At 41.6% G+C, this 71,815-nt stretch overlaps 3 protein-coding genes across 4 annotated transcripts; all 3 read left to right on the top strand.

The window, feature by feature from the left end:
- Positions 1-5,902: 5,902 nt before the first annotated feature.
- Positions 5,903-18,384, top strand: LOC149277549 (actin-related protein 10-like). The gene is made up of 13 exons (XM_089502758.1): positions 5,903-5,979; positions 7,287-7,359; positions 9,715-9,797; positions 13,134-13,242; positions 13,676-13,783; positions 14,308-14,375; positions 14,700-14,779; positions 14,893-14,928; positions 16,028-16,107; positions 16,425-16,498; positions 16,965-17,046; positions 17,394-17,595; positions 18,203-18,384. The coding sequence occupies exons 1-13, from the start codon at positions 5,903-5,905 to the stop codon at positions 18,382-18,384; spliced, it is 1,254 nt and encodes a 417-aa protein (XP_089358884.1).
- A 1,627-nt stretch (positions 18,385-20,011) lies between these two features.
- Positions 20,012-25,894, top strand: LOC149277548 (proteasome subunit alpha type-3-like). Of its 2 annotated transcripts, none has more exons than XM_089502754.1 (11): positions 20,012-20,032; positions 21,070-21,152; positions 21,879-22,002; positions 22,247-22,348; positions 22,441-22,514; positions 23,095-23,167; positions 23,469-23,534; positions 24,353-24,399; positions 24,860-24,927; positions 25,696-25,760; positions 25,850-25,894. In XM_089502754.1, exons 1-11 carry the CDS (start codon positions 20,012-20,014, stop codon positions 25,892-25,894), a joined length of 768 nt encoding a protein of 255 aa, XP_089358880.1. The 2 variants fall into 2 exon arrangements, with proteins under 2 accessions (XP_089358880.1, XP_089358879.1); XM_089502753.1 differs by having other exon boundaries at positions 22,441-22,549; positions 23,121-23,167.
- Positions 25,895-36,890: 10,996 nt separating this feature from the next.
- On the top strand, positions 36,891-69,236 carry LOC149277547 (AT-rich interactive domain-containing protein 4A-like). The gene is made up of 23 exons (XM_089502749.1): positions 36,891-37,277; positions 46,338-46,448; positions 46,730-46,795; positions 48,076-48,166; positions 48,624-48,703; positions 48,791-48,885; positions 50,714-50,843; positions 53,003-53,082; positions 54,254-54,327; positions 56,435-56,595; positions 60,243-60,315; positions 61,753-61,847; positions 61,935-62,032; positions 62,220-62,448; positions 62,582-62,835; positions 62,980-63,174; positions 63,840-63,924; positions 64,040-64,241; positions 65,476-66,618; positions 67,380-67,484; positions 68,032-68,241; positions 68,322-68,468; positions 69,133-69,236. Exons 1-23 carry the CDS (start codon positions 36,891-36,893, stop codon positions 69,234-69,236), a joined length of 4,215 nt encoding a protein of 1,404 aa, XP_089358875.1.
- Positions 69,237-71,815: the final 2,579 nt, after the last annotated feature.

Here is a 71,815-nt window from a genome sequence, read left to right as displayed (position 1 = left end):
GCAGCAGGGTCTAGTATTTATATATATTTATTTATATATATATATATATATATATATAAATACTAGACCCTGCTGCCAATAAATAATATTAGCCCCTGCTGCCAATATATGTTAATATTAGCTCCTGCTGCCAATATATATTAGCCCCTGCTGTCGATATATATGTTAATATTAGCCCCTGCTGCTGATATATATTAATATTGGACCCTGCTGCCGATATATATAGTATTAGTCCCTGCTTCCTATATATATTAATATTAGCCCCTGCAGCCAATATATATTAATATTAGACCCTGTTGCCAGTATATAAATAAATATTAGCCCCTGCTGCCAAAACATATATAAATATTTGCCCCTGCTGCAAATATATATATAAATATTAGACCCTGCTGCCAATATATTTTATAGTGAAAAAATTGGACCCTACCCAAGCATTTCCTTGGGCCTCGCTCAACGCTTCCTTGCATGCAATCACTCCTTTTGCTACCATACTAAAAAACAAATATATTTCCCACACTGACTGCAGATCAGGGGAAGACCGCGAGAGTCAGTCCTACACCGTTACATTGAGAGGTCCTCGCCCCTGTAATCATCCCAAGAGTCCCTTTGTCCCCTCATTCACTAAACCATAGCGCTCTTTTACTTACACCCTGTAGTTCAGGTATAGATCAAATAAACAACACATGGAAACTGCACATGCAACTGAATGAGATTAAAAAAAAAACTTGTATTTGCAGGTATACATAAATAATGTATGGAAACATAGCACTGCAGGTATAAACCCACAGAACACACAAACCCAGCATTGCAGGTATATATCAACTGGAAATCACATGTACACTCAGCACTGAAGGTTTAGATCAAATAATCAACACATGGAAACAGCACTCCAGGTATTGATCAACTGAATAAGACATGCAAATCCTATATTTGCAGGTAAACATTAATAATGTATGGAAATATAGCCGATACAGATGAACAGAATGACACAAAACCCAGCTTTGCAGATATAAATCAATTGGAACTTACATATAAACTCTGCATTAAAGGTATAGATAAAACCCCCTAAATTACAGGCATAGATCACTGGTCACACACCCCAAAGCTAGCCCTGGTGTCCACACTGCCCACATAGAACCTGACCAGCACCTAAGTTACACATTGTGTCAACTTTGTCCCCAAACAGCTGAACGTACGCCATTTTTGTCCCATAAAGACCTCTCCCTCCCAATCTATCCTATCTACCCCCTCTCCCTCCCAATCTATCCCATCTACCCCCTCTCCCTCCCAATGTATCCCATCTACCCCCTCTCCCTCCCAATGTATCCCATCTACCCCTCTCCCTCCCAATGTATCCCATCTACCCCCTCTCCCTCCCAATGTATCCCATCTACCCCTCTCCCTCCCAATCTACCACATCTGCCTCCCTATCTATCCTATGTACTCCCTCTCCCTCCCAATCTATCCTATGTACCCCCTCTCCCTCCCAATCAATCCTAACTATCCCCTCTCCCTCCCAATCTACCCCCTCTCCCTCCCAATCTACCCCCTCTCCCTCCCAATCTATCCCATCTACCCCATCTCCCTCCCCATCTACCCCCCTCTCCCTCCCAATCTATCCCATCTACCCCCCCTCTCCCTCCCAATCTATCCCATCTACCCCCCTCTCCCTCCCAATCTATCCCGTCTACCCCCCTCTCCCTCGAAATCTATCCCGTCTACCCCCCTCTCCCTCGAAATCTATCCCGTCTACCCCCCTCTCCCTCCCAATCTATCCCGTCTACCCCCCTCTCCCTCCCAATCTATCCCGTCTACCCCCCTCTCCCTCCCAATCTATCCCATCTACCCCCCTCTCCCTCCCAATCTATCCCGTCTACCCCCCTCTCCCTCCCAATCTATCCCGTCTACCCCCCTCTCCCTCCCAATCTATCCCGTCTACCCCCCTCTCCCTCCCAATCTATCCCATCTACCCCCCTCTCCCTCCCAATCTATCCCTATCTACCCCTTCTCACTTCCTATCTACCTCTTTTGACTCTCTAACCCCCTCCTAACTTTCTAACCCCCCCCTTTGAAGTTCACTTACCTTGGGCTTGTCCAGCGGTGAGATCGCGAGGTCTCTGTATCCCTGGTTCTGCCGGCTTCACTGCTGGGCGCCGGATATGACAACATATACCGGCGCTCGGCTTGAAATGCCGGCACTGCGAACCAGGAAGAGGCCTCGCGGTCACAGAGAAGAGTGAGAGGCTTATTCCTCAGCAACCGCTCGGCGCCTCTCACTCTCTCCTCCGGGTCTATAAAAAAAAAAAAAAAAAGACAGCGTTTCAATTGGGGGGCACACCATGATGTAGGGGGGGCCATGGCCCCCCCCCTGCCGACACCACTGAGCGGTCATAACACTACAATGCAAAGGCCCTGACTAAAGGGCAGGGCAGGTTAATAAAGGCCAGGTTCCACTCAGGTAATCAGACCCAGCTGACCTGGTAATCTGATCCTGAGCACTTTAGAGGGGGGAGGGTGGCCACTGGTGGTAGCAACTAGACATAACAGCAAAAATAATCATCCATGGTCCGGGCTAGCAGGGTGGAATCCTGACACAGAGCCGGAAGAGAACAGGGCCAGATCTGGAAATGGGTGGGGGGTCACCTGCCCACCTTACCCAAAGAGCCACCTTGTGATTCTCAGCTGCAGAGCGTCGTAAGGGGGCCACATGGGAGCTGCAACTGATTTTACATCTTCCCAGACCAGTCAGGGGAGATCAGAAGGTCTCCTCAACCAGCCCATAACCCCCACTGTCTGCAAATGCTGGACATTAGGGCAGTGCCGGAAAATTGTCCCATGAAAACTAGGACTGTTGGGGGTATGAGATACAGCTGCTGTGTCATATAACACACAGATAGGAAAGATTTAGTCAAGATAAACATTCCATCATTTTGTTATGGCTTTTTCTCTTCATCCTTAATTCCCTCTTTCCAGTTAAAAAACCATCAGCCGAAACTTTGTGAATTAGCAAACCACGCGAACTGTCGAGTCCAGCTGGAAACCCATGCATGCATGTTTTACAATACAAAGTTTGCGTGATGAAGCTCAACTGTATTTTCAGGCAAATGAGAAAATAGTGAATTCACAGAGCGGATCTTCTGAGTGCTGCTCAAGGATGCGTTGACCTCCCATTCACTTCCATAACAGCTTCGATGGCATAATTGTGACCTGAGATGTCATGCGCCGCTGTGCCTCTAAAAACTGGCAGACGAGGAAGAAATAAAGGACTAACAAATGTGTGTATATGTATATGAAAAAATAATGACATGTGCTTTCTAAAACCCATATATATAGTTCTGTAAGGGAACTAAAAAAGTATTCTTTTGAATAAGCCACGGTTTTCAATACTCCAACAATCTTTACAAAGCAGCTTCTTCTTTAGAAGTAACAAGGGACTGTAGTGACCTGGTTATCAACAGCAGGCCTGGACTGTTCAGACACTGCCTACAGCATGCTTGGAAGTTGCGAGTGTTGGGTGCAGGGCAGGTTGCGGAGATCAACAATCTCCCTATTACCGTCCCCAAATTAAGGGTTCACAATGTCTGTCCCTACAGACCTCTGCTTCCTAACACTCCTGGGATGTGACGTCATATGCCAGGGCTCAGCAGGGATAGGCAAAGGGAACACCAATGTCTGTGGTAAGGTTTGTGAAGGTCCATAGGACAGCATTGTCCACCACAGACCCCAGTAAATGTCCACCATGAGCAATGTTGGTGCTGACCCCTGGCACACAGCGAGGGACTGCTGAAGCAGAGGCCTGAAGGAACCGATCTCCAGCTCCCACCACAGCCTGTGGCAGAGAGAGACAGGTAAGAGACTGTGAGAAAGGGGTGGTACATGCTATTTAAAAAGCGGAGGGTTAAAGAGAAATGAGAAAGAAAATGGGGAGGAAAGAAAAAAATAGGATATAATGAGAAGCCAGAAAGATGAGGATAAATATACGAGATAGAGATAGATAAAGAGAGATAAATAAAAAGTGGTGGGGTAATGAAAAAGGGAAGAGCTAGTGTGTTTGTATTTTAAATGTGTGTGTGTGTATGTTAGGGCATGTGTGTCTAAGAGCAAGTAAGCCATGGCTGCAAGGGCACGTGTGAGCCAGTAGGTTTGTGTGTAACGGCAAGCTTGAATGTGCATGTGTATGTATGTGCATACTGGAAGGGGTTTGTAAGGACAGTGGATATGTGTGCACACAGGCCATGTATGTATGTGTGTATATGAGCAGGTTATATGTGTGCGTATGGGTAGGCATGTGTAAGGGCAGTATATATATGTGTGTATATGGGCAGTGTATAAATGTGTGTATGGACAGTGTATATGTTTGTGGATGGGAAGGCATTTGTAAGGGCAATGTACATGCATATGTATATGTGTGTATATGACCAGTTTATATGTGTGTGGATGGGCAACCATTTGTATGGACAGTGTATATGTGTGTGTATGGACAGTGTATATGTGTGTGTATGGGCAGTGTGTATGGGCAGACATTTGTAAGGGCAGTGTATATGTGTGTGTACGGGCAGTGTATATTTGTGTATGTGGGCTGTGTGTGTGAGTCCATATGGACAGGCATTTGTAAGGGCAGTGTATGTGTATATGAGTATTTTGACAGTCTATGTATATTATTACTGTTTTACTCCTAAAGGTAATGGAATGGATCATTTTAACACATGTTTAACCCAGGGGCACTATTTTAGTATTGTTTGACCAGCAACTGTGAAAATGTCCACCATGGACCATGTCTGTCCCTGTCTTTGGTTAAAATGAGTGTGTGTCAGTGTACAGGGTTAGAATAAGTGTGTGTGTGTCAGGAGACAGGGTTACAATAAGTGTGTGTGTCAGTACACAGGGTTAGAATAGGTGTGTGTGTCAGGAGACAGGGTTACAATAAGTGTGTGTGTCAGTATACAGGGTTAGAATAGGTGTGTGTGTCAGGAGACAGGGTTACAATAAGTGTGTGTGTCAGTATACAGGGTTAGAATAAGTGTGTGTGACAGGAGACAAGGTTAGAATAAGTGTGTGTCAGGAGACATGGTTACAATAAGTATGTGTGGGGGCGACAGTGTACAAATTAAACAACATACAGTATGTCAGTGTAGTGTGTATGTGAAGGGAGTGTTAGTGCACGGTGCTACCATTAGTGTATGTGTGTTACTGTAGGATGCTAAACTGTGTGAGGTGTTAGAATGAGTGTGTGGGGTGTCAGTGTACAGTGTTAAACTGTGTGTGTTTTTTTGGGGTGTGTTAGTGTACAATGCTAAACTGTGTTAGCAAAAAAGCATCCAACATCATTAGGTGGTCCCGGGACCACCTTGTCATCCTCACTCCAGCCCTGATTGACAGCCACTCACTACTTGATTTTGTCATTTTGAACTAGATTGTGAATTGGCCACATTTAACATATTACTGTCGGAAATGTGTAAATTGCTGCCCTGCACTTTTTGGGAAATATAATTGGGACTGTCCTGCAACGTTTGGGACTGTTAGGTGCGCAAAGTTACAATAATGTGTTTGGAACGTGAAAATAAGCCATTTCGTTTTCTTCCAAATGCCTTACTTAATTGCATAAATTATCAATAGGTCATAAAATCATATAAATATTCGCGTAAAGCCCCGCCTCTAACCACGCCCAATAAAAATAATATTCTCACATTGGGAAACATGCAAGAAATGATTCTGGGAGAAAGGTGACCTTTAACAATGTCTGGAAGTGTAAATAGACCAAAGAAGAGGCTGCGTTATGTGGTAAGTTCTAGACAGGCAGTGGAACGGGCAGCCCTAGTCTTCTCCAGAAGGACCCCTGGGTGACGCCGGTCCAGCCCTTCAGTCACTGTGGCTAGAGGCAGACTGCGCTGTATCCGGGGCGATGCCGCTGTACGAGGGCCTTGGAACCGGGGGCGAGAAAACCGCCGTTGTTATTGATTTAGGAGAAGCGTTTACGAAGTGAGTACGGAGCCTGGGCCGCCCCGGGTGCTCCACTGCTGTGTAGTGCGGACGGATTTTAGGGGCCCCTAAACTGTCAATATGTGTATGAGCCTACTGGTGACAAGCGATTAATGGACGTCATGGCTGCTGTAGAACATCTTGGCTGCCCCGGTAATTAGACGCATGTATAACAAGGCTTAGGCATCCAAGATGTTCTGCAGCTGCTTTGGTTGTCATTAAACTGGTCGTGGAGAGGAACTCCTAGAGATGTCCCCCCTCAGTATCCCTATGATTAACCCTTTCTATCCCAAATACCCCTGATGGACAGTGTTAACAAGAATAAGTAATGTCTGATACTAAATGGGGTGAAACTCCACAGGCCCTGTTATATCTTTAAATCTATATTTAAAGGGATACTTCAGGCGTCCGATGCATTTTATTGTACATGACGGCTGAGGTCCCTTTAAATTTTGCAATTGCATTGGTGATTCTGCAGATCCCCCTGTATGCGTTTGCCCCTTTTCTTGCCCCCCCCCCAGCTATTTCCATTGCGGGGGGGTATTTTTGTTTGAACATATCATCATGCGTGTGCATTCCGCACCAGCGCGGCGAGTCTTATGAGATCTGTGCACGTGCATGGGAAGCGCCGCTGTTGATTTCAGTGGACGCTCCTAACTGTCACTTACTGATTTAAGAATCATGCATTTTGCTAACTACATTTCTAAATGCTGTTATAAAAACATGGAGGATGTGATAGGTCAGGGTAAAGGAACAATTTAATACCCCAGTTTATTTTTTAATGTATTTTGGAGTCCAATTTTCTGCATGCATTTATTTTCTTTGGCGGTGTAAAAACAATTGCCTAGTTTTCCTTCTTAAGCTAAAAGCAGGAAGTGTACTTGAGTATGCTCATTGGAACACAGGAGTGATGAAGGTCATCTGCACGTCTATGAAGATATTCCATTAAAAACCAGCACTTTCCAGCTACAATAGTTATTCATTGCATTAACAATGTCTACGCTGTATTTCTGATCCATTTCATGTTATTTTATTGGGCAAAAATTGCTTTTCTTTTTAAAAAAACACAAAACAAAAAAAACAACTTTTCTCAGTGATCCCAAACTTTTGAACAATAGAGTACACGTTCACCAGACTCATGGGATTAACAGGTATTTTTTCTGATTAAGTCACTAAATGGTTACATAACTGGTGTATTAAATATGTCAATAATATGTTAACATTTGCTGTTAAATGTTTTATTTTGAAGTTAATTTTTTGTTCACATTCTACAACAAAAATCATTGCTAAAACTCTCTACTTTTCAGATGTGGATTTGCCGGTGAAAATGGACCACGGTGCATTATACGCAGTGAGATAAAGAAACCAGGGATTCCCAAGGTAACCATGGAAATTCAGTTTAAAAAGTGAATCATTGCAATGAAAGAGAAGCTTATATGCGAACTAATAAAACGAGCCCCTCCCTATACTTAACCCCTTCGCGACCTTTGCCGGTTCAGGACCGTCATAACAAGAAGGTCACTAAATGACCTTTGACGGTCCTGAACCGTCAAAAAATTAAATAAGCTTAGAAAGTGATCAAGGATCACTTTCTTCGCTTAAACGGCCTTGCTGCAATGCCTCGATGTCGAGGCATTCAGCAAGGCCGAGATCGGCATCGGGGGCCATGTCTGGCCCCTCCCCGGGGCGTCAACAGCCGCCATACATTGTATGGCGGCGGACGCCCGTTTTAAAAGCGTTTAAACTTAAATGGTGTCGCTGGAATGCCTCGATCAGGAGGCATCCAGCGACACCAAACACTTACCTCTGGGTGGGCTGTGGCCGCTCCGGAGAGCGGTCACAGCCGCCGCTGCCGGTGATCTTCGCCATCAAGCAAGATGGTGGCGGCCCGGAAAATAAAACAATAAAGACGAAAAAGTTCGCTAGAGGGTCTCCAGACCCTCTAGAGAACTGGCTCCACTTGCTGGTTGAATACAGGTACTGCATTCAACCATGCAAGTCAATGGAGCCCAGCTTTCTAATCACTATGTGATTAGTAAAATATTCAAAAAAAATAAATAAAAAATGGAAAAAATAAATAAAAAAAAATGTGCTAACATTTAAAAATAATTATGCAGTGATGTCACTAGATGAACCATCCAGTACCAGCAAAATGTGTAAAAAAAAATATAAAAAAGTATTAAAAAAATAAAATTAAATTAAAAAATAAAGTTTATTATTTTGAGCAAGTGCTAAAATTTCTCAAAAATCTCAACAAAGAGTTAAAATAAAAGCACTTCAAATACCCAAGGGGTGTCTAATATATAAAAAAAATGGCTGATGGGGTAAATTGGAGTGGCCTAGCTCAAAGATAGGGCATAGGTACAGACTGACCAAAATGGAGAAAAAAAGCGCACTTCCCAAATGTGGCATTTTAAATCTGAAACAACCCGACAAACCCATGCATGTCGGGTATCACTGCACTCAGGAGATGTTCCTGAACACACATTGGGGTGTTGTTTGACAGTGGCATATACCAGGACCTGTATATCTATAACTAAAGTACAATTTGTGTGAAAAAAAAATAAAAAAAATTACTATTACAAAGTTTGACAAAGTGTAGTTCTATAATTGGTGCATGGAAAGGGTTAAAATAACAGCATTTGGAATACCCTGGGGTGTCTAGTTTTCAAAAATATATGGTTTGAATGGGTTAAATTGAGTTAACCGGCTTCAAAGATATTCCAAAGAGGAGAGGGAGGCACAATGACCAAATGACCACCTGAATTACGCATGCCCCAAAAGTAGCCTTTTACCAGCCAAACAATCTGACAAACCCATGCATGTCGGGTATCGCTGTACTCAGGAGATGTTGCTGAACACATATTGGGGTGTTGTTTGACAGTGACATATACCAGCACCTGTATATCTATAACTAAAGTACAATTTGTGTGGGGAAAAAAATAAAAAAATTTACTATTACAAAGTTTGACAAAGTGTAGTTGTATAATTGGTGCATGGAAAGGGTTAAAATAACAGCATTTGGAATACCCTGGGGTGTCTAGTTTTCAAAAATATATGGTTTGAATGGGTTAAATTTAGTTAACCGGCTTCAAAGATGTTCCAAAGAGGAGATGGAGGCAGACTGACCAGATTTGTTAAAAAAGATTTGGAAATCATAAAACGCTGCTTGTACTTATTGCCCTATAACTTACAAAAAACAGCAAAAAAACATAAAAACATTGGGTATTTCTAAACTCAGGACAAGTAGTAGAATCTATTTAGCTAGTTTTTTTACTTGCTTTTTTGGGTGAGTAAAAGATTTTTCAAATAAAAGTCATAAAATTTGTTTTTTTTTTTCAAGTTTTCACCATGTTTTTTTTTTATTATAGTAAATAAGATGATACGATCGAAATAATGGTATCTGAAGAAAGCCCATCTTGTCCTGAAAAAAACAATATATAACTTATGTGGGTACACTAAATGGGTGAGGAGAAAATTACAGCTGAACACAAGCACCACAAAAGTGTCAAAACAGCCTCGGTCCCACAGGGTACAAAACGAAAAATGAGCCCGGTCCTTAAGGGGTTAAAAGACTGTCTTTTTTTATCAAAGCTAAGGAGAAAAAATTTGTAGTCCTCCTTTTAATTCAAACATTTGACTTCAGTACAATTTTTTTGCTTGGGGGCATATTTTTGGCATGCTATTTATTTATAAAAAATCTAAATATGTGTTTTTTTTGTTTGTTTATTACAGCCCATTAAAGTTGTCCAGTACAGTATCAACACAGAAGAACTTTATTCATACCTGGTAGAATTTATTCATATGCTTTATTTTAGGTAAGCGGTGATTATCAGTCTGTATTTTAGTATGTTTTGTAGGGCTGAAACAACTAATCGATAAAATCGATAATGAAAATCGTTGTCAGCGATTTTCATTATCGATTAGTTGAATCGATTTTTATCGATTTTATCCTTATATAATCCGACCTCAAACAGAGATCGGATTATAACACTAGAATCCAGATCCCCCGCAACACTGCAGGGGACCTGGATTCCCCTCACTGTCGGCCGGTCTCTCACTTCCGTCTCTCTCCCCCCTCCCATACACCCATCTGACTCCTCCCCCCTCCCGTACACTGCTCTGCCTCTCTCCCGACTCCCTGGGGGAGGGGGGAGGAGGCAGAGTGGAGTATGGGAGGGGGAGGAGCCAGTGATGTATGGGAGTGGGGAGGAGGCAAAGTGGTGTATGGGAGGGGGGAGGAGGCAAAGTGGAGTATGGGGAGGAGGCAGAGTGGTGTATGGGAGGGGGGAGGAGGCAGAGTGGTGTATGGGTGAGTTATAGTGGTGTATGGGGGGGTATAGTGAATTTCAGGGAGGCAGAATGGCATAGTAACATAGTTCATAAGGTTGAAAAAAGACCAAAGTCCATCAAGTTCAACCTATATACATATTGTGTCCCTACTGTGTTGATCCAGAGGAAGGCAAAAAACCCTTATGAAGCAGATGCCAATTGCCCCATACCAGGGGGAAAATTCCTTCCCGACTCCAAATATGGCAATCAGAATAAATCCCTGGATCAACGTTCTGTCCCTATTAATCTAATATCCATAACTGCTTTCAAGAAACACGTCCAGGCTCCTTTTGAACTCTTTTATTGAGTTTACCATCACCACTTCCTCTGGCAGAGAGTTCCATAATCTCACCGCTCTTACTGTAAAGAACCCCCGTCTGTGCTGGTGTAGAAACCTTCTTTCCTCCAGCCGTAGAGGATGTCCCCTTGTTATAGATACAGTCCTGGGTATAAATAGGTCCTGGGAGTGATCTCTGTACTGTCCCCTTATATATTTATACATAGTTATTAAGTCCCCCCTAAGCCGTCTTTTTTCCAAACTAAATAACCCCAATTCTGATAATCTTTCTGGGTACTGTAGTCCTCCCATTCCCCTTATTACTCTGGTTGCCCGTCTTTGAACCCTCTCCAGCTCCACTATATCTTTCTTGTACACTGGTGCCCAGTACTGTACACAGTATTCCATGTGTGGTCTGACTAGTGACTTGTACAGGGGTAGAATTATTTCCTTGTCGTGGGCATCTATGCCCCTTTTGATGCACCCCATGATTTTATTTGCCTTAGCAGCAGCTGCCTGACACTGGTCGCTACAGGTAAATTTACTGTTAACTAAAACTCCTAAGTCCTTTTCCATGTCAGTCGTCCCCAGTGTTTTCCCATTTAATACATATTCCCAGCCTGGATTTTTCTTCCCCATGTGCATAACCTTACATTTATCTGTGTTGAACCTCATCTGCCACATCCCAGCCCAAGCCTCCAACCTATGCAGATCCATTTGTAATCGTGCGCTGTCCTCTATTGTGTTAACCACGTTACAGAGCTTAGTATCGTCTGCAAAGATTGATACTTTACTATGCAATCCCTCTACAAGGTCATTAATAAATATATTAAAAAGAATAGGACCCAAAACTGACCCCTGTGGTACCCCACTAGCAACAGTCACCCACTCAGAGTATGTACCATTAATAACCACCCTCTGTTTCCTATCACTGAGCCAGTTACTTACCCACATACACACATTCTCCCCCAGCCCAAGCATTCTCATTTTATGTACGAGCCTTTTATGTGGCACCGTATCAAATGCTTTGGAAAAATCAAGATATACGACATCCAGCGATTCACCCCGATCCAGTCTTGAGCTCACCTCCTCATAAAAGCTGATCAGGTTAGTTTGACAGGACCGATCCCTTGTAAACCCATGCTGATATGGAGTCATACACTTATTTTCATTGAGATACTCCAAAATAGCATCTCTTAGGAAACCCTCAAACAGTTTACACACAACAGAAGTTAAACTAACAGGCCTATAATTCCCCGGGTCACTTTTTGTCCCCTTTTTGAATATTGGCACAACATTTGCTATGCGCCAGTCCTGGGGAACAGACCCTGTCACTATAGAGTCCTTGAATATTAGAAATAGGGGTCTGTCTATTACATTACTTAACTCCCTTAGAACGCGGGGGTGAATGCCATCTGGACCTGGTGATTTGTCTATTTTGATTTTTTTTAGGCGGCACTGCACTTCTTCCTGGGTTAGACAGGCGACATGTACTGGGGCATTTATCTCATCCTGCTGTATATTACCTGGCATTTCATTTTCCTCTGTGAATACAGCAGAGAAGAATATATTTAATAGATTAGCTTTTTCCTGATCCCCGTCTATAACTTCTCCCTCATTACTTTTTAAGGGGCCAACGCTTTCATTGTTAACCTTTTTACTATTTATATAGTTAAAGAACATTTTGGGGTTTGTTTTACTCTCTTTGGCAATGAGTCTTTCTGTCTCCAATTTTGCTGCTTTTATCTGATTTTTACATATCTGGGGGAGTTAGAGTGGTGTATAGGGGAGGTAGAGTGGTGTATGGGGGTATAATGAATTTCAGAGTGGCATATCTGGGGGAGGCAGAGTGGTGAATCAGGGAGAATTTCAGGGTGGTGCAGGGCATTTATGGGGAGCGGAGTGGCATATCAGGGTGCACAGTGGCATATAGGGAGGTATATTTTTTTTTATTTAAATATGAAAAATAGTTAACATATGAATTAATATTTACTAATAACTTTGTATTAAAACCTAGTTTGAGAAACACAGTGTTTGGGTTCTTGTAGCTTTTATTATTATGTCAGTAAAATGAGAAGGTGAATAGCGAGAGGCCATTGCAATAAAGAGATGAAAGTGTAAATTGTCCTTTTTTTTAATTACATTATTTTAAATAAAAAAAAATTGACTTTTTTATCCGATTAATGGATTAATCGAAAAGATAATCGTCCAAGTAATCGATTATTAAAATAATCGTTAGTTGCAGCCCTAATGTTTTGTATGGATTATTAAAGCTTTGCGGCGGCACTGCTCCTTTTATTATCGTAGTCACGGTTCACTTTTTTTTTTTTGTCTGACGTTGTGTTAGAAGCCCACAATTTATTTATGAGTGATGAGTCTGATGACCCTGAATCACACTTCAGGTAGCCGATTGTAATAAGAATTGTTAGCCAACGCCGCAGCTCGCAACACGTGCATCTTTGTGCCGGAGCACACATGCTTTTCGTTATTTCATTATTGTTATGGTGTTTTAGTGACGTTTCTGTTCCCTCTGCTTACTTTTCAGGCATCTTTTGGTGAATCCCAGGGATCGTCGTGTAGTCTTAATAGAATCTGTTCTGTCTCCATCTCCCTTCAGAGAAACACTCGCACGGGTGCTTTTCAAGCACTTTGAAGTAAGATCATTTCTTTTAACCCATTGTGAGGACAAAGCTAAAGGATATAATTTGGATTTATTGAGATTAGTAGAAAGTGAGCTGTTAAACCATATGTAAGCCAGGGTATGTTAACCAAAATTCAATAAAAAAATTAACAAAACTGAAAGATGGATGAATAATTGTTCCAAGTCTTCAAAATGAGCCATGGTTTAAGAATAAAGCAGGATAAAGGCAGAGTTTAGTTGACAAAATAAATTTGAGTTCAGCATTTCATAAGGGTGAAATCCTATAAAAACATGTGTGTGTGTGTGTGTATATATATATAATATATATATATATAAGTGGTATGTTAAGTAATGTAGATTTGTTTGATATAAATGAAGTGAAAAATGTGCTTTGCTCAGTCATCATTAACCAATTTATGATGAATTTTCATCTCGTCCATCTACAGGTCCCCTCTGTGCTGTTTGCGCCGGGGCATTTGATGTCTCTCCTGACACTTGGAGTCAATTCAGCTTTGGTCTTGGACTGTGGATATAAAGAAAGCTTGGTGCTCCCCGTATCCTTCTATGGAGCAGAACATTGTCTGCAGCTTCTTCCCTTTGGGGAGCACAGTCTTAAAAACGTTATATTTGTGTGTGCTTTGTTCTCATAACAGTTATTTTAGACCCCGAAGCCTAGACATGCTTCTATGAGATATCTCGACTAGAGCTTCTTTACTAGTTTTAAGACTCTGGATGTTGGTCAGTTCCTTCTACCTTCTTTGAATATGAGAAAAATTATTGTTATTTTATTCCTGCAGTCTCTTAACATGATGAATCCCCCCTCGCTCGTTCCAGTTGTGTAAATGCACTAGTGAGGTGTCTGTAGCCCAGCAATGCACCCTACATGACATGACTATGTAATAGCGTTTGGTGTGTGCCGATGTCCTTGGTTTAAATCTGACACAAAAAACATAATCAGCGATGACACGTGTTAGACTATCTGGTCACATATTTTTACAGTATTAGTATAATAGCTTCTAAGTATACAGTGTTAAGGGATTTGTTTTTCTATGCATGTATATTTCTTAACACCTATTAGATATATGAGGGTATACCTATCCTCAGTTGCTGGGGTGCCCTGCCATTGGGCGGAAAAGCCATTCACAAGTAAATCTTTTTTCCTATTTTGTTTCATAAACTCAATATTTTTGTCTTAAGAGTTTACATTTTACTCCCTGAACTCTTATGTCATGTGAAAGTGGACCAGTTACAAAAAAAGTTCAAGAAGTAAAATGAAACATTGAGGGATACAACAACAACCCTGTGTTTCGGCCACAAGATCACCCTAGGCATAATAGTGCAGCTTAGTAACTTTGTGTTTCTGCTCCACTCCAAAAATTTATTAAATGTGAATGTGTGTCCATAGAAGAAGCTTTTATTTATTTATTTTTTATCGCGTTAATTTCACCAGATTTTTTATTTTCTTTGCAGAGAACTGGAAGCACACTTGTTGGAACAATGCACTGCTGACACTGGGACAACCAAGGATCAGAGCTTACCATCTGTAATGAGTAAGACCGTTCTCGCTCCGATTTACATTAAACATGGGCTTTCGTTTTATATGCCGTCTTTCTTTGATGTACACATCACGTATAAATTGTTAATGATTTGTTATGTATTTCAGACAGTGTACCAGAAGACATTGTTGAAGACATTAAAGGTAATTAATTTTAAGGAACTGAGCTGTAATATTCACCTGGTATATATAATATTTATTAGTGTGGTTTTGTTGGGTACAGATGACTTTGTTAAACAGTATGCGTCTTGGAATATGCTTGACCTTAGAAAACAGTGATGTTTTTGTTGACTTTCCAATAATAATGGCTTTATTCAAGGTGCTGCTCCACTTATACAAAACATTAACCTGTTCACGCGATCAGACATTCCCTTCCTGTAGCTGTTAGTACTGATACCCATGGGACGTTCACTGGGGAACAAGAGAAACTTATCTGGTCTTTCTAGAGCCTGTAGGAATCTCCAAATGTCCCCCCTGCTGGCTGATCACACATATTGCAATCAGCAATGCAGGGCTAAGGAGCCCTGCTTGCTGATCACAGTGTGGTCAGCACAAACAGATTAAGAGGAGGCGAGGGAGAAATAGTTTATCCCCCTTCCAAGTTATGAAAGAGAAATTAAGGGAAAATATATAACAAATATTGGAAGCTCAATGATGCCATCATACTGTACTGGGAGCAGTGCAAAAAAAAATAAAACAAAACTTAAACCAGTAGTATTAAAAAAATATGTAAAGTGGAAAGGATGGTTGTGGCCCTGTTCAGAATTAAAAAAAAGTAAGTGGAGTATATAATCAGGAGATGTTACTGAATATAAATTAGGTCATTGTTCATCTGTGGCTCTTATATTGTAGAAGAAATTTTAAGTAAAACGAAATTTTTTTTCAGTATAGTTTTTTTTTTTTAACCTAGTTTCATAGTTTTTTTTATCACTTACATAGTTTTTATCACTAAAACTATGTTTTATGTAATCCTATGATTTAAAAAAAAAAAAAAAAGCTCTGCTTCTTCTGAATAAAATGATGTACAATTTGTACGGGTTGAATATGGAAAAGAGGAATCGTGGCTTAAGAAACATGGTGAAAAAATGACAAAAAAACGTCTGGTCCTCAAGTTATGAAATGTTTAATGAATTATGAACGTTAAACCCCATGTACACGGTTCCTGGTTTGTAAAATCCTGATTAAAAATAGTGCATATACTTAATACAAGAGTGAAATGTCTTTATCTTTTGTAATGTTCTAGTGCGTGTTTGCTTTGTAAGTGATCTTCAGCGAGGAATGAAAATCCAGGCTGCTAAATTCAACATTGATGGTAGTGATGAGGTGAGATTAATGCCTTTTGTTTTTTTATTGACTTTCATCTGCACATTTACAGTCATTGAGCCTTCACAGCCTGATACTTAGCGGCCGGTCCTACAGGAATATACTGCAGCTGCTAGGATGTTCGCAGCTATGACACCAATATTTGTGTATTAAAATTCTGAACTTATTAATTATTATTATATAAATATATATTTATAATGTAGTCTTAAATGCCGACATGCTATAAAACACCTTCTTGTAAAATGACCTCCTTACATTAAGGACTCTTATTGTTCTAAACTTCTATTTGAATTGTATCTTCCTGTTTTGCTCCGCAGCGTCCCACTCCTCCTCCTGACGTGGACTATCCTCTGGATGGACAAAAGATTTTACATGTTAAAGGCTCTATCAGGTCACTGCATATTACAACCTTTAAAATGCAATTTGGTGTATTTGATTACCATAATGTCAAATATTGGACATGTGAATTGAATATCTGGAGATGTTAACAGATCAGGGCCCCAAGAACGCTGTAAATATTTAATAAAGAAACTGACAGGGTAGGGGGCATCCACTAAATAACCAAATCCATATTTTATAGATGACAAGGCAGGTACTAATCGGCTTTGCCCCCTGAAAGGGCTTAGGTGCCAATACATAGTCATCAGGCTTAACAATGCATTACAGAGGGCAGCTCAGCCCGGTCCTGTTGTAGAGAAAACGGCCGCGTATTCTGTGTGCGTTCTGCTGAAGTGCTCCATGCTTCATTAGACTGATCTAATAAGTGTAGGTTCTGTGCTGACTTGTTCAATTATGACGCAAGTATTGAGTTGATTTAAATCTGTTCACGTTTAATAAAAAAAAAAAAACTTTTACAGAGATTCCGTTGCAGAATTACTGTTCGAACAGGATAACGAAGAGAAGTCTGTTGCCACGTTAATACTGGACTCCCTTGTACAGGTTAGTTTACAATCAGTTATTATTGTAAGCAGGGCCCTCCTCACCCGTTATCTCTAAGTCAAATTGTTATGTTACATACTACTTGTTATGTCCTGTCTACCCATTGTACAGCGCTATGGAATTTGATGGCGCTATATAAAACAAGAAATAATAATAAATTGCAAGTGAGGAAAACCGACAGAAGTCGTATGTATCCTATCCGTACAAGATTTCTACACCACACAGGATATAATTATTCCTGGATACATAGTGTTACTATAGTACCTATAACGATGCTTATATAGTGCCTTTATGTATTGTTTTTGCTTATAATGTGTTTTACATTTTCTTCCCCCTCCTTTTACCAGTGCCCTGTTGATACAAGAAAACAGCTTGCGGAAAACCTAGTGGTTATTGGCGGCACAGCCATGCTACCTGGATTCCTCCACAGATTAATGGCGGAGATAAGATACTTGGTTGAGAAGCCGAAATATAAAGAATCTCTTGCTACCAAGACCTTCAAGGTCCATACTCCTCCTGCAAAGCCGAACTATGTTGCCTGGCTCGGAGGTAATGTCTACATTTCTATAGATCTACAGTAGGGTTTAGACACTTTCTGAACTCCCATGATGATCTATAAGCTTAGGGTTCATGGGAACAGTTTTTGTATAAATGTGTTGGTGCACCGAAGAATTTATGGACATGAAATGTGCTTTTGGAGTCAAGTTATCATTCTGAACCTTTTGAGACTCTAAAATGAGTTAAAAATCTATTTAATTCTTATACAGGTAACTTCAATGCATGTGATGACTTTGTGTCTCCTATAAATTGAGGGAGGGTGAATTCTGTAACATCTTCCCAATCTAATATACCTATTTCCCCACTCCTGAGCTTGCAGGAGATGTATACAGATAGCGTCTAAAATGCAAAAAAGAGATGCCTCGTGCAGCAGCCCTAACGCATTCTGTGACTCTAGTGCACCTTTCACCAGCGGGCACCTTATCGGTCAAGTTGCTTCTATGCAGCGTATATTGTAGGTACGCACATATAGGGGATATATTTCATAGCATTACACTACCTTATAGACAGAAAATAACCAGAAACCGTAAAGATTTGTGTGTTTTTGTTTTTTGTACGTGTTTTTGAACGTGTGTATATTTTTCTTCCCTTTGAATAGGAGCGATCTTCGGGGCTTTGCAAGATATCCTTGGTTCCCGATCTGTGTCTAAGGACTATTACAACCAGACCGGCCGTATACCCGACTGGTGCTGCCTTAATAATCCTCCCCTGGAAATGATGCATGAGATTGGAAAGTCGGCCCCCCCACTCATGAAGAGAGCCTTTTCTACCGAGAAATGATCTCACTTCATGGACGCCTCTCCCCTGGTGTATATGCGACATGCTTTGCTTGCCAGAAAGACTGTGTTTAACTCCTGAACCTTATTATTTATTACAGCCGTAACAAGTAGCAGTTGTTCAGCTTTGGAATCATTGCCTGGAAGGTGGGGCATTTTACCAGAGCTGATAATTCTGTTTCTTCCCTAGATATTTATTTCATTTGCAATATCGAGAAAGTAAAACAGAGTTGTTAGCTGCCACTATCTGATATTGACATTAGTGGATCAACCCCTCAATCCTTTTGAAATTGAAATATACACGGGGAAGGGCTGTGTGTACAGAAAGCTGCAAGGTGAAGCTATCAGCCGTATTAATGATAGGCCTGGGCTTCCTATTATAAGCTTGCCTACGCTAAGGACATCGCAAGGAGGTGAAAGAAGATCTCTGCCGAGCACATCTTAATAGATCAGGAAACCTGCGTGAAACTGAATTCTACTTTCACAGACTTTCGTCTGCATCATTGTTGTTTCTTTTCTTAACATACTTTCTTTGTCACAATAAAACTCACTACCGTGTAACTTAACCTTTTTAACACACTTCCATCGCTCAGTGATTTCTGTACGCTCTTACACATTTGTAAATGACACACGCTGGACATTTAATGTAGTATTTACTCGATGTTCCTAGAGAATAAAAAAAAAAAAAAAAGATATAAACAGTGTCTTTTTGTTTTTTTGGAGTTAAGAAAAATGTGAGCTTTAATGTTACATTAACAAGGATAGTCAAGAATTTGTATATAGAACTAAAGGCAATCTTTATTTACAATCCTCTTAAAGTATAACAATTACATATTATATTACAGTACTTACTTTTGTTCCTAGCATCTGACTTTTTCGGGAACAATAAACTCTTACAATCAGGAAGAAGGCATCTGTACCTTGATGTAGGAGGCATCCATGACGCCGGAAACAGGCTCTAATGAAACTGGCAAGTTATTTGTTTCATAAAAAACACTGGGAAGCAAAGCGTCCCATATTTGTCTTACTTCTCTATGTATGGTTTTGGGTTGAACAATATGGGCTTATGTATAGTGAGAGCTTTTTCTTGTAAAATATTTAACCCCTTAATGACAAAGCCCATACATGTACTGGCTCAAAATGCATTGTTTTCAATGGGTTTTGGGGACCGCCCATTGTCCTTAAGGGGTTATACATGGTTGTGTTAGACTTCCTGTGTTTAAACCCTATTGAATCAGGATCAGGTCTGGTCGAGCGTTTGATTGTGGGTCTAGCTTCAGTGATATGTATGCGTTTACAGAATTGAGTCTGACGATATTTTACATTTCTTAATCGTGGTTACAGTGTAAAAGTTAAGACTGCTACAGTTTTTGTGCGTAATCGCCCTCCCACCATTAGAGGGCGCTAGTTTATGGCGCTCTTGGGATTGAAAACGTGTTTCTTTAAGGATCTTCACTATTCATTGCTGTTGAGTGCGCCGTAGAGGTAATTGCGCATGCGCTGTCGCTCTGCGTTCTGATTGGCTCGTTCTCGAGCAATCGAATCGCGCTTTACTGCTGGGTGACAGTACGGAGGAACTGAAGGAGCGAAACTGCCGTCTCACCCTCTGACTTCACTGTTTACAAGCAGCGATGAGTTCTATCGGTACTGGGGTGAGTAACAGCATTCATACGGACAGCCCGCTGTCTGCACAGGGTGGAAGATACTACTAGGCAGTTAACAGGCTTCTTGGTTACAAGGGCTTCCTATGGCCGCCGGCTTTGTGCATCATCATTATGTACCCGGCTTGTGACATCTGACCCGGGTACCCTGCTCTGGCCCGGACGGGTGCTGTTGGCCCGGTATGGAAAATGAGAGGGTTCTTTGAACGTGCTGCCTAATGCCCTGTGCCGTGAAAGTAAAGTGAAAGTCAGCGGGGTTCTTCCACTCAGGTGTCAGGGCTCAGCAGGCCTCTGGGGGCTTTTTCGGTCGCTTTGGACCGTTGTAGTCACTCTGATGGTGAGTTTATTCTAGAAAGTGCACTGGATGGGGTTTATCTGGAAGCTTCTCTAAAAGCAGCAGCCTCAGACATAAGGCTTTATTCAGTAAGGTGGGTGCAGGAGACGCTCGCTGGGGATGGCCCCCGGAATAAAGTAATGAACGTCAGTCTGATCTTGGTGTTGATGATGTCAGATGACAGAATCTCTGATGTAATGAGAGGCATCAACATTGGATCTGCCTGCTCTTCAGAAACGATATTTCATTACTTCCTAAATCCCTACAGTGTCATTTAACACGAAGCAAAAACATTCTGGTTCCCGAACCTGGCTGTAATGGTTTTGTGACTTAAGTTTGTTGCTCATATATATATATATATATATATCGCTGCTGCTTGGGGGTTAGATTACATGCCATTCGTATAATATGACAGAGTGCTATCACATACATGTAGATTGAAGGTAACTTTCTATGCCGTGTTTCTTTTCAGCGGAGGTATATTTGTAGATTGTAAGCTCGTCTGAGCAGGTCTTTCCTGACCGCTTGTTTCTGCAAGTCCACATTGTTATGTCCTGTTTGCCTATTGTACAGCGCTCAGACTATGATGGCGCTATATTAATAACCATAGGCTGACAGGTTCCCCCAGCATCATACATCGGCTTTAGGATGTGTCTGGAGTATGCAGTCAATGAATTTCTCTTTTTCTCTGCAGTATGACTTGTCGGCCTCGACATTCTCTCCAGACGGCAGAGTATTTCAAGTAGAATACGCAGCCAAAGCAGTGGAGAACAGCAGGTGAGAACCGTGACCCGTGTCATTGGCTTTATAATGCGATCAGCAGCAAGAAAACGGCGCGAGAAAACAAAAGATATACAGTTTCTCTTACTTAATGGCTTCTTGTGCTGCGGGCCAGACTTTCTCTGGACGTCTAAATAGAAGGAGGCATGAGGAATAGCTCTGTATCAGGATGGCGTTCAGTATGGTGGTATCAGGCCAGTGGGCAAGGTCTGGGGGCTTCGCTTGTGTTGTACATGGTCTGAGGTGGGGTAGGGCAATGTTGATGGAAGAAAGTGTAGCGCTGACTGAGAAAGGAGGAATCAGGAATTCATTTCTCATTACATGGCAAAGCGGTGTTGGGGCTGGGGCACAAATATTTATCTCTGTAGCACTTCCGTCTTGACCGCTCATTACAGCACAACACAGTCTTCCTCTCTCCAATGCTTTTTATATTAATATGGAAACAAACCTGTAGGGTTCAAAATATAATTTATATATATATATATATATATATATATATATATATATATATATATATCGTGTAACTAACAGGAGTACAGCTATGTTTTTAAACTTACAATTACTGCTGTTAATCATTTGAGTAACCGAATAACGTTTCCAAAAGATCTGCAACGCTGTGCATTTTTTATGAAGTCCTTAATTATCATAAGATGTCTCGTTCAGATTGTAGCGTCGGTGATGTTCTTATGCGTGTGAAAGCGTCGTTATTTTTGCGCTTTGCAGCACAGCCATCGGCATTCGGTGTAAGGATGGAGTCGTGTTTGGGGTAGAGAAACTAGTGCTGTCCAAACTCTATGAAGAAGGATCCAACAAACGGATTTTCAATGTGGATCGTCACGTTGGTATGGTAAGTTGTTTTTTTTATTATTAATAGATGTATGGTTCATTAACATCAAACTGAGGGATGTGCGCATTCTTATGTGCCTTAAATTATTTTGTAGTAATCTCCATAGTTTTGCATTTGCTGGATTTCCCAGTAAATTATATAGGATAAACCAAATAGTTACTGCTTGTATACCTATGGGAAGTCTCCAGATGCACGCATTTCCAGCAGCACTTTTTGTTTTAAGACTGTTGTTTGTTTGCTGTAGGCTGTAGCTGGTCTCCTGGCAGATGCGCGCTCCTTAGCAGACATAGCCAGAGAAGAAGCCTCCAACTTTAGATCTAACTATGGCTATGACATTCCACTAAAGGTACTATACTGTGTTACAGGAATATCAATTCCACTTAATGCTATGTCTGCATCATGGAGACTAATTATTTCCACCTCTTCTGTAATTTCTAGCATCTCTCAGACAGAGTGGCCATGTATGTGCATGCGTATACCCTGTACAGTGCTGTTAGACCGTTCGGCTCCAGGTATGATCATGGCTGTAAAATCTCACACCTCCTGAGTGTGTATACACATGTGCAAAATACAATAAACATGCATATTATACACGGCTTCGTATTATTCCGGTACTCTTACAGTGATGTTTCTTTGTAGAGGGGCAAACTGTGTTTCCAGATGCCAGGAGCTCATTTGCACTTAAATGGTAAAAGGATTGCGTGGCTTTAGTGGGTCTCCAAGCTGTACTCATGTGGGGTCAGAGGTGGAGCGGAATGTCCATCGGTAATAAGGGGATATTTCCTGGGTGTTTTCATTGATTGATTGAAGTGTGTATAATGCAGCTCAACCCTTCCTCCTTGACAAGTCTAACTCACCCGCAAATCCTGCTTTAGTAAATAACGCCCAAAGACTCACATGTATATTATGATGTAAAATACCACAATGATTAAATATAAGACGGCATTATTAAAAAAACCCCAAAAAAACAAAACATTTTGTATCTTCACATAGTGTAATAGTAACTGGAAGGATTATTTGCATTTCACTGACACATCATTCATTAGTTTTACATTCTAAAAATAGAACACTTGTTTGTTATTCATTTTTCAGTTTCATCCTGGGGTCCTATAATGAAGATGATGGCTCTCAGTTGTATATGGTCGACCCATCTGGCATATCATATGTAAGTTGTGTTGTAAGACTATAGTTAGAATGTGTTTTGTTGTCAGGCATAATGTGGTTACTGGCTCAGCCCCGGGTTTATGGCACCCTTGGTAATGCTTAATTTTGTGATTTGTCTACTGTATGTTCTACTGGTTCGTTGTTATACCTTTTTGATACAAAATTCAAGTATTTGTAAGATTTACCAAAATAAGTCAACAACACTGTAAATAAAAAATGTATTTGGTGATGTCTACTTACCAAATCTCCTGAAATATAAATACATTACATCCTTGATCGGACATGTTTTCTGTTTGTTTCAGGGATATTGGGGCTGTGCTATTGGTAAAGCCAAACAGGCCGCTAAGACAGAAATTGAAAAGCTCCAGGTAAGTGAGTGACGACCACGCTTATTGTGCTTAATTTTTTGCTTGCTAGATAAAACATGCAGCCAATGAGTGGCAAGAAATGATGGTCCTCAAAAGAGCTGCAGCCTTTAGGTCAGCGTTTTTTTGTTTTTTTACTTTTTGAAGAGTGTGTACTCACACAGTATTTTAGTATATTCTTCTTTAATCATTAACCTACCGCTTTAAATGCATACTTTAGTTATTGGAGTTAGAAAATGAGACTTCAGCTCTCCTCCGGCTGCCTGTACTGAAAGCAGGGAGTGTATATTTATTGTGCCGCTCGATATCACTCCTAATCAATGGAAGCAGCAGATAATTGCATGTCTGATATCTGATAAGAGATATTTGCTAGCGTACATGCAGATGGCTGATTCAGTGGGAATGATTTGGATAGAGACAGGACATTAATTGAATGCATTACAATGTTTAACAAAATAAATAAAATACTGTTTGTGACGGACTGACCAGGGACCTCAGGATCTCCCAGACCTTAGTGTGCTGTGTGTAAACGGTTAGGAAATAATAAAATACATTTTTATTAATAACACACAAAAGGATAACATTAACTGAGGGGTAGGGTGACTCTAGGAACCGTCACAGTCCCAAAATGCAGGAACCCCAAATCTGTTTCCGAGCTCCACAGTCTTTAGAGTCTCTTATAATTTGGATAACGTGGCACTCCTTACCAGGGCCCATAGTCTGTAGTAAGGAGGCTGGCACTCAGTCCCCTCCAGGAGCCCATGGCACAGAGGCTTCCGTGACACTGTTCTCTTTTTTTTTTTTTTTTTTTTTTTTTTAAGATGAAGGAGATGACCTGTCGGGAGGCGATCAAAGAAGTGGCAAAAATGTAAGTGTCTTATTCCCCCCCCCCCAACATTTATAAATAATCCATTTGATAAACCGTTGAATGATTTTATAACTAATCCAGAAACAGTATTACTTTACACCAAATTTGCACACATCAAACGCTCCTTTTTGGTGTGGTTCTGCTATATTTGTTTAATATAATTTTAACAAAGTCTGGTAACAACTTCCTTTGGTTCCTCCCCTCTACAGAATTCAACACTTCTGTAAATGAACAAAACTTCTGTGTCATTGATATCTTTTGCCGGGAACATTTAAATGTCATGTGATGTAAAATCAGGCACTGATTGTTGCCATAGAAACTAAAATGTGGTGGTGTTTATGTGATTAAGGCTTAGCGAAAAGAATAACACATTTTGTAAGGATTATGCTCTTAATATACCAGATTGTATTTAATGTCTTGTAACAGCAACTCATAATGTGAACCTTTTTTATTTTTAAAGAATCTATATTGTCCACGATGAAGTGAAGGATAAATCCTTTGAGCTGGAATTGAGCTGGGTGGGAGAAGGTGAGCACTCGAAATGTTATCTCCAAGCGGCATGGTGCGGAGTCTGGTACTTCTTTCCTAAATACACGCGTTTCTTACACAATTAATCGTTTCGGTTAACTTTTCAAAGAGCCAGGCGGGTTTTTAGTCTTCATGGCTTCTGGATTTGCACATTTTTAGTTTTGGGCTTTATTGTCCCAAGTAAAACTAACTTGGCTTATGCTGAAAAAAACAGATGCAAGTCATCTTGCTTAGTAAACCATGCATTATGCAGGGCCATTTCGGCCCTTCTTCCAGGGAAGCCCACTGGGTGGCACCTTCATAATGCATTGTGAAGTCCGTGCATTTACATCTTCCGTTTTAGTGCAAGGTCTTAGTGCAGGGGTTCTCAAACTGCGGCCCTCCAGCTGCTGCAGGACTACATCTCCCATAATGCTCCTTCAGCTAAGGGGCTGGCTGAAGAGTATGGGAGATGTAGTCCTGCAGCAGCTGGAGGGCCGCAGTTTGAGAACCCCTGTCTTAGTGAATAGACACCGTGTTTTCTGTTACAACTGCCGAAAAAGTTAGTTATTACTTTGTGACTCTGCTTATGCAGATTATGCGCTTACTTGATGAAATCTAAAACAGACCAATTCATGTGTATGTATGTATGTATGTATGTATGTGTATATATATATATATATATATATATATATTATAATCTGTGTTTTTATTATGCCAAAAATTGAGACTTTTATGAATGTTATATATCTGTATAGTGACAATTTTTTGTATTTTTCCCAAAACAAGTAACAAAAGGAAAACATGAAATTGTTCCTAAAGATATCCGAGAAGAAGCAGAAAAATATGCAAAGGTAAACTTTTTTTTATGTTATTCATGCTGCGTTACATGGAACTATTACAGTGTGTAACATCACCATATGTATTCTTCTCAATTTTACAGGAATCTTTAGAAGAGGAAGACGATTCAGATGATGACAACATGTAGTTCTTTTTTCTCCACGATGGCTCCGACTCTGCATACTGTTTTGTTTTGTTTTTTTAATATAAATACCGGATCCTGGACAGACATTGTATAAGCTGACAGTAAATCCCCATTTACATTTCTTGCCTTGTCTGAAACTTTCAGTAAATGGTATTACCGAGGATTTCATTGGCAGTTTGTATATAATTACATTTTGATAGCACTATGTCGGTAATATGTAACGGACATGCTTGGGGGCACAGCTGAGAAATGGCTGAGGTTAAACTAAGTACAAAGAAGAGGGCATCCATGATCCACCCTAAAACTACAGTCAGCATTAACTAACAAAACAAAAAATAAACCTAAGTAAGAGATTGCAAAGTCAAATAAATCCACCCCATTGTAGCATCTTTAACGTGATATATTTGATGGCCTGATTACAGCATATCATATACCCTCCCCTGATAAATTAGCACGCGTGTTATGAAGCATGTTAGCCAAAGTTTCACCGGGGACGTTTAATTCTACTATATCTTACTGCTGTTTTTTTCTTGTTGCTAGGATTCGTCTATAAATAAAGCTCCCAGAACAAAGACCCTTAGGCTAGGTTTCCACTTGGATTTTTGTCCTGCGTTTTTTTTCTTGATGAAAAACGCCAAGAAAACTGCCACTGCATTTTCCTGCGTTTTGGCGTTTTTTTCTGGAGTTTTTTCTGGCGTTTTAGCCTTTCTGTGGAAATTGCTTTTTTTGACCTTAGGCAGTTTTTCCAGCCTTTACAAGTTAGCAGTTTCACCCAGCTAAAAGGGATTAGGATAAATGGCAAGTATCTGCCCCCGATGTCATTTACTTGGTAGACCCCTTTGTCTCTTTTCTGTGGTTTGTAAGGCATGCTTTATTCCGAATGTCTGCTCCTCTAGGAAGATTGGCCCCAAATGATGGTGCAAATTGTTTGCTGTTGCTTTTGGCACGCAGAATCCAGTTGATGTGTCGGGTATGTTTGTTTGTAATGGCATGTTTGTTCCAAATGGTGTAAAATTCAATATGAACCAGTCCAGGACTTTGTTTTGTGTGAAACTGTTTGTTTTCAGCCTATTTCTCGTAGGACACACAGATACTGGGTCCATCCTCTGCATTGTAACTGTGGAAAAAACGCCATAAAAAACGCCAAGGCAATAAACCCACATGGCTTTTTCATGGCGTTTTTTCTCTCCCATAGACTTCTATTGGAGAAAAACGCCAAGATTTCCTTGAAAAAACGCCAGAGTGTGAACATGCTGCGATTTTGAAAAACTGCCACAGAGCCCAAAAAAGCAGAAAAACGCCAAAGAGGACTGAAAAAACGCCAGACAGAAAAACGCCAAGTGGAAATGGCATTTTGCGATTTCCTATTGAAAAACAGCTAACATCTGGCTGCTGCGTTTTTCCACAAAAAAAACGCCAGGTGGCGCTATTGGCGTTTTTATGGGCGTTTTTAGCATAAAAAAACCAAGTGGAAACCTAGCCTTAGAGGGTAATACTTTAGCTGCGATCATCAACCTGCTCCTTAATGTCAGGGAGTCGCTCCGCTCTTTGTAGAAGGAAAACATGTTACATTTTCAAAGGATCTTTCGTGCGATGATATACGGAAGGTCCCTGTATGGAATTGTTTCCGGCTTCACAAGTAACAATACAAAGCATTTGGATATTAGTTTGGGGCTAAGGGGATTTTTGAAGCTAGAATTATGGTTTTTTTTTTTAGTTTTTTTTTTTTTTACATATAAGGTCTACTGTGTAACATAACTTTCAGTTGGATGGCTTATTATTGGTTTAAACACAAAAGTACACATTTTATAACATAAAGGGTGCTCTGTTGATAGCAGATCGGTCCAGCAATTCAGTTTTTCGAGTAAATAGATGAGATGGGATTTAGAGGCGTGGCAGGTCTATTCTGAATGTTGAGCGCACCTGAGCTGCCAGAAAATGTGAATTCAGTAGTGGCAGTGTGCACTTGTATAAACATGACTGTCGAAGAGTTGGTATGACGTGATGCTGGCAAACTAGAGTATATTACATAAGGTGGGGGTGACAACTACCCCCCGCAGCCCCCATTACCTCTCATAAAAATAGCACATATATATATATATATATATATATATATTTATTTATTTAATACAGTGACCAGTCTATTCAAATTCTGCTGGTTGCATCTTCTGATTATAATGAAATCCCGGTTCAGAAATTCAAGCTACTATAAATGCACCGCGGAGCTACAAAAAAACGGCAGCTTGGAACCAGCAATGCTGATAATACGGGATATTAAACAGGACAAAGCGGATTTCCTGATTATTAAGGATTTAAAATATCATTAGTTTATGTAGGAGGGGTGTGTGTATATATATAATATAATACACTGCTCAAAATAACAAAGGGAACACTTAAACAACACAATGTAACTCGAAGTCAATCACACAGCTGTGAAATCACACTGTCCACTCAGGAAGCAACACTGATGGACAATCAATTTCACATGCTGTTGTGCAAATGGAATAGACAACAGGTGGAAATTATAGGCAATAAGCAAGACACCCCTAATAAAGGAGTGGTTCTGCAGGGGGTGACCACAGACCACGTCTCAGTTCCTATGCTTCCTGGCTGATATTTTGGTCACTTTTGAATGCTGGCGGTGCTTTCACTCTAGTGGTAGCATGAGACGGAGTCTACAACCCACACAAGTGGCTCAGGTAGTGCAGCTCATCCAGGATGGCACATCAATGCGAGCTGTGGCAAGAAGGTTTGCTGCGTCTGTCAGCGTAGTGTCCAGAGCATGGAGGCGCTACCAGGAGACAGGCCAGTACATCAGGAGACGTGGAGGAGGCCGTAGGAGGGCAACAACCCAGCAGCAGGACCGCTACCTCCACCTTTGTGCAAGGAGGAGCACTGCCAGAGCCCTGCAAAATAACCTCCAGCAGGCCACAAATGTGCATGTGTCCACTCAAACGGTCAGAAACAGACTCCATGAGGGCCCGACGTCCACAGGTGGGGGTTGTGCTTACAGCCCAACACCGTGAAGGACATTTGGCATTTGCCAGAGAACACCAGGATTGGCATAGTCGCCACTGGCGCCCTGTGCTCTTCACAGATGAAAGCAGGTTCACACTGAGCACATGTGACAGATGTGGAGAACGTTCTGCTGCCTGCAACATCCTCCAGCATGACCGGTTTGGCGGTGGGTCAGTAATGGTGTGGGGTGGCATTTCTTTGGGGGGCCTCACAGCCCTCCATGTGCTTGCCAGAGGTAGCCTGACTGCCATTAGGTACCGAGATGAGATCCTCAGACCCCTTGTGAGATCATATGATGGTGCGGTTGGCCCTGGGTTCCTCCTAATGCAAGCTCCCGCAAGAGGAAGGCATTGATGCTATGGACTGGCCCGCCCGTTCCCCAGACCTGAATCCGATTGAGCACATCTGGGACATCATGTTTCGCTCCATCCACCAACGCCACGTTGCACCACAGACTGTCCAGGAGTTGGCGGATGCTTTAGTCCAGGTCTGGGAGTACATCCCTCAGGAGACCATCCGCAACCTCATCAGGAGCATGCCCAGGTGTTGTAGGGAGGTCATATGGGCACGTAGAGGCCACACACACTACTGAGCCTTATTGTGACTTGTTTTAAGGACATAACATCAAAGTTGGATCAGCCTGTAGTGTGGTTTTCCATTTTGATTTTGAGTGTGACTCCATATCCAGACCTCCATGGGTTAATACATTTTTGTGTGAATTTTTTTTTTGTCAGCAGATTCAACTATGTAAAGACGAAAGTATGTCATACGATTAGTTCATTCATTCAGATCTAGGATGTGTAATCTTAGTGTTCCCTTTATTATTTTGAGCAGTGTATATATAGTAGGCTAGTAGGCACTATGAGTGACACAGAGTTATACACCGTGTGACACTGTACAGGCCCAGGGACATGTTCTGTGTGTATTTAATGCACAGATGATGTGCAGATCTTGTCTGTCTGTCCCTGGGGTGAAACATTTGAAGAGCCTGGTGGGCCAATGGTCCAACTCTAGGTTGGTAGCAGACTAGATGCCCACGCCAGGTTTGCAGAATCTAGTCCAGGACTTTGATGAAGCCTACATCAGGCACAGGTGCCGAGCATTAAACCCCCTGGAGCCCGACAATCAGAGAGACTGTTGTAGAGAGAGGACGTTCCCTGCACTTCCAGGGCAAGGAGAGGCCACGAAGAAGATCCCCGAGCCAAGTGTGCAAAACCTGCCTGAACTTGTGTGTTCTGTCTGGGGGAGGTTTCCAGAGTCTGGTGGGTAAGTGAAATGAGAAATTGGGCTGGTCGGGCTGGGCTAGCAAAGTATAGCCAGAGAGGCTCTGAGGTTGTTTTGTGCCCTTGCACAATAAATCATAGTTTGTTGCAGCTCAGTGTTCCTGAGCCTTATTGCCCTAGAGGACTGTGCTTAAGCTCCCTAAAAGTGACATTTACGGCCGTCAGCTACAGGGTTTGTCGAAACTGCAACTTTTGTGATAAACGTTGCGTGGCCGCAGCATGCGCTGCACGTGTTATTGGGGCAGCTGCCAGTAGGTGGCGCAGGAGAGCTGCGGCCGCACGGTAGTCGGTGGGTGTGGGCGCCTCCGCTGTCACAAGGAATTGGCTCTGCTCCATTGTTGCTGTTTGCTGTACAAAGAGTGGGGGAGGACGCCGAGCGGCAGCGATTACGTATTCTAAAATTAGGAATGCAAGTGGGAAAAGTCGCTGTTTGTAAAGTTACACAATCGGGAATAAAAGATCAGCTCCGTGAATGCAGCGCAGGGGTTTTGTTACTTTTACAGTCGCCATTATCTGCCATGTTACAGTGTGAAAGGCTGAAATCCGTAACTTTTACAATGCCGCCTATTTACAAACGGTATAACATTTCTGTAAATGCAGCTTAAGACGATATTATTGCAGGGCCAACATGTCTGTAAGCTTCCAGTAATTGACATTATTGAAAAACAAAAAGCAGTCCATTTACGCTACAGACCGCCATATTGAGGGCTGGCTTGGGGGGGGGCGGACATGTCACTCGGCAATAAAGATGACAGCAAAAGGAGGGGGGGGGGGTGTCTCTGTAGTTTTTACACACACACACACACACACACACACTTATATGTGTGTGTGTGTATATATATATATATATATACACACAAATATATATACGCACAAGCTAAAATACGTGAAGCTCTTTGCTTAGCTGCGGATCTGTTCTCTAAAGATACGTCCGCATCTATGCAGAGAAGGAAAACAGGTTAGTCTAGTAATTGTGAAAGCATCCGCAGTGCCACTTAATTCCATTTATCACACATTTACGATTTTATGTTTCGCTTTTATTCCCAAAGGCCCGACGAAGGTGTCGCGCGAGTAACACAATCCCCAGCGTTTCTGTCGGTGCTTGTGATGGTTACTCTCCCCGTGTTGTTATACATTCACATTACAGACACGCCAGCTCGTAGTAAAACCGCCCCGGCCCTTACTATGCATGCGGCTGATTTACTTGCTGTAATGTGACACTGCTATTAACCTGCGCGAACTGCTTCCAGGAGGGTGTGTTGTTATAAAGCACATGGAATTTTCTCAGGGCCGACACACAGCTGCGGCAGCCGTCGACATGTCACCTGCGTTAACCCCTTAAGGACCGGGCTTTTTTTTTTTTCCTTTTTGTACCCTTTGGGACCGAGGCTGTTTTAACACTTTTGCGGCGCTCGTGTTCAGCTGTAATTTTCCCACACACGTTATATATTGTTTTTTCTTCAGATACCGTTATGTGGATCATATTGTCTTATTTACTCAAAAAAATAATAAAACATGGTGAAATTTTGAAATAAAACACGTTTTTATGACTTCTATTTGAAAAATCTTTTATTACAAAAGTAAAAAAAAACTAGCTCAATAGATTCTACTATCTGTCCTGAGTTTAGAAATACCCAATGTTTTTATGTTTTTTTGCTGTTTTTTGTAAGTTATAGGGTAATAAGTACAAGTAGCGTTTTATGATTTCAAAACCTTTTCTTCCAAATCTGGTCATTCTGCCTCCATCTCCTCTTTGGAACATCTTTGAAGCCGGCTAATTCAATATACCCCATCAGACCATATATTTTTGAAAACTAGACACCCAAAGTATTTCAAATGCTGGTATTTTAACCCTTTCATGCATGAGATTCTACCGCCTGCCTTTGCCAAATCTTGTGGTAGTATTTTTTTATTTTTTTTTTACACACATTCTTAAGGAATGAATTTGTAGCTCCTGGTATGCGTCACTATCAAACAACCCCAATATGTGTTCGGCTTTATCTCCCGAGTGCAGTGATACCCCACATGCATGGATTTGTCGGGTGTTTGGGGTTAAAATGCCACATTTGGGAAGTGCGCTTTTTTTCTCCAGTTTGGTCAGTCTGTGCCTATGCCCTATCTGAGCCCGGCCACTCCAATTAACCCCATCAAATCCATTAATATTTTATTAAATTAGACACCCCTTGGGTATTTGAAATGCTTTTCTTTTAACTCTTTCTATGTTGAGCTTTTTGAGACGATAAAGCGCTAATTTTAGCACTTGCTCATAATAATAAACTATTTATTTTTTATTTTATTCTTTTTTTCCAAATTCTTTTTTTGAATACTTTACTAATCACATTGTGATTAGAAAGCTGGGCTCCATTGACTTGCATGGTTGGATGCAGTATCTGTATGCAACCTGCAACTGGAGCCAGATTCTCAGGAGGGTCTGGAGAGACTCTCCTGAGGATTCTTTTCAACCTCATTGTTTTTTTTTAAAGGGCGCCTCCTATACTCCTTTTAAAACAGGCGCCCGCGCCCGACTCCTTGCCCCACGCCGGCTACCCAGCAGTGCATGGAATTCTCGTGTGATGAGTGACGGTGCGCCCTTCATCACACGAGAATTCCATGCACTGCGATTTTTGGTTTGGGGACACTGGTGTGCATGTCTTTCCTCCATTTATTACATTTTTCATACTAAAGAAGTCTAATACGTGAATGTAACTGCTGAAGAGACTCATTTCCATTCGGGGGGACACTTTGTATGGGTGCGTTCCTTAAGAGAGGGGGTTTAACATATAGCAGAATTATTTATTTATTTTTATAAACGTGTCCCAATTCCTTGAATGCTAAAGGGTTAAAAGCCATGTTAGATTATAAGGCGCAATGAAATAGGCCAATATTAAGGCCAGCGACATATTTAACTGGCACTTAAGTTCTACTTCCGCCGTTAAAAGTTCCTTAACAAAATCGGTTCTTTCCCGCACCTTGATATCAAACACGCACAGTGATCACATGACCTAGAGAGCCCCGGGAACCGGGGGGGTAACCGGCAGCATTACCTCCGCATAGCAAAAGAGGCGATCAGGACCCCTGATTTACAGTTACCCACCGGGCTGGTTACAGAGGTGATCTCTGACCTCCCCAACTGGGTTATGACATCATACCCTAGCAGCAGAGGTGGAGGCAAATTAAATGTGTCACCGGCTGCTTGGCCGCGATGTTTTCTGCTGTCACACGGGCGCGGGGATGTTAATTGCTTCCGACTCATCCTCGTTGGAGTCACACGACCCAGAGCGGTGTCCTCTTCAGCTTTAAGACAGAAGCGTCTGTTGCAGTTACTGCCGGTTATTCCACATACCGATGATAGCTGCGAGTGACGTCACATCTTAAAACAATTCCCAACGAAGGGCTTGGGCACGTGGCCCTCCAGGAGAATTTGACTTTGGTATTGTAACTATTCAGTGATGTAAACACATCTCAATGGTTCTAGAACGACTTCCGACCCAGTCTTCCTCTGATGGCAGCCCTCGTTTGAGGCACAGAGTTTGCATTCTATGTATTCTGCTTATTCTTCATCTATAAATGAAAACGACCTTTCATTGATCTATAAAGATTAGTGAGTCCAGGAAACGTTATGATGCTTCATTTATTATAATTCCAACCAGTTACAGGCGAAGCAGCAGGACATATACACAAAAAATATGCATTTAATTCATAAAAATGTATAATTACTTTAACTTAAAGGGTAGTATTTTTTATTTTAATGATGTTCACAAGTAGGGCAGAATTTAAGTGTTTTGGTTTTTTTGTTACTAGACCCCACAGCCTGTATTTTCAGGAAGTCCAATTTAAAAACATGAGTCCATTCAGTAAAGTGTTTTGTCTCTGACTTCTCCATGCATCATGAAGGACCAACCTCACTGAGCTTCTGCTGCAGGGATAGCTTGGCTGGCCCTGCATCATGTATAATTCATCCAGGTCTCTATATTATACCCGACCAGCCGACCCTCTGGCCTCGTATGAGTAGTGAAGTAATGGAGTTGAAGCCCCGACTGCCCTGTCAATTATCCCTTTTAGTGAATAGAAGCCCCTTTTATCCCAAGTAGAAAATAAGAAACCCACCACCGGCGGGATCGCGCGCGCATTTCCTTTGTAGAGCATACTTTGCCTTTAAAAAGGGACACTCTGGTGTCCAGAGGAACAATCAATGAATAGGAAAGTACTTTGTAAATACTTTCAAATCCATTGTTCACTTTTGAAAATAAGTGCACCTACCTTATGGAGAAGCTGCAGCTGACTGGGGGGCAAGTATCACATTTACATAAGAGGGGGGACCTCAGCGATCACGCGTGTTAAAATGCATATGATGGCGCTTTCATTTTGGGTCTGGAAATAAAGCAATAGCTTTAGCTTGTTCTTTTTGTTCCAATTGTAATCGATCGTTATAAATATTTGGATTCATGAAACGTTGGGGATTATTTTTGCTCAGCGAGGCGGAGTTCACAGGGAGATAAAGCTCCAGTTCCCTGGCCAGCCCTGTCCCATGTATAGACATACATAAATAAGCACATTACATTCCTCTGTCTTGCGACTCTGAAGCTGGAGAAAGTATATATTACAACAAATGTCTTCCATAACAAATATTTTTCTATAATAGACCCTGAGCTTGCTAATCAGACCTTGTTTAACCTATAACCTTGAAGCTAAAAGTCACGTGACCACTAGTACTCACCTGACTTATAAAACGCTCAGAGCAATAACCCATCACCCTGATGGAACGCTATCATCCAAGAGGGTTTGACCACAGACCATAACTGAACCGGCCAAGACGGTAATAAAGAAAGCAGGCGAACATATTACTGCCTAAAACCAGTAAGAGCCGACACACGCTGGCCACGTGGCACGCTGGGAGAGTGCCCGGTGAGCCTCAGAGGCAGACCGAGTGGTGCGACGTGCAGTCACCGGTGCCCAGGAATAAAAACATAATGCATGGCCGCGCATGTACAGCCAGAGGCCTCACTTGGTGGCCCTGGACCAAGAGTGGCAGTGCTGGCTAGCGATCCAGAGGCCGGGGAGGTTAAATACAAAGTGACAATTCACGCGCTCACACAAACCATTTTCTCAAATTAACTTGGATTACTCAAATTCAATAGAAAGTTTTTTGGTTTTTTTTTTTAGACCAAAAAAGTAGTAAATTATACGGTGTTACGCAAAAAAAAAAAAAAAAAGCCCAGGAAACCTCCACTAAACAAACAAAAAGTTTTAATTGTGGATCGCCGCTATTTTCTCTGTAGTGATCTGCTTCATCCCGATCGGATAAAATAGATTTATTATATCTACACAGATAATTCATCTACATGGCAGACAGTAAGTTTGGGGTCATTGTTTTGGGTGGGATGGAAGATAGTTTTATTTGTAAACATTCACACACGCTTACTTTCTCACGTTATTTACCAATTTGCTTACAAATAAAGCAGGTTCTCCCCGGCTGCTCGAGGTCTTGGCTGAAGGTGCGTGCGTTCTCCACAACTCTTCACCTTTTTAACCTCATAAGTTTTTTTTTTATATTAGACCTTTCTGAACGTTCCCCAGCCAGCACACAGTGTTTGGTATTATGCCGTCTACCTGCAGTTCAAATCCTTCTTTATTATTTTCACCATCCATGTATACCGTGGGGGCGAATGTGTGGTTATGGTTTCAATTAAATTGGAAATCTAGGCAGCACTGTTAATATGGGAGAACGTCAAACAGACCCTCACTTCTGACAATCCAAGCCCACCTTGCAGCCTCTATACGTATCGGTGCAAGAATCGCTGTGTGCTTGTGGAGAAGGGAGATGCTCTGTGTGTGACCCCAGTGCTGTGTATGTCTGGCGCTACGATAAAGTCTTCGATATTTTCAAACATATTATATGATTATTATCAGTATTTCTGCAACATGTAAGGTGGGCCGCCGCAGCAGGAAGAGAACGCGCAGACGGGTATCGACACCGCAAACCAGTTACAGATTCTGCTCCTAGACAGACTGTGGCCATGCGTTATTCACAGGCACGTTAATAGTGTGTCGATATTATTGACATCTACATAACGGGTTTATTTACACAAGAAATTCTGATAGTTTCTAAAGTTGTGTTTTCACCGTGAAGCTGCCCTCCGACACCCTGCAGCCGGGCCCAAAATCCACCTTTTTGCCCGGATCTCAGGCATCCGTCTCACGTAAGCCTTCCGGCCAAAGACAAGTTAATTACTTCCAATATTATGTAAGAGGCTTTGCAATTATCAAGGAAAGTTTCATGGAAGCCAACATTTAATGGACATCTGAGAAAAAGAAATGGGGAAAAACCCAACTCGGGCCTTCCTTTCCAGTCTCACCCGCCCTGCAGCCCAGATTCCAGGACCCGGGAACATCAACCCTCGAAGCCAGAGCCTCACAAGGTTAGCAAATCACAAGTAACCGGTGACCACAAACCGAAACCAAACCAACACCCTATACGTATTTTAGGATAACCTAATAGTTTGCACCTTCTCCTCTACACTTGGTGAAGGTTCAAGTCAGCAAGTGGAATGCATTCTTCAGCCAAACTAGACTTGTATAAATTATAACAAAACAAAATGTATTCCAAGCATCCGTCCTATCACACAGCAGGAAAGAGATACAGAAACTCAAAGGTTTTTCCTGACTTAGAATGAATGGGATTTATCATTCTGGGTGAGATGTGTCCCAAACACTTGGGAAGCGAAGGGTTAAATACGCACAAGCTTGTTTACAGACGGCAGCTTCCTGCTTCGTTGAAAATAGTCAATGCTTTCCGGCTCTCCCCCAGCGAGACCTCCTGTAACTCCGTACGGCAAATCCATCCACCGCACGCCCATCAGATCCAAGCACCGGGTCACACAGAGCACACGACCCCAGCTACCGGGACGCGTGCCAAGAACGGCCCTGAACACAGGCAAGACTGTGCCGCTGCAGGTCACTGTGGAGCCTTAACAATCCAACGTCTGGTTTCCGTAGCCAGGAACCAGACTCCCGACTTCCCCCAGAGAAACGCTGCTGCTCGAGGACACCCAGCCTTGCGGTGTAAAGCCTGCAATTGTGTTAAGGTATAGAGCTTTTTACCCTCTACCAACATCAGCTAGAAAAGAGAATGGCAAAGTTTGCAAACCTCCCATTAGAATACCAGAGCCTGCGCTTCTAGAACCCGATCAGACGGCAAACAACCCTACTGAAAGTCAGCCGAAGGGATAAAATAATATATATGATGCTCCGAATCGGCCAGATCTTTTCTCAATTGACTTAATAATAATTTCATGGTCTTTATTTTGTTTCTTTGTCGAAGTACTTGTTTCTGGAGTCTTTTTATTTTCTTGCGCATTTTAATGGTGGCGGGACTTACAGCAGGAGCAGGGACGGCGTTCTCTTTATCGTTCGATACAGCAGAGTAAGTGTGGTCGGTGGACGCGAGCGTCGGCTCCGCAGGCTTCTTCTCTTGGACCGGCACTGGCGGTTCCGGTACGATAATGAAAGGCTCGGCTGCGAGGATTTTCTCGTTTCTCTTTTTCTTGGTTGGAGTCTTTAAAGAAGGCGGAAAGCCGGGGAAGATAGACGGCACGGCGTCCGTCCGGAGATAAGGACTCGATGCCCCCGGGCGAAGCATGTAATCGGCCTCCGTAAAGTGATCGCTACAGAGTCTACTGTAAATCGTAGGACTCCAACTCTGCCGGCGGACTGCGGCAATCCATTTGGAGAGCTTCTCGGGATTTTTAATGGGAAACCTATCAGAGATCCAGAACATAGGTTAAAAATATAGTCTAAGGAAACAAAATACAAGCCGCAGAGTTATTCAGCGGAAGAGATTCTCTCAGATACATATTAGATTATAGCACTTTTACAAGCTACTCTGGCATGTTGTGCCCATTTTAACAGTTTTGCGAAGACGCCGGACAGGAAGAAAACTAGTGGAATTAAATATAAAAGAACCGCAGAGTGTCCGGGAGTGACAGATTGCGTCACACCGTTCCCTGCAGAGCGATCAGGAGAGTTGTCAGCAGTTGGGACGCTTCTCGTTAAAACTGAAGGGACATCTTGAAAGCATTTTTTTGGAGTCTCTCACTCAATGAACAAAAGGGGCCACTTAAAAAAAAAAAAAAAAAAAAAAAAAAAAAAAAAAAAAAAGCGTTGCCGTGTTAAGTGTTCTACAGCACCGCGGAGAGATGCACAACACAAGGCAGCAATGTCCTTAGTCACGCCTCTGGCAGCCCCTCAAATAAACGAGTCGCAGCGTGTAAATCCTGTAGAGGTGGCTACATCAAATGTTACAGATGAGTTAACCCCTTAAGGACCGGGCTCATTTTTCGTTTTGTACCCTGTGGGACCGAGGCTGTTTTAATACTTTTGTGGTGCTTGTGTTCAGCTGTAATTTTCTCCTCACCCATTTAGTGTACCCACATAAGTTATATATTGGGTTTTTTCAGGACAAGATGGGCTTTCTTCAGATACCATTATTTCGATCGTATCATCTTATTTACTATAATAAAAAAAAACATGGTGAAAACTTGAAAAAAATAAACAAATTTTATGACTTTTATTTGAAAAATCTTTTACTCACCTAAAAAAGCAAGTAAAAAAACTAGCTAAATAGGTTCTACTACTTGTCCTGAGTTTAGAAATACCCAATGTTTTTATGTTTTTTTCCTATTTTTTGTAAGTTATAGGGCAATAAGTACAAGCAGCGTTTTATGATTTCCAAACCTTTTTTTAACAAATCTGGTCAGTCTGCCTCCATCTCCTCTTTGGAATATCTTTGAAGCCGGTTAACTCAATTTAACCAATTCAAACCATATATTTTTGAAAACTAGACACCCCAGGGTATTCCAAATGCTGTTATTTTAACCCTTTCCATGCACCAATTATACAACTACACTTTGTCAAATTTTGTAATAGTAATTTTTTTTTTTTCACACAAATTGTACTTTAGTTATAGATATAGTTACATGGTAACATAGTTCATAAGGTTGAAAAAAGACCAAAGTCCATCAAGTTCAACCTATATACATATTGTGTCCCTACTGTGTTGATCTAGAGGAAGGCAAAAAAACCCTTATGAAGCAGATGCCAATTGCCCCATACCAGGGGGAAAATTCCTTCCCGACTCCAAATATGGCAATCAGAATAAATCCCTGGATCAACGTTCTGTCCCTATTAATCTAATATCCATAACTTGTAATATTATTGCTTTCAAGAAACACGTCCAGGCTCCTTTTGAACTCTTTTATTGAGTTTACCATCACCACTTCCTCTGGCAGAGAGTTCCATAATCTCACCGCTCTTACTGTAAAGAACCCCCGTCTGTGCTGGTGTAGAAACCTTCTTTCCTCCAACCGTAGAGGATGTCCCCTTGTTATAGATACAGTCCTGGGTATAAATAGGTCCTGGGAGTGATCTCTGTACTGTCCCCTTATATATTTATACATAGTTATTAAATTCCCCCCTAAGCCGTCTTTTTTCCCCAAACTAAATAACCCTAATTCTGATATACAGGTCCTAGTATATGCCACTGTCAAACAACACCCCAATGTGTGTTCAGGAACATCTCCTGAGTGCAGTAATACCCGCCATGCATGGATTTGTCGTGTTTGAGATTTAAAATGCCACATTTGGGAAGTGCGCTTTTTTTGTCCATTTTGGAAAGTCTGTACCTATGCCCTATCTGAGCTCAGCCACTCCAATTTACCCCATCAGCCATTTTTTTTTTATATTAGACACCCCTTGGGTATTTGAAGTGCTTTTATTTTAACTTTTTGTTGAGATTTTTGAGAAATTTTAGCACTTGCTCAAAATAATAAACTATTATTTTAATTTTTTTAATACATATATATATATATATTTTTTTTTTTTTTATTTTTTTTAATTTATTTTTTTACACATTTTGCTGGTACTGGATGGTTCATCTAGTGACATCACTGCATAATTATTTTTAAATGTTAGCACTTTTTTTTTTTTTTATATTTTACTAATCACATTGTGATTACAAAGCTGGGCTCCATTGACTTGCATGGTTGAATGCAGTACCTGTATTCAACCTGCAAGTGGAGCCAGAGTTCTCTAGACCAACTAGCGAACTTTAAAAACTTGTTTGTTTCTTTTACAGGGCGGCCGCCATCTTGCTGATGGCGAAGAACACCGGCAGCTGCGGCTGCGACCGCTCTCCGGAGCGGTCACAGCCCACCCAGAGATAAGCGTTTGGTGTCGCTGGATGCCTCCTGATCGAGGCATTCCAGCGACACCATTTAAGTTTAGGAGGCGATCGTTGATCGCCTCCTAAACGCTTTTAAAACGGGCGTCCGCCGCCATACAATGTATGGCGGCTGTTGACGCCTCGGGGAGGGGCCAGACATGGCCCCCGATGCCGATCTCGGCCTTGCTGAATGCCTCGACATCAAGGCATTACAGTAACACCGTTTAAGCGAAGAAAGTGATCGTTGATCACTTTCTAAGCTTATTTTACTTTTTGACGGTTCAGGACCGTCAAAGGTCATTTAGTGACCTTCATGTCATGACGGTCCTGAACCGGCAAAGGTCGTGAAGGGGTTAAACAAACCGACAGCATAAGATAGCCACCACACCTGTGATAAAGTGGCATGTGGAGGTCATCTACAGAACATGGTGGCTCCTAGTCTTAAGGCACTAGCCCAGGAGGCCCAGGTTAATTCCTTTCCAAATGCAATGGGGCGATTCGGCAGCATTCTCCACATGCATTTACCCCCCTCCCAGCTAAATGACAATACTTACTTCAAGCAGCCAATCAGAAGCAAGAATAGTCAACCCACTCAGGAGGGAGGCAACTGCAGCTTTTGCATCTGGTTTGCTTTATAATGCATGATAAGGTACATGGGGTACTTTAAGAAGCACTCTTCTATGGCAGGGGCATTACCCTCTCTGTTAAAGATCGGACCAAGCAACGGTTTAAAAACAGCAAGGCCTGATATTCTTCGTAAGCCTGTTCTACTTTGTAATCCGTACCCAGAAAGTCATTATTTCTGCCGAGGGAGATCATATAAAAAAACAAAAAAAACAAAACACAAACGCTCCTTACTTTACCTGAAGAAGTGCTTTCCACATCCTTTAGACAAACGATTCTTGCAGCCGTACGCGGCACACACGGTCATGCTTTTCTTCAGGCGAGTCTAAAAGGGCAATTATAGAGGAAATAAAACACGGTCACTGGGCAGAACATCAACGCAAACCCCATCCTGGAACAGAGAGCCACAAGGGGACGTTGGCCGACGGCGGGCATTTATACACACACATATATATATTATATATATATATACACATACACACACATACATACACCCACTAATATCCGAATAGCAAACTGTGAAGCTTAACTCATGAAAATGTTTCCCGGCCCTGTCTCTGCCGTCTTCCCCCAAATCCATTGCACTCATAACTTATAACAAGCTGGGTGGGGGTTACACCTAAAAGGTGACTGCAGTGCAAAGTTTGAGAAGTGGCCTTATCGCTATAGCAACCAGCATTATGGAGCAGACTTTCAAATAGTAACCGCAGCCACAGAGTGACCTTTGACCCCTAGGCTGTTCTTTGTAAGTAACGAGTATTCTGTATATGAAGCGATCCTAATGCTAAGTGTCCACAGCAGCCAACAGGAAATGCGAAATCACTATGGAAACAAGCAGGGAGACACCACTGAAACACCTCACGGTGCCTGTTCTAAAGCAGTTAATGAGCCTGCCAGCTTCACACTACAGAGGGGTGACTATTACAACAAACATCCAGCGACAGCTTCTCGCCTGCAGTAACTCTACTGTAAACATAGATGGCGCTGGGCCCGGCCCCGCTGTCTGTCGTCGTTACAGCAGCGCCAGCAAATGGACTCCGCGGCCAGCAACGTCACAGCCTTCACATGACCTTTGAGGAACTATCTTACCGAATACTCGACTAGACCCCATTGATCAGTTCTTCCCACATGGTTATGCTGCGATGCTAAGCGCTAGAGCAACCGTCACCGACTGCACACAGAGAAAAATAAGAGCAAGACTCTGGCACCAAGCAAAAGCGTCACACACAAGCGGCCATTTGCCCGAAGACCGTGATTCATTAATGTCCACGCACTTGTCTACACCAAAATGGCTACTATAACGGAGACGCTGTTTCAAAGAGGCATTTAGAATAGAACGAAAGCCCCCAGTAGGCGAATATTGGCACAGCGCGAAAATGCTCACGTACCGTTCACAGAACGATTCCAGCTCACCCACGTCTCCTCTCTGCGTAATCATAAAATGGGAAATATCACCTACAAAATGGCGCTGGGCTCCTTGGCAGGCGCACGCGCATATAACAGAAGCGCGCATCAGACTCCGCCCCTTGCGCAGCCTTTCAGCTTGCTCTAAACTCGGCTTAGTTCCGTTTCCAGGAAACAGAAAAACCAATGGGAAAGCGAGGGTGGGTTGTTCGTTCAAGCATTTCAACCAATCAGCTCTTTCTGTTTCCCATCCGGAGCGCTAAAACCCAATCATACACAGACAAGGGCTGTCTTCACCTTCTGCTGCCCAATTGACAATTACAGCTTAGATTAACCAATGGGACGACTCGGTAATGTTACCTGCAACCAGAAAGGCCTATCAGAATTAAGCACTTAGACGCCAATAGACGCTCTCTAAACAATGGCCAATCCGATGCGGAGAATTCGCTCCATTGCATGACTATACACCAATGGGATTCCGAGAAGGATTGGTTCTGCTCAACAGCTTGTTATTTCGTTTATTGCTTGCAGTTCCGTGCAAGTGGGGAGTTGTAAGAGCCGAGTGTGTGAGTGGAACTTTTAACATATTCTTTACCTTTCTAGCCTGCTTTTTGCTCATTGGGGGTGAATGGGAATGTCAGGGTGGTAGTGGGGGGTTGGAGGCGGGATTTTGGGCTCGGGGCATCCGGCCGAGCGCTGACTTCTCAGCCCAGAGTTTGAAGGTATGTGACGGGGATATGAATTGAATGGCAGGCGGCGGTGGCCAACCTAGCTTCGTTTAGGGTCTTAAAGAGATCAAGGAGGCCCTGTAGGTGTCCCTGAGCCACCCTTAGCCTGGGTATAGACGGTCCCTAAAGAGCCTCCTTGGCGTATTTGAACGTTGAGAAGGCTAATGGTAGGGAACGGGGGGGGGGTCTCGGTGATGAGATGGTGGGGGCAGTTGTGAGGTAATGTTGTGGTGAGCGGGTAGAAGGGGTGGCTGGAAAGCTCTGGTGCCGTGTTAGATCCCTGTATGGGCACAGCTCGCCTGCATATCTGACTGGAGGAAGAGAGGAGTGGGGGCTGGAAATCAACTTCCACAAAAGAGCTAAGTGAGGAGGGGGTGTAGTCTTGGAACCCCTGAATGAGGATGGGGGAGCGGGAGGCAGCCGGACAGGGACGGGGCTTTGCCGAGTCTGCTATGGTGCAGGCGCCCGGAGAGGAGACACAGAGAGGACAGCAATGGCGACGTGACACACCGCCGCCTGGATGGGGCTGTCCAAGCGGGAACCTTGTCTCATCTTCTACCGCAGAGCTGCCCGGAGAAGCCGTCCTTCTGTCATGTCCAGCCGGGCCGATGCCTTTCCTACACGGCCTGCAGACAACGGGGACCCTCGCAGCGTGCCGGAAGTGACCCCCAGATGTCACGGGGAGCCGTTAGGCTGAGGCGCTCCTGGAGGGGCCACAAAAGCTGCTTCTCCCTGGGCTGCTCTGCATTAACCATTTCTCTGTCTAGAGGGGTTTGTTCTGCAGCCCCCCCAACCCTCTTAGCATGGACTCCCCCAGTCCAGAATTGGCTGCAATGAGGAGCTTTAGCTGCTCCATCAGTGTGTTGTGTCTGTGTTGCTGCAGCTCCCCGTCTCATGCTGTCCTTTTCTTTCTTTCTTGCTTCTCCATGCAGTTGTGGTAAAAGACAAATCTTCGAGCTGGAATCCCTCAAATAACCTTGGACGATGAAGGTAAGCAGTCCGGCTTTCCCCGTTCCTGCGATGGAAGCCACACGGTGCCAGCAGCCGGGGGAATGTCTGCCGTTGGCGCACAGATCCTCCATGTACATTTATTTATATATATATATATATATATTGCACGACGCAGATACTTGGCGGCCACTTTTAACTCTTTCCGTTGAGTTTTTAAGCCTTTTATTTGCTGTTAGAAAAGTACTCCTCTGGGAAGGCTTTGTAGCGAAAATTGGCAGTTTCCGTTGCGGTGGTTGTGTTTGTGAAGAGATGTGCTATATGTGCGTATATATGTGCGTGCGCGCGCATGTATGTATGTATATATAACTGGTAGAATGTATTTAATAAGCGGTGTACTTTGTTTTAAGTTGTCGGACTGTTGTCATCTCTCTATTTTTGCATCACTGCGGCCCGGGCCGTTTATTATCAGTTCTCGGGCTTCAATGTTTGTTTGATTTTTGCGGGTGGTGAAGGTAGATTATTTTATTTGTATTTAACACAAACAATTTTACAGCTTTTTACGATACGTATTGTATGCTATGGCAGCACTAGAGTAGATGTAGTAAGATGAGATGTGTATTGGCTGGGTGTCTTAAGCAGGGTTAAGAAGCAAGTTATGGAACCGCTACCTAAAACCTAACTTATTGCATATGTGTTTCCGAGGGCCGTTAGATGGATCTGTCTGTAAATAGCAGCATTGTGTCTGTTGCTTACAATCGTTTAGTTCGTCTGTGTTTTTATCAGATTGTCAGACGGTTAAGTCTGTAACTCCTGGCCTTTTGCATCGTTGGTATGATGACAGTAAACGGGTTTAATACGGTGACATCTTTTCTCGTATAGCTACCTGTGCTTTCTTTAAGGCTTCTTGCCCTTGGATTTGGGAAATAAACAGCCCCTTTGTTACACTTCTTAGTAAGTGCATGTGTTTGGAACATGACCTGAATGCCTTAATAAGGATATACGTATCGTTTGGGGAAATAGAGGCAAAAATAACCATTTCTGTACGGTAGCGTGCGTGTGACCGGCTTCATATCTCCTACTTCTGTGTTCACAAAAGCTCACTGCCGCATCGTCGTATTCATATATGTGTGTGTGTGTGTGTGTGTGTGTATATCTATAAATTGGTCACTTTGTGCTTGTTGGTATCTGGATGTTATTTGTAATCATAAATAAGTTTTCGGCTACTGTTTTGCTTCCGTCGGGTACTTTGTATTCGTTTGTTTTTACTGCTTTCTGATGTTAAATACACAGCAACATTTACATGGCAAAGAATGGCGTGTAACGATTGTGCTGCGCACGTTTTGTTTTCGTCAAAGCCTTTCCTATGTTTTTCGTATCGTATTAAAGCGGTAGAAGCATTTTATAAGTAAATGCGGATCTTGTGGAAATTATCATATCCAGCAGAAAGTGTCTGGTTTTTGTGTCCCCCTCACCGTGTTTACTTTTATTGGTTGGCATCGGTGTGATTCCTGTTTTGTGGATATATGTATAGAAAATGATCTTTTAAGTTCCGTACCCTATGAATGAATTGCTTCCCCCGGTATGTAGTTATAATCACTGAATATGAGCAAGATGCTGCTTGTGTGGCAGATTCCGCGTGTGTTTCAGTAGGATTTCCGGCGCTGTTGGTAATTGCAGATACACATGAACCCGTCCAGCTAACAGGGGTTATTGTATTGTTTGGGAATAACTTGCTACCAGTATCTAGGTAAAAAAGTTCTATGACCCTTCAATACTGGGCGTATAATGTTTTATACCATATAAAACTCGAATGAAGTGCCTGTCAGTATCAGAAATATCATTAAAGATCGAACTTCCAAAGAGGGTCATCGGTACCAGGATACTGAAAAGTAGTCAACCCTATAAGTGTATTGCACAGTGTGTCCAGATCACCTCATTGATTTTATATATATATATATATATATATATATATATATATATATATACATACACATACACATACACACACACACACACACACACACACACACACACACACACATACGTGTACGGCTTGGCAACATGCTGGCATCTTTGGGAAAGTATCTTGGTTTCTTCTGAATATGATTACTCTCCCCCTGTTAATAAGTAATTCTTATGCTCTTGTCAGAAATGCGTTGAGAATGCTGTCACGGAATGAAGTTTTTCTCCCCGTATAACGCGTCTGTTTGTCTGTTTAGGCAGCGGATGAGCCTGCCTATCTTACAGTGGGAACCGATGTCAGTGCCAAGTACCGCGGTGCCTTTTGTGAGGCGAAGATAAAAACAGTGAAGCGCTTGGTGAAAGTTAAGGTACATTGCAGATGGTTCATAAATATTTTTTAATCAAGCCCCCCAGTAACCCCCGGCTCTGCAGAAAACGGAAGTTTATTTGAGATTAAACCACGTTATTTGTCAAAGCTGACCGAAGTAACCCGCCACGCTTTCTGTGCTGGCTTCTGTTGGATTTATGTTCATCAAACAGAAACGTGCTTCTTGTCTCCTAAAGAGATGTTGAGTTCTCTGGAAAAGTTCCCGTGGACTTCTGATTATTACCGCTGTTATAGACATGGTTCTCATTTGTCTTGTTTTAGGTTACCTTGAAGCAGGATAATTCTACACAACTGCTGCAGGATGACCAAGTAAAAGGTCCTTTACGGGTAAGTTATGCGCTGCTTCTCTTTACTGGAATTGACTGATTGAACGGGGTGCGCTCGGTCTTTGTAAATATGGTGTAGTTATTTTGAACTTTAATTTCTTTCATATGATAATAATCACAGAATGAAAAGCTTGACTTGATATCTTATATCTAAACTTGTAGCACAGTTGTTGGAACAATAGGCAGGATATTTGTTACCGGTCTATATAATATGACGGTATTTTTTGTCATACAGAATACTAAATGGATTTACTTTAAGAAAGATGTTTAGGTTTTATAAAAGCTTTGACCTCTGTTATAAACTACACACGAGTTACGTCGTTTTTTTTTTGGAACTTTTACTCGGTGTTGTCACGCAGAAGCCGAAGAACGGGCAACATGCTAGTCATAAAAAGCTCCCAAAAGTAAACGTGCTTACAGATTAACTTCCGACATTACAAAGTAGAGGAGGTATGGCGAAGGTGGCGGATGTAAGTACATGGGAGTCGTATATAAGTGAGTGTTAAAGTTGCTCTTCTATGTATGTGTGGTCATTAGCCTTTATACATATTGTAGTTGCGGTTGAGATTTTTATATTTTTCAGTTATTTCCAGCACAAAGATCTGCAAAACTTTTTTTTTTTTTTTTTTTTTTTTTAATTGAGCAAATCTACTCTTTATAATTATTATGCTGTGGCCAAACTATTACATTGGTGCGATGAAAATTGAGTGTCTCCCTCTATAATATCGTGCCCGTACGGCTTTGTGTAGTTTGATAGATGTGTGAACTCTCTATGTATCTGCGTCTCAACATCACGTATGTTACTGGACTTCTGTCTCATAGTAATGTTTCCTTTACTGGGTTGTGAGGAATCTTTTATAAAGGGTTAACGTTGCTCATTACATTTTGTGCCCGGCTGAGTCTTCTTGTAGTGACACTTAAGGTCATGTCATCTGGTTGTGTTATTTTTATAGTTCTTACAGTGTAACGTAATTGTGAAGGTTAATAATTTTGGGAAAAGTACACAGGTATTGTATTTTACAAATGTCACCGTGTTCTAGTAACAAAGCTGGGTTATTTAAATCAAACGTGCGCTACGGTCTGACCTTCTCGTAGTATTACAGCTTAAATTACTAAAAGATAGTGAATTAAACTTTCTGTATGAGAATTCTGTTGCTCCTGGTGGGTTAACCTGGGTTAAATATTGATAAAATACAGCGTGTTGTTCATAAAAACGTTACATCCGTTATTCACACCAAGGACTGCATATTCTGACATTTTATGTAATGTTGCTATCTGAAGGTTGGTGCGACCGTTGAAATGAAAACCCCCGATGGGGCGTTTCAGGAGGCCGTTATAAGTAAACTGACCGATGCCAGCTGGTACACCGTGGGTGAGTAATGGCAAAACCTCACCAAATGATTGAATGATCCACTTCTTTATAGTAGAGTGGGAATAAAGTGTATTCACTTTACTATAATTTTGTTTAAATTTGCCCCATTTTGTGATGTAGAACTAGCATCTCATCCAAATACATTGCTGGAGCAAAAGCTCATGTCTTCTCCTCTAAAGGGACACTCCATGCACCTAGTGCACTTTAGTGCATATAATAGCGTTACTGTACACTTGGATCAGTCTGGTCATATTTAATATCCCCTCTAATAGATTAATGCGGGTAAATCCATTTTTTTTGGATTGAGTAAACGATATTCCACATCTCGTTGGACAGTTTGTGTTTTTTTTCTCTTGAGGTGTAAAGTCTTAACACTTTATTTGAGGAATGAGTATTTATTTGGCTGCATGTTCTTGATATTTTTTTGTTACTAATGTAATATCTATGCTTAATACAGTTTTTGATGATGGTGATGAAAGGACTTTAAGGCGTACATCATTGTGCTTAAAGGGCGAAAGGCATTTTGCTGAAAGCGAGGTAACTATATTTATACAGTTTGACTATTTAACATTGGTTATAATTTACTGTAGAGTAAATGATAATCTCTGATTTTCTCCCACGTAGACCTTGGACCAGCTCCCGCTAACAAACCCAGAGCATTTCGGCACTCCAGTCATTGGGAAAAAATCCAACAGGGGAAGAAGATCCTCCCTCCCGATGTAAGTAATGTGTTTTACAAGTTTATTCAAGCTCTAGAAGTCTTTTTAATTTGGTTTTGTTATATAAAAAAAATAAATTATGCTGCTCATTAAATATCTGTTTACTTTGCAAATGTTTGAAATGACCTTACCGAATGTTACAGTATGTTAATCTGACACGTTCATACAATTACAATAGGCACATTATATAGCCGTACCTTTGGATCAGTCTGCCAGAATATATATGCACAAACTGACTCCGGCAATGGAGAGAGGGCATCTATCGCTAAAGCAGAAAGAAAGACAAACAATAATAGGACAGACCTTAAGGCAGGAAAAAAAAAGGCTCCCGCTTGACCCTTTTCAAGCTAATAACTGTAATGACCATATACATGGTACAAAGCATTGTATGTTTACATTAAAAGAGAATACATCTATGGATGTTAACCATACTAATGTAAGTTTCAGCTAATAATGCAAAACAAAAGCCAACCATGTGTTCAGTACAATATCTTGCCTGTATTCTAGCCCCAGTTTATAGCATCTTGGGGTAAGTTGAGTAACACACTGTTAAGAACTATCCCTTGATAAAGGTATCAGACATTGACACCTCTATTTACCCCAGGTAGTTGAGAGAAGGATTCTTTAGTACCTTTACCACCTATGTCTTTGTACAGCATTGTTTAAATAAGCTCTGATTTGTAATTCCTTGTTTTATCCCTTTTTTGCTGGTAGTGCACCTGATTTTATGTAGGAATATTAATTTGCTGATTTTTATTTTTTTTTATTTTTTTTTAAATAAATATTTACACTGAATGTAAACTTCACAGTCAACATTAAAAATGTCGTCCTCATACATGATTGTTTCCGAATAGGTTAAAGTATAAGTTTGCGTGTACCTGTACTAGTAATGCTTTCGGCTGCACCCGCTTCCTTATTGAGAACAGCAAAACGGCACAGAAGAAAATATTTACCCGCGTGCCGGTGACTATTTAATTACAAAGTAGCCATGGTGATTACTCCCTTGTCTGCAGTAACCTATTATATCGGGTGTAATTATTGGAGCAATTTCTGATAATGTTATAATTGCTTCCCGTTGAATGGCGCTGTTTGTATATGTTTTAGGTTTTTTTTTTAAGCTGCTTCAATCATTATTAGCAGTTTACCTCTGCCAGTCTATTACTTAGAAGTACTTGAAATCTAAAAGGGAAGCCGATCGGGGTAGCAGGCAAAACCGGCCTTAAAGGTTACAAAGCCAGCTCTAAAAAAATCCTCCGAAGAAGCCCCTTGAGGGCGAAACGCGTCAGGTCACTGGCATTTTTTTTGCAAATTGTATATTATAGCAATTGTTTTTTATTTGTTGAATTAGGTATTTTAAATATTGACACAATACGCATCTATTAAATATAATTTTATACCTTACACTTTAAGGTTCTGTACACTAAAACGCATGCATTGGTGCGGAGCGATGCCGTATAATTATTTCTCTTAGTCTTTTGCCTGCTGTTAATCAGTTGATTGATTTTGTGAGAGTAGAGGAAGGGAGAGAACTTCGGAACGTGAAACTGGTTTAGATATTTGATCTGCATCGTAGATCTTTGCTATTGAGGAGTCAAATATTATCACTGAAACAATTAGACTTATTGGCATATAATCATATTTATAGGGAATTGCCACATAGACATGAAATAGGGAAATGACAGAGCTAACTTAATACATACAAGGTTAAATGCGTTGAAACATGACCTGAGATTGAGATGATTTCCATGTTTTACACCAGCGAGGTGTGACGCGTTGCCGTACAAAGCAGAGGCACGGATTTTCATTTTGTCTTCTTTTTTTCACATAGGACTGAAGACGAGAAAGAAGAGGAGAGCAGTGAAGAAGAGGATGAGGATACAAAACGCCTCAATGACGAGTTATTGGGCAAAGTAGTTGGCGTGAAATGTAGTTCGTCAAAAGAATGGTTTCCAGCGCTGGTGAGTGCCAGGCTTCGTAATATTCACAGACTTCATATATAGGAGGAATGGACAAGATGTTAATTTAGATTAGCTCCGAAGGGCTCTCTTTGTATAGAATTTGTCTATGATAAGCTTATAACATGTGCATCGTTTCTCTTTTCATACATAATTGTAACACTTCTGGTACTAAAGAAAGGGTTAATGGCGTCATGGAGGGAGTTTTCTAAAGTAATACTATAAAGGATGATGATATATCCAGCTCTGGGTGTGCAGAAAAGGGTCTGTGCTCCGGGGTCTATCTGTAGAGCGTCTGCTCACCTTGCTGTTTCTATGAACAGGATATGTATTTGCTTTTATTCTCTCTGAGGCTGTTTCTGAAATCTTTGCCATCACAATGTAATGATTGTAATGTTTGATCCCAATTCTTTTAACCTGTATACACAACAGACAGAGAAAGGTGGGAAAAGTAATAAAAATTATATATATATATATATATATATATATATATATATATATGTGTGTGTATGTATGTGTGTGTGTGTGTTTGCACTTAAACAGAAAGGGAAAACCCAAATTGTTAGTCCCTTTTGTAATCTCTTTGGTGTGCTGTGTGCGAGATCTGCCATCCTACTGCTTCTTCTTAAATTTCTGCCATTCCCTACAATGTTTATCAAAGCTTGAAACTTTCAAAAACGTTCTTCTTGTGCCGATTGCGTAATCCTTGCTGGCGAGTGAAGGGAATTTGACGTTCATGAAATATGCTGGTTTGTTCAAGTCACTTTTTCTCTTATTGAGAGAGCCTGAGATGGCGGCGTTCTGCCCGGCTTCCCATCGGAGCCGCCAGATTGAAAGAGAAGAAAAAAATCCTGTGAACCCGACTTGCTTCCATAAGAAGTAGATTTATTGAAAATCTGAGAATATCAATGTGAACATCATTTTTTTTTTTTTCACAAAGCAACATAAAAGTCTCAATGAGCTTCTCGTGATCTGGGACACTTTTACACGTTGGCCGTAACTTTCCATTACCAGTTACTCTGGAAATAGAAGCCGGTAGATGTTGATGGTCACCCTGTATTTGCATTGGATTAGTTCGCTAACTAGTTGTTGTGTTTGGTCGCTTGCTCTTGTGTCATGGTGGTTTTTACGCAGAGATCTTTGGTATATCGGTTAGAGCTGCCAAGTTTTTTTCTTTTCTCATGAATCATCTGGAAAAAGCCTCGGTTCAGCAAAGCTGAATTTCTTTTTGTGTTTTAGCTGAGAGGTGAGAAAGCTGATGCCATTGTCACTGGACAAGCTGGTATAACGAAGGGTCACTGATGCCCTTTTCACATGCGGACGCTATGCTTGGGCAGATTTATTGCATAAAAACCATTCTATTTTCATGAGGCATCTATGCCGGTTTGTGTTTTCATTATGTAGCCCATGGAAAGCCCACATTGATGGATTGTAACTCCTATCACAACGAACTTGGCAATTGTAAATAATTAAACCAACCGGAAAGCAGCAGCACATGGGACTGAAATGATTAGTGAATATCTAGTAAACGGTGACATTTGAAGTAAGATCGTATGTAACAAGGTGCATCTCCATGCTTCTTTTTAACTTGATTCGGCAGTTTGCAGCCATTGCTTCGTTTCCCTCATTTCACGAACACGGCTCGTTCTCTTACGTGGTAACAGCTGTCGTTAAACAGGAGCCGGGTATCTGCCGCCATGTGAAGTCGTGCTCCCCGCGCGGCCGCGTTCATCGGATAATGTAGCCCAAAGTGTATTTCTGGAAAATACAAACAAATCTCCGTCTTCGTTTCGGTTGGGAATCCGCTTCTCTTGGTGACCTGCAGCTCCACCTAATGTGGGAAATTTAAACTCCTGGGAAGGCGAACAAGAGATTAGAATTAGGGTTTTTCTGTAATAACAAACCTGTTCTGTGTAAACTGGCATCGGCTTTGTTTGCACTGCGATGATCGCATGATCGGGGTAAATACTTTTTTAGTGTCTGTATTGAAAGTGCAGCAATAAGGGGGGGGGATAAAATGCTGCAATTACGGGAAAAATGCATTAGTGTGATGGTTGTATGAGAAATCAGTGCAACGGTCAAAATATAGGTAATGTTGATGTATTTAAGCCTAAGGTTCGGAGCCTTGCTTTCTATATAACAGACATGTTTCCTTATCTCAGGTCGTATCTCCCAGCTGCAGTGATGACACGGCCGTGAAAAAAGACCAGTGTTTGCTTCGATCGTTTGCAGATTCAAAATTGTAAGTTAGAATAAATTTTTCACAAACCTGAGCGAGGAATTTGTGTCATTCACAAGTGTTCTGGTTTCATCATTTTCTGTGACATAACATTGCTTTAAGCCGATTTGTCATTTTTCTCAGGTCTCTCAGGGCACTGTAAGAGGTTATGTTTCCCTATTCAAGATAGACCATGTATGACTTAGAAACCATAGAAGCAGCCCTCTTAACTTTGCTTTATTGCTCCTCTACATTGTTATCTCTGGCACATTAAAGTGCTGCTTGTCGATGGGGTTAATACACTAATAGGAGAGTTGTGGTTTTAAAGCTCGCGTTGCTATTCATTATGAAGTGCCAGTCCTAGTGCGTTTCTCCAGGGGTGAAGGGCTGAGCCGGTCCTGTATAACGTAAAATTCCATGAGTGAGGAGACTGAAGAAATCTCCCTGATTTAAATATACATCATTCAGGCCAGCAAAACCTTTCCTGCAGCACAAGCTCATTGGGATCTGACCGTCGTAATGTATAGTGAATGCAGGGAGCTAAAGCAAAAGTATCCTGCCATCTCATTAACCCTTATTAGTTCAAGCAGCATTTCCTCTTTAACCCCTATATCATGAAAAGTGTTCCTAGAGGACCAATGACGTACCTGACGTGGTAGAAACCCTTCCGCATCGCCACACAGGTTCATGTGTTCAGATATGCCCTTCTGCGCTCTACTTAACCTTAAAAGCGTAGCGTGTGGCCGATGCACTTCTGTGATCAGGCAGTTGCTGGCCTTAAATTGCCAGCACTGGCCCTGTCTACTGTTTGTTTGGCTAGCATAAAAACATTAGGTGAATTATTGCTTTTCCTTAAGGAGCCCCCAAACCTTTCACTTCTGGTGAGCAGTAGTGAAGTAACCAGTTTTACCCTCCCAGCAGCATTTCATATATATATACTGCGTACTGTCACTGGGAACGTTTCTAAACTCCCTAATTACTGAAAATGTTATGTTTAATGCTTTATTTAATGCGTGTCATAGGTACTTTTTCACCTTAAGTATGTTTTCTTTCCCGTGAAATGGTCGAGCTTGTCTATTTTCATTGGTAGGTGTCTTGGTGCAAGAAAATGTTTTAAGTAGTGTTTAGTTTACTTTTTGTGTGTATTTTTTAGTTAGATTTACTTATGTAAAGTTAATGTTATATCTTTTTTAAGCCATTCAATTGCAAGAAAAGACATCACTGAACTTGACGTTGATGCACTGAAGTCAGAATATTTTGGCAAGCCGGGTAAGTGGATAATCATTCCTTTTTTGTGATGAAAACGTGTTTGTCTTGCAGAACCCTACAAGTAGAATAGTGTGAACAAATGATTCAATGTTTACATTTTGTCACAAACACGCTGGTATATCTTTTGTTTTTCTCTCTCCAAAATATTAGGAAACTGTATGTAAGCATCAGATACTGGTTTTATCGTAACTCCTTTCCCCGCTTTCCATGGAGTCTGTCGTCCGTATGGGCAGAGCTTCTGGTAGTATGGGGGCCGCAAGAGTCCTGCGAGGATCTAGCGGTGCAAATAAACCTTGTCAGTCCCTGTAGTGCTGCATTCGGTGTCCTCTGAGCTTTTGCGGTTCTCCACAGTTGAACGCTTGTTATTTACAAAGGAGACTCTACTCATCAGCTCAGTTGTAGTAAATCATTTGGTTGCACAGCTGTTGCCCCCCCCCCCCAGATAAACATCTTTGGGAAACCTAAAGGAATAGACATTTGTTTTTGGAAACACCGTCCCTTTGGCTTTACCTGAGTTGCCTTGATGACCTTTTTTGATGGTCCTGATCAGTGCTATACACCAGTTACAGAAACATTTCACTGTGTAAGACGTTAAATGCAATTATATACACTGAAGCAGCAGGTTATCGGATTGTTTCATGGATTCATAAACGAAACATACGTTATTTACAAGGACCTTAACATTTGGTGAAATAATTTGGGGCAGAGATGCACTTCAAGTGACTAAAACGATCGATAAAAGCAAATGTCTCACTCACTCTCTCACTCTCTCTCTCACTCTCTCTCTCACTCTCTCTCTCACTCACTCTCACACTCACTCTCACACTCACTCTCTCTCTCTCACTCCTTTGGTCACTTGTTTCTTTGGCCGTTTTATATGTATACCATGAAGGCCTCCATGTGCTGCCTCTTGCTGGGTAAATTTGATCTCCTGCATTTTAGCTGGTTCTTCCTTATGGATAAAACACAAGATTTCTGTGGTCGCGCCGCGGTAGGAACGACCTGCATGTTAACAGGTGACGTGTGTGTCAGACCCGGCTGTGCCACCTGCCGTTCACTGAACAGGTGGAGGGCTCGTGGAGCGCTGCTCCTTCCATGGGGTACGAGTTTGCTTCACTGATCCCGAAAGAGAAAAAAAAACAAAACAATGGAGATTAAATAAGGAGCATAAGGACCCCTGGGAGTCAGAAAGCTACTGTTCAGTCATGTGGGAGATCCCAGCACCGGAGGTGTCAGCAATGTGAAAAATAAGCTTTTTATTGCTGCATTCATATGGACCAAAACAAGAACGTTTTCTGATATCATGCCAGATAAAGATGGTTCGTGGGTTAGCAGATGAGGCCATTGAGATAAAGTATTAGATTCTATTCTAGGCAAACTACCCTTTCATTTATCTCTCCTATAGTACATTGTAAGTGTCACATTGATGTGGAAGTCTGTATATGCAACCCACTAACCCACATAGTTTGCGTTTATACTTCCGATTTCTTTCACTATACCCTTACTTTAATCGATCTATAACCTCATACTCGAGTGCTTGTTCACAGCAGACGCAACCGACCTGCCAGTACAGCAGAGACCGCGGGCTTCACAGTGCCTTTACCATTATACATGCTGTTATTGTAATATAACTCTGTTTCATAAATACATACATACATACATACATACATACATACAGCCTGGAGAAAGTGCTGATCGAAGCGAGCCATACCCATGCTACCTGCAAACAATCAGTAAGAGGTCCTTGTTGAGATTTAACCTGAAACTCCAGACTCATCATGTTTTATAGCGGCTTGTATAAGACATTTGCGAGTATATCGGTTTCTGGGGTTATCGTAACGACCTGTTCTATACGGGAAAATGCAGACTATGTTTAGGCTTTCTGGCGAGATGGCGGCAGACTATGCCATATGGAAATGTTAATTCTAAACACATTGGGTAAAATAAAGCACATCTTTACTTGTCGTGTATGTAACATAATTACTTTGCTGTATTTATGGAAATATGTAAAAAATAAGTATTTTTTGACATGCCATTTTTTTAATGGATGCTGGTCGTGGGGATGTGCGACGTATGTATTCACCTGTTCATACTTGTTCTGTTTTAGGTGTAACGGAAGCCGTTGCTTTCTTAAAGTCAAGAACTGTCCCAGACGCTTGGAAAATGGACATGAGCGAGATCCTCGAGTCCTCCAGCAGCGATGACGAAGATGGAGAGGCGGATGTCAGCGACGGCGAACAGAATAAAGATGCCGACGAAGAAGCTGAGGTCAGTTATTCTATGTATTGCTTCTTTGTGAATAAAAGCAACAAAATACCCGATACACGCAAACTTGAGACTGCAGGATTCACCATCTGCCACTCGCAGGTTTTCATTGACTTAAAACATAAAGCAGAAACCCTGGGTATTTTAGGTAAATTTAAAGGGACAGTTGTGTTTATTACTCTCTTGACCCCGCTCTGCCTACATGTGAAGTCCCCGAGCCCTGGAAGAGCGGCTTACGCTGCTGCTTAACCCGCGAGAACATATTGGTCAGGTTGGTGGTTGTCGCCACCGATGGGTACCGAACCCTGACGCTCAGGAGTGTGGGGAGCACCAGGGCGATAGTGAATTTGTCGTGTTACTGCCCCTTTAATAATGCTAGAAGTCTGTGACGGCAACAGTTTCACTTCATACTGGTGATTGTAACGCTGTAACACGTCGTAGAAGCTGCCGTATGGAAGATACCCCTGTGCCCAATTGCAGTTTGATTTGTTTTAAAGATTGATGCGGCTTTTACAATAAAATCTACAGATTTCTACACCTCATACAAGCCAAGGTTGCCGCTATTGTGTGTCATTGAAGCAAACAAAGTTACACATCCCTGCTTCTCGGAGCTTATATTCTATTTGGGTGCCTTATTGCTTCTTATGTGTAACTTGTGATCGCTCTGTAAAGATATCATTTCAATTCCCGGGGCATTCTATTGTGGGCCTTTTTATAAACCAAAAACCTTTCTGAAAGGGGCAAATGAGGTATTCTAGAACCAAGTGAATTCTGTTTTTGTGGGATAGGTCCGTTTAGAGATGTAATCGCGAGTAGCGTCTTGCCGGATGACACAATGTGACGTGCTATTTCATGCTTTGCGTGTATTTGTCGCACTCTCTATTCTCTCTGACGTGATATAACGTGTGCACATTGATCGGGCCGACCGCAGAAAGAACCGCGGGTGTCCATGTACGCCGTTTGTATCTTTACACCGGTGACATCGGACGGAGATGGCAAGATTATTTTCTGCTCTTCTCGTCATGTCCGAGTCACATGTCTGCAGCATTGGTGTTGCTTTCCCCTATGAAGTTTAACCAGCTGGGTGCCAGAAAGGCATGCGTCACATCATTCAGTTGCCCTCCTAACCAGGAACTTTTAATAATAAAAGGTTAAACGGGCTACGGCTCGCCTCATCCAGGGGACTGCACGGCTAAACTTCTGCTGACCTGAAGAAATAGGACTGCCGACCGGTGGAGGGGGGGGGGGGGTGGCTGCGCGAGGCGTTTGTTGAAGTTGGTATCATTTATTGGGCAGGCGTAGAAGACGATGTAACGTCATGTAAGCTTTCGCCACCTCGGAGGTCTCGCTAATTCCGTCTGTTAGCCCCCAAAAAAGTATCGGCTTTGATGAAATATTCCAGGAGCACGGAGGAATGAAGTTTCAATATCTTTTCACTCTGTGTCTTCGGAGCTGTGAGGGGTAACAGGTGACTATTTTGTTGATAATAATAATAAGTACAAAACTTTCTGGGCTGTGAAACCTTTTAATTGATAATAAATGTAAGAAATGTTTGTGGATGTTCCGCGGTTCCGCGACGTGTCTGCGGGACTCGGTCTGATGTCAGCTGACCGCACGATGCGTGTGTATGGCGTCGCTCGTCCCTCTTGTCGTCTCGAACGTGTTTCTGCTACCTGCGGGTCTCCGGTTTGTGGTCAAAGGTCCCAAAGTTACCACCCACCTTAACGTGATAGTGATTGTTTTTTCTGTATGAGCAAAAACTATTAACTGTTTGAATGCTGGAGTGTTGCACTTGCCCTTTTTGGGTTGAGAAAGCGTGATATTCTCTCACAGCAGCCGGATATTGTTGAAGGCAGGCTGCGTGTCGGTTGCACACGTATGTGGTGTCGGTGGCCCGCATTACGTGTCGCTCTCGTCCTTATTGTGTGTGACTCTAGCAGAGGAAAGCTTTTTCTTACATGGCCACTGATAGGAATTTTTTTTGTCTATGGGAAAACACAACACCCCCCCCCCCCCTACTCGGGGGCTGCCTAGAGTGTTGCTATGGAAACCTGGTGCTGGGTAGGAGCGCGCATGCTCTGCCTGGACAGGAAGGTTGAGCAGAGGCTTGGCGAGCTGCCAGGGGAGGTTTGCCAGATGCTTTGAAGCGGGGCTGTCTCTTTCTTTTCTTCGTGTAATGTCTGATTTCTCCCGTAAGGGAGGGAATGCGTGTAGATTCCTTGTACACGGCAGGCCTGTGTGAACGCCGCACACGCCAGCCTGCTTAGCTGGGACACGCATGATCAATTCCTCTCTGAAAGGGAACGCCGTTGGTAGGTAAGCATTGTGTGATGCTATTTGCACCGGGCCCTTCGGATGCTGCAGGCAGCATGGCTTCAAGGCTGCTGCTTCGTCTTTGTTTTGTACGGGTTCCCGGGGGCCGTGACATGGCCAGCGTGCAGCGCGATCTACGTATCTTTTAGGAGGAGTGATGGCGAGAGGGGCTCTCATTCTCTGGCCATGTATTCTTTTTGTTTGTTTTGAATGTAGAGATCCGGCTATGAAAGATCGGGCAGGACAGAGCTGGGTGGGAGCCGGCTCGATATGTCTGTCTCCGCTCTGCAAATAATCAGACGGCGAGGAGCCTTTCGTGATTGTGCGTTCGCACAATACAGGGCCGGCTGAGAGAAGCAGAAAGCCCTTTATTTATTATTGTGTAGCCATGAGGCTCCACGGCTGTCAGACGTTTTCTCCATTGTTTTACGGCAGAGAATTCTTTTTGTAGCGTGCAGGCATTCGCGTTCAGCATTCGTGTTCTGTCTGTAATGTGCTACGTTGTAATGTGTCACTTCTGGGCGACACGGTTCCCGATCGTTGGCACATCCTTCACCGAATTGCTTTGCTGAAGGTGTATGTAATTTACGTGTTCAGCACAGAGTTATACTGGAAAACTGCACTGAACCGAATAGCGTTTTCCAAACATATTTCAGTTTAAATGTCCGTCTGAAAGTTGTTGTTCTGAGCCGTACGCAGCCGTTCTCCTGCGTCGCTCTACTTATTCTGCTTGTCATTGTCAATGAACGTCTCCTCTTATTACTAATCGCTGATTTGGTCTCCCTGAGAAATCCCGTGCGAACGTTGGCCATCTTACACACGCGGCCAGCCTTTACGTCCACGAGTCATTCCGGTACGCAAAGGCTAGAAGTTTCAGTACTTTCAACAGTGTTTATAAAGCATCAAATCTCCGGGTTTTAGGAAGGATAATTGCCCACATAATATGACAGATCCAGATAAGAATTAAAGTACTAAAGAAATATCAGCACAGAGTCTTTTATCGGACTTTATGTTTCAGCTAACGGCTCACTGACTACTTGTAAACACCGAGAGGAACAAAACCTAATTTCCAGTCCGGGATCATCCAATAACCGCGCTCTCCCCAAATCATATCCCCCCCCCCCCATAATGGCTTGTATAAAAAAATAAAAAGAAAAGGTTTCGCTACCAGCAGTCTGTTTTTTTTAATCTTTTATATATACCCCTCTATATTTACCACTTCCACTGCCGGTATGTGTTTGCGAACTCTCGCTCTGTGCGCGCGGGTAGCAGAAACTCGTTATCGCTCCTCACAAGTTACGGACTGCAAAATCCAACTGAGATTCTTTTTATTCCAGCCTGAAGAAGAGGCCGACCCGGAGGAAAGGGACAACTTTCTTCAGCAGCTTTACAAGTTTATGGAAGACAGAGGTACGGTATAGTTTGTTTTAATGCTTAAATACTCTCCTTCATGTGTCAATGCAATCTAAAGGTACAATTTTAAAGTAATTGATGGAAATGTGTAACTGATTAGTGGAGACTAACGGCTTTATTTCATATATTTAAAGTTCCAGTTTTCCTTTTTCTGCAAAGATTGAGCCCCCCCCCCCCCTTTTTTACTCCCCTGCCGATGGTCCCCACTTTCTAGACGCCATTGCAGAGCGGGACTGTCATCTCAGAGCGGGCCGCATCTCTTCCTCTCATGGCGATTCTATGGACCGCCGGCTTCTGTATGTCGGAGAGCGGCTTTGCACTGAAGGACCGGGAGGAGGCAGCAGCACTAGAACAGAACAGAACAATTTTTTTTAATACTCTGTTTCCGTCTGATTTATGAATATTTTGTTTCCAAACCTTCTTTAACAAACGTAAACCTGTTCATGTTTTTAAAATAGGTTATTCCGTGGTGTTGATGCAACGATAAACATATTTTCATTCTTTAAATATGTTTTGATGATTTATCTTATTTGTAAGCTTATCAGTATTACACAGATTACCTTCGGCTGTTGACATCCTAAAATTTCAGTAGCCATTTAGAGCAAAATTGAGGGGATTTCAGGTGACTCTGACCGAGCTGCCGATGGTTGTTTCATGAAGGTATGGATAAGGAGACCTCTCATGAACCTGATTCCGGTTTTTCTACTTTTGCAGCGGCTGCCTCCAGGCATCAGACTGTAGGCTGTCCCTACCCACTGACTTGACCAATGGCCCATGCCACAGGGGTGCTCGCCTCCCCAAGGCAGTGACTCGTTCTGTAAGTTTGGTCGGTCTGTGTGGGGGCCCTAAAGTTTTCACCTACCCTCATCATTTTGGGGAGACAGTCCCTGCGTAGTTCACACTTCCTATCTTCACAACTTTCTTAAGGCTGATCTCCTTTTGTAAGGGAGCCGTGCAGAACGGCTGACTGCAAATCCTCATTGTGTCATCAGCAGAAGCAAGAATACTTCCTACATCACTCTGTAGCCTGAAACGGCATCTTTTTTTTTTTTTTTTTTTTGTTACTTTGTTTTTTTCCTCCTCGAATAGTCGATTGAATGTGTCATGCGCAGACACTTTTTATATATCCGCTGTCTAGGTTTCAAGTTCACCTCGAAAACATCCTCTTTGTGACCAGCTCCTTATCCATCGAATTAAAATGGCAGTATTCTTTTGGTGATTAAAGGTTGCATGCCAGGGTCTCCGAATTACTGCTTTAACGAACGTGGCCGACTTTTACTTGCTATTCAGTTATGCATTTCTGCTGCCCTGAAGATGTCCGATTCTGGTGCGATAACTATATAATCCATAACCCGTCATTCCTTTCCTTTATACGCGTGTTTTATTGCAAATGATCATAGCATTAACATGGCTTTCCCTGAATACTTCTGCTAGGTACACCAATCAACAAGCCACCGGTGTTGGGTTACAAGGATCTAAACCTGTTCAAACTCTTTAGACTCGTGTATCTTCAGGGAGGTTGTGACAATGTAAGTGAAACTTTCATTATATTTATGTTTTCTTATTTTGTTCTAAAAACATGCTCTGTGTTAACTTTTTTATTTTCATTTCTGAAGATTGAAAGTGGCGCTGTCTGGAAACAAATTTATATGGACCTTGGCATTCCCATATTGAATTCCGCAGCATCCTACAATGTAAAAACTGCATACAAAAAGTGAGTATTTTTTTTCTTATACCTGCCAAGTCGCTCAATCTCCCTCCAGCCCTCTTTTGTCCTCTGCCTCGCAATACATCGATCTGTTGCTTCTGTGGTCCCTGAAAGTTAGTTGGGTTCTAGACTTGCTTGCTTTTAAAACTTAAACCTGTATTAAAAAAACTACATTCTTCTTTTTAACAAAAAGGTACCTTTATGGATTTGAGGAGTATTGTCGTTCTGCGGATATTCAGTTTAGGACTATTCATCACAATGATCCTAAACCAGTAGAAGATAGCGAGCCGGAGGAAAAGCCAATGGAGAGCAGTGAAGGGAAGGAGGCCGCTGTACTTCCATCAGATGTGAGCGTTAAAGAGGAAGATGACACTGATTCAAGCAGTGACCTTGGAAAGGAGGAAGCAGAAATTAAATCTAGGGTATGGCAGGAATATACTGAATACATGTTTATTTACCAACATAAAGCCATGATGACACCTTTTCTGCCATCCATATTTATACGTTTTTTATGCAGGCAAAATAAGAAATAACAATGTGTTCTTCCAAATCCAGGGGAGACGGAAACTCATGCCTGGTGTCATTCCCGTGACAAAGGATCCCGACGATGCCGATAAACAAAAGGACAGCAACAGGGAAAACAAAGACGACGAAGACCTAGAAGATGCAGAGAAAATTGAGGAGAAGGAAGGTGAAACAACTCCTGGGTGTAGGATGTTGCCGTGCAAACTGAAAGGCGAGCGAAAAGCCAGGAAGCAAGATGAGTCAGAGCAGGAATCTGACGAAGATGACGAAAAGAGATCTGAAATGTAAGTCCGACTATGACTATATTGACATGAATTCAAAATAATTTACAGGTAATGGTAAGCTGGCCAGCATGCTAATCAGACATCGTTTTTTAGCTGGTGATTTCTAGGGTATGTAACCACCTTTACTTTTACCGTTTACAGAAGAGAGGAGATGGAACATAAAGGAGATACAGAAGAAGAAGAGGACTCTGAAGAGAGAGATTGTCTAGCGGGCACCAAAGTAAAGGTGAAATATGGCCGTGGAAAAACCCAGAAAATCTATGAAGCTAATATTAAGAGCACTGAAACGGACGGAGGAGAGGTCTTGTACCTGGTGCATTATTACGGTTGGAATGTAAGGTAAATATGTAACGCATCTTAACTTTGTGTTCGTTTAGATTGGTTGCAGACTGGGTTTGGCTAAAACTCTTGAGGCGTAGCGTTAAGAAAAAAAATCATACATCAATTAAGTGTCGCATCCCATTTATAAACCGTTACCGCTGTATTGAACCTCCGGCTAATAGAACTACTAAGTGTGCTGTTTCCTTTTGGTGTCTTTCTTTTTCAACCTGGTATTTGAATTATGTAATGTTTTCAGCCAGCTGTATATTGGCCATTTCTATGTGTTCTAGCTCAGTTATCTTAGCCCAATCTACTGGACAAACACCCCGACTCATTATCGTACTGCCTGTGGGTAACAATGCAATGGCTCATTGTTAGTCTGTTTCCTTATAGACTTTCCCACTGGGTGGGCGATTATCTGATATCTCCAGGACAGTCGCCTGTGTATTACAACAGACATTTTACATTCATAGACAGTAATAGACTGACATTAGGGAATGCTGGCTGTAACTTTATCACAAAATTGCATATTCTACCGTTGGGATGGTTATGACGAGGAGTACGCAGGAAATAAAACCTTGGCTTACTTCTTATTACATGCCTTGAACAAATGCATGTAATATGTTTTCTTTTCCATAAATGAATTAATTGTGATGTACTCTTTTGTTTTTTGGTTTTTTTAGGTACGATGAATGGGTAAAAGCTGACAGAATCATCTGGCCTTCAGACAAAGGTGGGCCGAAGAGAAAGCAAAAGAAAAAAACAAAGGTATTTCATTTTTAGCGTTTTTTTATTATTATTATTGATTTGAATATCTAAAAACTAATTGCAAAGGACGCAGTCTTGATACTTTGGTAAAACCCATTCTTATTTCTGTCTGCAGAATAAAGACGAGAATGAAAAGGAAGAAAAAAAGGACGAAGAAAAACAGAAATCAAAACGAGGGCGTCCCCCTCTAAAGTCAACTCTTCAGTCTAACATGGCTTGTGCCGGATCAAAAACACCAAGCAGTGAGAGCAAAACCTCCACAAAGTCCTTGCGAAACAGTTTGCCTGATAACTCCTTCCTGTCAAATGGATTAGAAGGTACAGTATGTACGGGCTGACGGACCCTCACTTACTTTTGTGATGAATAGGAACCTCTCTTTGAGCTGATAGAGGACAGTAAGAACTCTGGTGGAGTGTTGGTTGACGACATGCTGGTTGTCTAAGGTTGTTCCAGCAATGTTTTATTAGTTTTTGTGTTTTTAAATCTAAAATAGGAGCAGATCAAAAGTATTGGTACTGTGTCCCTCACATCCTAGCTCATGAAAATCTATCTGGATTTCCTAAAGTTAGGAGTGCACCAAAGGCGGACAAATAGCAGTTCAGGGGTATATGATTCTCATAGAGGCTCAAACCGTGTCTCCCCCCCCCCCCCCCCCCCCGTTTTCAAACTGAAATGTTGGGGGTGGTGGCTGGGTCATGGAGCCTAAAACCTAAATCTGTTGTGTAAATAGATTAAGAATGAGTTTGAGAGGAATCCTCTGTATGTCTCTCATACAGTTTGACTTAAATTCTGATGAAAAGACAACCATATCACCTTTTTGCGATTTGGACAGAAACCCTAGAGAAGCATCTTGGCTTGGGGGGGAAAAAGTGGCTGTTGGCGATGTCTTAACTTGCTGTTTTGTTTTAGGAAACCTTGTATCTCTAAAGGTTACCTTTTTTTAATAAAGTATATTAGCTTTGGGATATCCATCATATTAAACCTAGGTTAAGAAACTAGTTCTGCCACCTAAGATCCAGCATTAGACCTGTCTGTCTAAGAGGGGACCTGGCTGTAGGAATGATGGGAGAGAAGTTGGCTGGACCAGCAGCTGCACAGCTCTTTGGTTTTGGCCTTTATTGTAGGAGCAGGGTTTCTTTTTAAATAGTTATTTAAGTGTCTAATTTCTGAAATAACTAAGCTGTTTAAAGAAAGTGTTACATTGTCATTTTACTGATTCTTGTCCTGTACATCATATGAGGTAACTACAGTATGTGACGCTGCCATGTACATTTTTTTTTTTTAACATGGCAAGTTGAGACTGAGGTACCAATAACTTATATATGATCAGCTTTTCTTATTAATGCTTCTTAAAATGATGGAACCTATATTTTTAATATTAGTTAACACATGTTTTGAGGATTACTACAAAATGAGTGGGGTTTAATAATTAACATCTTCCTTGCCAGAAAGCGATCTCCTGAAATGACTGGCATTCATACACAAAGGTCATCTTTGGTCCTCAAAGTAATGATATCTTAATAACGTAACGCATTTTTATTTAAATCATAGACTCAAGCACATCAGAGAGTGAATCGGAGGAGATATCTGAAAAATCACCCATGAAAGAGGATATTTTGCCAAAGAGTGCAACAGAATCTGAGACAAATGACAGCATCATCGAGAAAAGCTCTGAGGAAGAGGTTATTTCTCTATCAAATGAACTGGAAACAAGTCCAGCAAAACCAGTAGAAACCTTGAAGCAAGAAGTCGAGGAAAGCGAGGAAATCGTTCAGATTTATGGGAAACAAACAGAACAAATAGAAGAAGTAAAAAAGGAGGGAGACAATCTGCCAAAGCCTAAGGGGAGGCGAAGTAAAACAAAAGAGTCTTCTCTTGAGAACACAAAGAGTTTGCCGGCCACGCAGGAAGACTTGTTTGCAGAACCCAACGTGGAGCCAGAAACAGTAGCCTTTGCTTCAATGGAGTTGTTACAAAATAAGGACATGTCCTTCACTACGAAGGAGGTGGACCTTCCCGTTGAACCACTGATAACCGAGAAAAAGGCTATGAAGAGGAAACCACTGGAACAAGCCTCTCCAGAGAAGAAGGTGCGTACTGAGTGTGAACTAGATTTGCCAGTCATTGTGGCAGAAGAAAAACCTACTGAAAGTAACGAGACTCAGGAACCCTTTCATGCTGTTGTCGTCGAGGAGCAGCTCCAGAATGTCAATGAGGATATGCCCGCCTTAACGGCTGAGCTGGAACACATGCACTGCCCTCGGACCGGGGAAACGGAACTGCCACCAACCGAAGTAACCAGTATCCCATACAAAGAAGAGCAGGACACCATGCCAATGATTGGCCCAGAAACGTTGGTTTGTCATGAAGTCGATTTGGACGATTTTGATGAAAAGGAAAAGGTAGAGGACATTATAATAGAGAAAGCTGAGCCTGAACCACAAATGGTCCATCCGCCTGTACAGTCCGCAGCGGGCCAGCCAAACAATTACTCTGCGGCCTCCCCCTTTGCTCTTAGCCACGATGAATCTCACAGCGTAAAGAGTGAGAGTGATATAACTATTGAAGTGGACAGCGTGGCAGAGGAGTACCAGGAAGGTCTCTGTGAAAGTGAATCTGCTAACGGGTTTGAAGCTAGCACCACTTCCAGCAACTGCAGTGTAGCTGTGCCAGAAGCAGAACTGCGCGAGAAAGGTGAACTTTGTGTGTGTTTATGTTTTGGTGGCGGTGGTGTTATTCCCTAGGATCAGTATGGTGCAGAAAGCGCTTTATTTCTCTATGAACTATTTAAACCAATGATGGTTTCTAAGAATGATCTTATTTGTGAAAGGTAATAGTTTCTTAAAATATTGCAAAGAATACGCTTCATTTTCACATTAATTCTAAGTCACAATACGATGTTTCTTAAGGAGACACTCTGCCGGCCAATATCTGCCAATAACAGCCATATTTTGATCAGGTTTCCCCATTCTACTGGAGAATGCCTTAACTTAATCCATATATCACATCTATTGATATGTATCTATCATTTATCTATTTAATGAACTGGGACAAGTTCCCATTTAGATCAGTTAATCCTTGTTAATCCTACAGTACCTTCTAAATAGAGGCTTTAAGCACTCAAGATCCCCTATAGGAATTATGAGTATGTTTTTTAAAAAACATTGCAATTAATAAGAAGCAAAGCACTTTTTACCTGGATATGGGATAATTGAGGTGTGCACCCAATAATTTGAGGGAGAGTACGCATTTCTCATGTCTGCATAGTATATGCTGTTATGGTCAACTACTGTTGGAGTTATGTCTCCCGTCACATATTAAATAGTACTAACAAAACTAAAGTTTAAATGACACTCAGTCCTGCTTAAAAATTGTGATTGTATATACAAAGGTTGTTTAGCATAATTAAATATATGGATGACATAAATATATATATTTATTTTTTCTAACTTTAGGTATTAAAAGGGTGAGTGAAAGCAGTACCGGGTCACTTGCTAAGAAACAAAAACGGACTCCAAAGCGGCTTAGTGCGTCCTCGAAGGGTGACAAAAATGGAATAGGTGAGCTTTCTGTGATGATTGTGACATGTCCTTCCACCCAGGGATAATTTCTAAAAGTCACGACCTTAACCCTATTGAAATGCTGTGACTAGAACTGCGAATGTGCCGTGGTTAAAGCAGATCCGTGTGGAGAATTGGGCCCAAACGCCTCTGATTTCAGCTATTCCTGCATTGGGAGGAAGGGGTGATTGCGCTTTCACACGAAGGCCATTGGGTGTTGGATACATTTCTTTAACAAATACACAGTGATAAAAAAGTTTCGGTTGTGATCTGTCGAAACTTTCAATGCCAAAAATATGCAACAATCCAAAACATCATATAGAGGGCAAAAAACACTTCACACGGCTGTATTTCAATCGACGGTTTAATTTGACACAAGTTAAGTTTTGTTTTGGGGTTTTTTTTTTTTGTTTTGTTTTTTTTAACTTTATAAAGCTGTAATAATTCACAAAGCGGTTCCAAAAGTGCAATAAACATTAAGCTATACTACCTAACTTACATTGAAAGAGAGAGTGCTTGATTTGATTTTTTTCTTCTTTTTTCTTAGGACAAAGCAGTGACAGCGAAGACCTTTCTGCACTTGATAGTTCAAGTAAATGCACACCTGTAAAACACATAAATATTCCTAAACCACAGAAGATGGCAAGATCCCCGGCCAGGGTCGCCTCTCCGCATGTTAAAGAAACCGAAAAGGATAGACATAGAGAAAAACACCAGCATTCGTCATCCAGGACATACAAGTGGACTTTGCAGCTAAGTAAGGAACTTGTCAATTACATCGTTCTCGTTTTCTGTGTATTTGCTGCCCCTACTAACCTCGCTGTCCCCTTTTTATAGGTGAGCTGGATAATATGAGTGGCACGGAGAAGATTGTTTTCCTTCAAGAAAAACTGCAGGAAATAAGAAAATACTATATGTCTCTGAAGTCTGAAGTAGCGACTATTGACAGGAGAAGGAAACGGTTAAAAAAGAAAGACCGAGAAAGTAAGACTTTGTCCCTCTCTTTGCTCCTTTCTCTGGGTGCATCCATAGCTTTTGATTTGTACAACTAGCAATTTATATCATTTTACAGCAAGGGCATCCTGACATGATACAAGAAAAAAGTACTCATGGAAGTCTTAATGCAAGTCTGCTGCCGCTTCCAGTCAAAATGTAAAAATTGGTTTTTGGAATAGGAGCAAAAAAAATTACATTTATTTTGAAATACAGAAGCAAGTGGTTAAACATTGGATCTGTCAGTTTTCCCATTCCCAGTTCTGCTTACTAAATACACCATTGTGATGTTCTCCGCAACAAGTCCGTTAGAAACCCACCCATATGTATACCACCAGGAGTGACCGTATGAGCCTTTTCTCACTATTGAAGGACTTGAGGACTGACGCTGCAAAACCAACCAGTTTTGAAATGTATAGATTGCAGATATTCCCTTTGGTCTCATTTCTGTATTTTAAACATTTATACAGTGCTATAAAACCAAATCTCCAAAGGAAGTATATTTCACCCAAAGGGATACATATTGCATTTGATTTTGGTAACATATCCATATAGTGTGTTTGTGCCGCAGTAGTGCTTTGTCTTCAACTGAACTTGTGTTGCCGAAGACACGGTAACGTTCGGTGACTTACAACTTGTATCCCTTTTCATCCAGTGTCCAACACAGGAGCATCCATGTCTTCGGCCTCCTCGGAAACAGGAATGAGCCCGTCGTCCTCTTCTCCTCCACAGAACACACTTGCTTTAGAGTGCAGGTGATACCCAACGTCTCTTCTTCCCAGCAGTCTGCTGCCACGGACACGAACACTTAACTCCCTCTCCTTGGAATACAACCACGTAAAGCACTCAACCGGTTTGACATTGCCAAGATTTTTGTTCTTTCCAAATTCCCTCTGCTTGATTTCAAAATATATATATATATATATATATATTTACACATTTTACGTTTTATTTTATTTTTTTCTCTTGAATTAAATTAGAAACTAGGAGATTTAGCAGTGTGCCACAATAGTTTCTTGTTTTTTTCCAAAACTAAGTGACCATTTTTTATTGAATTGACAAATGTCTGTCTGAGTACAGTATCGAGAGACCCATCAATTACCCACACAAGGAAAAAAAAATGAGCAAGTGCGTAATCCAAACGTCGGAGTGCTAGAAAAAAAACTTCATAGCAGCTGCACTTTTTGTACAGGGCTGCTTTTTAGCCTCTGATCTCCATATATTATATTATTATTTTTTTGGAAGCACTTGCTATTAAGAGAACTGCCAAAGTCCAATGAGTTCAGCAGAGTGCCCAGTTTTAAAGCTGTAAGCGAGACAAAATAAATTGTTAAAGGGTCTGTAGTTGACTGAAAACTACATTTAAACGATGTCTTCCACTTTTTACAGGAATTTAGAGCACACAGTTATGCAAATATTTTAATGTTTATTAATGTTTACAGTGGAATTGTGAATACGTTTTCAGTTGACTATCTTATCCTTGACAAATATATTTTGTCTTTTTCTAATGTAATTTCAGAGTTTTTATTTTGTTACAAAAAAAAAACAAAAAAAAGAAAATTATATGACAACAGCGAAGTTATTTAACAAGATTTCTAAAGATGAATTTTTTTTTGTAAAATAAGGTATTATCTTGCAACTTGTTAAATATATTTATTCAGACATTGGATGTTGTATTTTTATGTATTTTTTAAAATATTAATAAAATTAAAAAAAAAGTAATAAATAAGTGAAGGGTCTAGATTAGTTCTCTATTCCAATACGACTGTAGCTCTTAAGATGATTTCTGCGTTCCACTTCACGACACCGAAAAGCTATTACCACATTTCTTTGGCAGTCTTCGTACCAAACTGTTTTTGTCTTTTCTTTCTCTTCGGTCGCAAAGCCCTTTTGAAGTAGAATTTCATTTTTGCTATACTGCCGAATGAATTTATCTCCAAGGTTGAGATGCAGCATTAGAGTAAAGCAACTATGTTTGCGAGGTCAATGGGATGTTCCATAGGCCAATACAATTGTAAATAGTCCTGAAACCTGTATTTAAAACCGTTTTTTGCATATACGTTGTGTACAAAAGTGATTTTTTTATCAATTTTTATTCATGTTTGTACATTAAAAGGGTTTTTTTTACCCCTTTTCTTCTGTGTTTAATATGCTGTAGACTAATAGACCAATGTTTCTCAATCATCTCCTTGAGCTGCCCCACTCATGCCGTGTCTTGGGGGGAAACCGGCTTAATGACGCATTCACGTGTAAGATCCGTACAAATGTGTGTTTTTGTAAACCATCGTATAATATGAGTGTCTCCCCTTTGCTGCTAGGTGGGCCAGCGGTCTTGCGGGCGCATCTGGCAGGCAAGGGGTTACACTGTTGGTTTGGATGGGGTGAGCAGAGAATGGGGCGAGAAACTTGCCCTATGGTGTATATGAGAATATTGTGTTCGCAGAGCTGAACGCTAGCTATGGTTAGTTACTAAAAATCTATGTATTTTTCTTTTTTTTGCTGCATTGTGAACTTGTGAGTCTGATTCCTTCCAGCACAGATTTAACTCCTTGGCTGCCATGGGAGTTAAAGAAAAAGTACTCCTGTAATATGCACTTTTTTCTGTCTTTCTTAAGCAACGCGGAGTTGTGTATGTAAACAGCGCTCGCTGAAGAGCTCAATAAAGGCCATGGTTTAAACTTAGCTATTTTTGCTACTTCAATTATTTTATTCATGTTGACAAAAGAATGCTTAATCATCAGAATGTATTAACTTCTGTGATTTTAGTATAACATGCACCGTAGCACGGAGTCTCTGGATTGTCAGGGCATTGGCACACATTTGATCTTGGGGGTTACAGTCCTCCAAAGTTACCCCAGGTGACGGGGCAAACAAAACAAATTGCTTTATGAAATACACCAATGTTAGTTAAATTAAGGAGTCCCAATCTCTAGCAAGAGAGAGAAGAGGGGGAACGTAATAGCAACAATTAAACAACGTACAGGTTGAAAGCATTCAAAGGAGGAGAACTGTTGGGGCAAAAGGTTTAATATACAACTACAGGGTCAGGGGCTTGGATGGACCGTAATGAGGTTTTTACTTATCAGTAAAGTAAAATGTACTTATGTTACAGCTAAGCATCTGACCTTGGTGGTTAATACAGTGGGGTGATGGTAGGCGGTAATACAGAGATTTGTTAGTGATTAAAACAGTAATGGAATTTAAGGTTAAAAGCCTTTTTTTAAATATTAGTATAATTTTTTTCAAAAACACTCCTAGTATTTGCATAATTTTGTACGAGTTCCAGTTTTGCTATCTTAACCCGGCTTACTAGACAAGCAACCTGATTGCTTATTATA

Source organism: Sceloporus occidentalis, unplaced genomic scaffold (assembly GCF_023333645.1).
Source record: "Sceloporus occidentalis isolate IW3139 unplaced genomic scaffold, rSceOcc1.0.p SCAF_210, whole genome shotgun sequence".
In the NCBI taxonomy this organism is placed as follows: domain Eukaryota; kingdom Metazoa; phylum Chordata; class Lepidosauria; order Squamata; family Phrynosomatidae; genus Sceloporus; species Sceloporus occidentalis.
Note: the sequence above shows the minus strand (reverse complement) of the source record. Positions and strands in the feature narration are given on the sequence as shown.

Excerpts from the sequence above, each read along its gene's own strand:
- LOC149277548 (XM_089502753.1), top strand. The coding sequence starts at position 20,012 with ATGAGTTCTATCGGTACTGGG. Across the intron at positions 22,349-22,440 it reads GCTATGACATTCCACTAAAG|CATCTCTCAGACAGAGTGGC; the intron begins GTACTATACTGT and ends TGTAATTTCTAG. Across the intron at positions 24,400-24,859 it reads ATCAAAGAAGTGGCAAAAAT|AATCTATATTGTCCACGATG; the intron begins GTAAGTGTCTTA and ends TTATTTTTAAAG.
- LOC149277549 (XM_089502758.1), top strand. The coding sequence starts at position 5,903 with ATGCCGCTGTACGAGGGCCTTGGAACCGGGGGCGAGAAAACCGCCGTT. Across the intron at positions 9,798-13,133 it reads ATTCATATGCTTTATTTTAG|GCATCTTTTGGTGAATCCCA; the intron begins GTAAGCGGTGAT and ends CTTACTTTTCAG. Across the intron at positions 16,108-16,424 it reads ACATTGATGGTAGTGATGAG|CGTCCCACTCCTCCTCCTGA; the intron begins GTGAGATTAATG and ends TTTGCTCCGCAG.
- LOC149277547 (XM_089502749.1), top strand. The coding sequence starts at position 36,891 with ATGTGTCCCAAACACTTGGGAAGCGAAGGGTTAAATACGCACAAGCTT. Across the intron at positions 48,704-48,790 it reads GGCATTTTGCTGAAAGCGAG|ACCTTGGACCAGCTCCCGCT; the intron begins GTAACTATATTT and ends TCTCCCACGTAG. Across the intron at positions 63,925-64,039 it reads AGCAAAAGAAAAAAACAAAG|AATAAAGACGAGAATGAAAA; the intron begins GTATTTCATTTT and ends TTCTGTCTGCAG.